Raw genomic sequence first — 64,886 nt, forward strand, 5'->3', positions numbered from 1 at the left:
TGGCTACCTATATCACCAAAGTTGACTTACCTTTTCCGTCACACCTCCGTTTAGAACTCCAGAGTTAAGCGTGCTTGGGCTGGAGTAGTGAAAGGATGGGTGACCTATCGGGAAGTGATTCGCGATACCGTGTAAGTGAGGCCAAAACACGGGGAAAGGTCGGGTGGTGATTGCAGGGTCAGTAAACAATGATTTCGAGCCTTTGAAAAATTAGCGACCGACCGTCGGATGGGATGGGGCCCACGGGCGAGAGAGCGGGCGTGGGTGGCCCATTAGCCGTGGGCGGGTCGGGGCGTTACACCTTCATCATCATCTTCGTTCTTATTCGTCTCTGCAATTTATTTTTCTCTGATTTCACCTCTTATTTCATTTATTGTTGGAAAATAAATCAATTCAGTTTCAAGAGATAAATCTCTTTCTATATGCTTCGGATTGGGTGGGAGAGATGTAGTGGATGACGTCTCACGTTTTTTTTGGCCGACGGACAATCTTTATGATGGGGTTTTTCAATGTAAATCATTTTCCTCTGTTCCATTTTTATGCATCAATTTTCAGGATTTCAGAAAAGTTGATCCAGGTTGTAGGAGAGGTAATTGGAGGATTTTAAGATGGCAAAAACATATTTTAAAGAGTATGGTCCAACACAGCATTAACAACATCCATAAGTGCATCACTCATATGTCTGTGTGTGCATTGAAGTGGGGAAAGTTTGGACTTGAAGTAAGGAGAAACCAATGGTAAGTTTCTCCGAAAAATGGATCTTTGTGATGATTCAAATCATTGAATTACCGATAATGATATAATATCTTCGTAATCTAACGTACGCTATGTTTCAATGTATAATAGGATTGTTCTTTATCCCTCAAATAGATACGGTGAAATACTAACAGCGTAATTCAAACTTGAAAGCAAAGTCAGAGCCAAACTTTAGGGACCGAATTCTTATTTAAAAACTTATATTTAAAAATAAAATATATTAGCATAAATTTGACATTATTTTGATCAATATTTAATATAAATTTGATTTAGTTAAGCATAAAATTAAGAGAAAATATTTTTTATTTTAATTATATTTAAGAATATAAATGTATATATTTAAAATTATAATCTTACATAATTTTTATCTATTTCTTTTGGTTAAATATATTAAATAAACTTTTATTAAATTACTAAAAATCATATTAATTTTTATAGTTCTCAACAATTTAAACTAAACAATTTTTGTAAAATTTGTAGACATCTAAAAGTAACAAATGATATTATGATTAAAATTATATTTTTTTGGAAAAAATGTAGAAAGTTTTGAAAACTTTAGTAAAAAAATTATATAATTATATTTCTAAATAAATTATATAATTGTATAAAATTAAATAAAATAATATTTCAAAATTTATAATGTCGTATTTGAATATATTTATTTTAGTGAGTTATTACTATATTCTAAAAAATTACCAAAATATAAATTAACATTAAATATAATGTAATGTCTGAATTATTGTCATATTCTATAAGTTTACCAAAAAAATATATATCAACACTAAATGTGATTTTTCATGTAATATTTAACGATAAGCCATGTCTTATGTCATCAAGTTTAGTAGACAATATTTTTGGTAAAAAGGATTTTAAAGATGATTTTAAAGAGGAAATATGGCAAATCACTTTTGCAAATAATGTATATGGTGTATCTACATGTATTTAAATGAAAAATTAGATTTTTTTTCTTGATAAACAATTACAACAATTTAAATGAATCATTGTAGCTGACAAGAAATAACGAATCATAATAATTTTTGGCAGTTAATAACTGGAAGCTTTGATGATCGACCATTACAATTTTTATAAGAAATAGTGAGGCTTGACAAATACAATAAAAAATAGTAGAAGGTGTAGCAGAATGAAAAAGCAAAATACACATAAATTTACTACTCCAAAGGAGCACAAAAAGTAGTCCGGAATTTAACATATATAAGGTAAATTATACATCAGATGTACGAAATAGAAGCCAGCAAAGCATCATCCAAGAAAGCTTATAACTGTTTTATAATCATAGTATTTTCATTTTAATATATTTTATTCTAAAAACATCTCTATAATCTTAAAATTCTATGAACTATTTTGAAAATACATATTTTATCATCATTTTTGATTTTTTCTTTGCACTTTCTCATGTAATCATTATATGCAATGGAGTGTTGATAATTGTATGTTACTCCATCGGTTTGCACAAATATAGATAACTTTAATTTTATCAAAAACTATATAACCATCTTTTTATTATATCTATTTATAATTAAATAAATTAATTATAAATTATATTTTAATGATATTTTTGATAAATGTAGTTCTCTTGATATATTGTGCATTACGTTAAAACATATATAATAAAAACAGAAAAGTAGAAACATTTTGACAAAAGATACAATTTTTAAAAAAATATCTACATATTTTATCGCATGATATTTAATCTTTGAAAACATGTATTATTTATGACCAATAAGTTTTAGTATTTTTTGTTTTAGTAAACTTTAATATTTATTATATTAAAAAAACTATACCTATATTTTCATTTTAATATTAATTATATCAATTATAATTATTTTAAACATTTTCACTTTTCTATATTTTATATATTAATTCCGATCATTTTATAAATAAATATTTTAAAATTTTAATATATTGTTTCCTATGCGAGTTCGCGGAAGTTGGAATCGTAGGGAAGTTTTGTATATCTCAAAATAAAAACAAATTTGAAATAATTTAAAGTAATTGTGTATATGTGTATAGTATATCTCACAAACTTGTGCATAGTAAAATATATAGTTATAAAATGAAAGAGAAAAATGAAATACAAACAACAATTTCTATAAATGAAAAATAAATATAATTATAAATTAAATATATTTTATTAAATTAAATTAAGTAAAATTTTAGTAAAGAATTTAATATCCCGCTGCGAACGCACGGGTTTGTTTCCTAGTATAGTTAATGGAAGTGAAGTTTGCAACTGACTATTTCAACTGATAAAAATAGTGTTTGCACCGACATAATAACCAGCTTTCACGTCATTTTAGAAGAAATACAACGATATCGACGATTTTTTTTTTCACATTTCTCATTTTAACATATTGCAACACCAAAAAATACAATAGCGAGCAAACTTGCACAAGGTGCTTAAAACTCCTACTTAATTGTGTATTATTATATTGGCACTTCCGGTCCATCTTTTGAATTGACTTTGATTGTAGTATAAGTTTTTATTATTCTTTTACTGAAAAAAACAAATTTAAAATCACATAATATCCAAACAAAATTCATGTTTAATTCAGTTTAAACTTTTAAATAATTTTAGATAATATAATTAAAAAATCACATGGTCCAAAGTTTTCAGTTTAAATATCAGTTCAATAAAAATATTAAATATTTAAACTAATTTAAAATATTTTGCACTCAGTTTATGAATATCATTGTGGAGATATTTACTTATTTAGAAAATAAATATAATAAATATTTTATGTATATAATTTGTGTATTTAAGATTTTTTTGTTTTAGTTTTTTTTATTCTAAGATATTAAAAACATTCGGATAGTTATTAAATTTGATTCACTTTTGTTTTTTTCGGCTTGGCTCCCATGCTAGTCAATTTATTTGCCAAAGAATAAATATAATATGCACTTTTAAGTTATTCCAACCAGAAATTAGATTAAGAAAACCGAGCTTTACAAGTTACAATCACAGAAAATATGCACAGAAAAATAAGAAATATAAAGAACCTGTGAACAAATTTGAGATATCGACTGCCGTCTGAAATGGAGATAGTTTGGATTTGCTTCATTTTTGCCTGGATAGAAAATGTGTCCTCTATATCCTTGTTGTTTATGCCAATTGTGCAAAACAAGAACCTTGAGAATGAAACAATTTGGATTTGCTTCATTTTTCATTTCTCGCTGATGAAAAGCCAGCAAACTTACCAAACATGGTGGGGTCGGCGTGCAATGTAAAACTCTATTATTGATTTTACTTAAAAATCATGATATTTTATACTATCTCGGTTTCTTAAAGAGTGTCGTTGTGACATTTTTCACAAAAGTTGTTGAAATATATGTAAGTTGTAATTAATTATACATCTTTGACCAATAGTATTTTTGATAAATAAAATTATTTATAAAATCAATGCAGTTCGCAATTAATTTTTAGCTGAAAGTTAGTATAATTTACATTGGAATTGTAAAGTGACACTCTTTGTATAACAAGAAAATAAGCTCAGAGTGACACTTATTATGAAACAGAGGGAATACAAAGAAAGGCAGAGCTCACAGATGCATATCTCAAGAAATTCATGACTACTTGACTATCTAGTTATTCATACACCTACAGTGGATTAAAGTCAATTAAACATTACGTCTAAATAGTACTTATTTCTTATGTTTCATAAAAAGTGTCATTCTAATTTTTTTTTTGTAATAAATATCATTTACAATTTCAATATAAATTATAATTGCTTCCAGTTAAAAATTAATTACAAATTACATTAATTTTATAAATAATTTATTTATTTTTAAATAATATTGATCAGAAAGATATAATTAATAAAAAAATTCAGACATTTCTATCTCTTTTTTAATATGTGTGAAAATGTAAAGTGACACTTATTCAGAAATCACGATCACGATGAAATATAATTCTCTTTGAAACAAGAGAAGCATGCAATAATGTATTAATGATTCGTTTGAAAAAAAAAACCCATCAATTGTCCAGATGATTAGCTATTAACTCTGATCATACACTGTCATGTGAAATATGCGGAAGTGGAGAAGGTGATGCAAATAATATGGCATGTGGATGAATAATTGAATATACTGAATAGATAACTAACGAATACTAACTAAGAAAATGATAATTAATGATTTAATTTCCGTTAGAGTTTTTAAGACTCAGTCTTAGGCTATTTACCACCCACCACCACTTTACTAGAAGTAGCTAGCAGTGACACTCACTTCCCACGACACCACTCTCTCTGGTAACCCTGATCTCTTTCTCTTTATCTCTTTGTGTGGCTCCTCTATAATCCCCTCTCTGTTCTTCTCTCTCTTCTCTCCATAAGCAAGAGTATGGATTATCTCAGAGCTTTCGTGTTCCTAGTCCTTATTCTCTCAGCCATTTCACTCTCAGGTAATGTTACTCCCTTTTTTTCTTTCCTTTAGAAAGATTACTCATATGTTCTAAATCTCACTTATTTTGTTCCGTCTTCCTTTTGCAGATGCTGGTTCCGTTGGCGTCAACTATGGTCGTATATCCGACGAACTCCCATCAGCATTCAAAGTAGTACAGCTACTTAAATCCCAAGGAATAGACCGGGTCAAAATCTTTGACGCCGACCCGGCTGTTCTCAAAGCCTTATCCGGATCTGGAATCCGGGTCACAGTAGATCTCCCAAACGAAATGCTTTTCTCAGCCGCCAAACGCCCTTCCTTCGCCGCCTCATGGGTCAAACGCAATGTAGCAGCTTACCATCCTTCCACGCAGATCGAATCAATCGCGGTGGGAAACGAAGTCTTCGTAGATCCACACAACACAACCAACTACCTAATCCCAGCTATGAGAAACATTCACAAAGCTCTCGTCAGTTACAACCTCCACTCCTCCATTAAAATCTCCTCTCCTTTAGCCCTAAGCGCGCTACAAAACTCCTACCCATCTTCCTCCGGATCTTTCCGACCAGAACTCGTCGATGTCGTCATAAAACCGATGCTGGACTTCTTACGCGAAACCGGTTCGAGGCTCATGATCAATGTCTACCCTTTCTTCGCTTACGAAGGAAACTCAGACGTGATCCCTCTCGACTACGCTTTGCTAAGAGAGAATCCAGGAATGGTCGACTCCGGCAACGGGTTGAGATACCACAACCTCTTCGACGCGCAGATCGACGCCGTCTTCGCAGCCATGTCGGCGTTGAAGTACGACGACATCGAGATCATCGTGACGGAGACCGGATGGCCGTCGAAAGGAGACGAGAACGAGATCGGAGCCAGCGTGGCGAACGCAGCTTCGTACAACGGAAACTTAATCCGTCGGGTTTTAAACGGAGGCGGGACTCCGTTACGTCCCAAAGCAGACCTCACCGTTTACCTCTTCGCTCTCTTCAACGAGAACAAGAAGTTCGGGCCCACGTCGGAGAGAAACTACGGTCTCTTCTACCCTGACGAGAAGAAAGTCTACGACATTCCTTTCACGCAGGAAGGGCTGAAGCATTACCGAGACGGTGGTCCGGCCACCGGGAATCAGCGAGTCACGACGCCTCCCAACAACGGTGGTGGTGGTGTGTCGAAGAGCTTGACGGGGAGCACGTGGTGTGTGGCTAATGGTGACGCGGGGAAGGAGCGGCTGCAGGGAGGTTTGGATTACGCTTGTGGTGAAGGAGGTGCTGATTGCCGTCCGATACAGCGTGGTGCCACGTGTTACAGTCCAGATACGCTTGAGGCGCACGCTTCGTTTGCTTTCAATAGTTATTATCAGAAGAAAGGTCGTGCCGGAGGTAGCTGTTACTTCGGCGGCGCCGCTTACGTCGTTAGCCAACCACCAAGTGCGTACTTTAGCTCTTTATTTATTTGTTTATTTATATTCCAGCGCAATTTAAGAGTGGGTATATGGGATTTCATGCTATCTGACACCATTTAGGGTTGCGCATTTTAATTGGACTATATTTGGTCAAATATAGAGATAAATGTTCCCACGTGAACGTCTAAGACTGGTGTCTGGTAGTGATTGGGGTACACGACGTGATGTCTATAGAAATGTGATCCAGCATATAGTTTTCTTTATTTATTTATTTATTTATTTATTTATTTATTTATGCGTTGGGTTCAAAGAGAATCCTATGATTCTTTTGGGATTATATTAGCTGTAGCCTTGTAGGTGTACATAAGTCTATGTTAAAGAAACTGATTTGTTTCATCTAATGTGAATATGCAGAGTACGGAAGATGCGAGTTTCCGACAGGATACTAAAGGAAGAAGAGAATCCAAGGGAGAAGATTTATTCTGCCATATATATTCGTATCTTGGTTGTGTTTGGTTTAGGCGGAAGTTCTTAGTTAAGTTTTGGAACTTTTGACTTTTAATTTTATGTTGTTAATATCGATTGAAACGATGTTCTTGATATTTACTATTTAGGTAGCGAAATTAGTATGGTGGTTAACTAAATGGAAATTCGATGTCACAATATATACATACATATATATATATATAATGTCGGTCGAGTAAATTGGAAACAATTCCAAGCGAAGATATAATCCATTCCCGAATAAAAAATATAGAAAAAAGTGGGATAAACCAGGTTTATAAGGTAGAAATAGCAGAACATTCAAAAGCTGAAAGCAGAACAAGGATAGAAGCAAACTGCTAACCCTCTCAATCAAAATTTTATAGAATAAGTAGTAGTAGATATTTGGGAAAATGGAGATAATTGTAGGAGCTAAGTTATTTTTGTTAAGAATTTATAGATAAAAAAAAAGAATTTATAGATACGTAGTATTAGGAGGTGTTATTGGTTCATGTATTTTAATAGATTTGAAAATCTAATCTAAATCAAGTGTTATTGGTTCTATCATTTTAAAATCTAGTTTCAAATCTGCTGTTATTGGTTTCATAATTTTAAAACTGATTTTAAAATCAAGTGTTATTCAATATTAATGATTTGTTTGAGGATTTGATTTTGATTTACATTTGAGTGGATTTGAGAATATTTTTATGAGTAAAATACAAGGGATCAAATATTGAGTTAAACCACTGGATTTGCATAATTGTTTTTTCTTTTTTGATTCCTTCTTTTCTGTGTATCGTCCCGCTATGTGCCTCAAAGACTGTCGTAACTGTCGTTGCTTTTAGACGAGGCGGAGCCGTTGTTGACGAAGAGGATTGTGTTTTTCTGAGGTGTTTCTTCACTATTTAGGCACATGCTAGTCTTAGGTGCCTCACTATTCTTGTGTAAACAGAGCCGTTATTCTACTCATGTTCTTACTAAGATTCATCTTCACTTAAATTATTTCTTACAGTATACTATCTATAAGTCAAAGCGACCATGGAAACAGAGGCAAGAAAGACGTTATCGTTAAGCTTTTGCGTAGAGTTGATAATTTGATTTATCGTGTTCCGTCACAAGGACAAACTGCGGATATGAGGCTGGTTGGATCATGGAAGAGGTCTAAGTTGTAGTTAGATATGATAGAGATGCAAGATTCCGGGGGAGAATGAGGTAAAAGAAACAGAGTCGTGAAATACCTAATCATTATGCTCTAAGGTTTTGATTTAATTTTTTGACACTTAAAAGAATCAACTCTGGTGCTGTCGTTGTTGTTGTTGTCTACGCAATAGCTTAAGACCTGCTGGAATGTTGATGCTTATGTTGCTCAGTTTATGAGCCTTCCTCAACAAAGACTCAACTTTGGTCGCTGGATGTTTTGTTACTTGACCGAAGTGCTTTGAACTTTCCGCCGTACCAACGCAAGACTCTGATGTAAAGCGGCTTTACTATTTCAGATACCTTTGCATCATCACGAAACAGTGTTCTTCCGAAACGACGGACTGGTTGTCGATTTGTTTCTTTGTAGTGGAGGTAGACAAAGGAAAAAAAAAACAATGATGAAAAAATTCTCTAGCTGTGGTTTCTTGTGTGATATTATTGATACTTCTTCTACTTCTAAATGGACAGTCTTGCCTACCAATATACTGAATTAAATATCATATTATTGTGATTCAAATATAACAAAAAATCACAAATTAAGAAGAAACACCATCAAATGAAACAAGAAAATTATATTTTGTCAAACTTAGAAATGTGTTTTTGGTTGTTATAATAGGTTTTCAAATATTTTGTCAAATGTATACGTTATCAAATATGATGTCAGAATTTCTTGGACATCAAAAAACTTTGGAAAGAAAGAAATATATTTATTGCATGAAGATGACGAATAGTTGCAAATCCATTTCACTCATTTATAAATATCCACTTATTTTGATTTTAAAATTTATTTCATTGATTTTGAAATCTGTTTGTTTGATTTTGAAATCAAAGGATTTGTCAATGATTTGTAAATCCAAATTGTTTTTCTAAATCCACTAAAATACTAGAACCAATAACCCCCACTTAGATTTAGAGAAACATTGAGGAAATAGTTTTTATGAACTAAATTTGATAGTGAAAATAAATATGACAAATACAAAAGAACAAAGTAAAAAAGAAAACAATACAAACCTAAAACAATATTCTAAATATGCAAATGAACAAATAAAGATCGTGTGTAAAAATAATGGATTTGCTTTGTGTTTTATACTCCTTTGCTCGATCCAACTACTCGGCGGATCTACGACGTATACGATGATGTGCTTACATTGAAGATCTGAGGTTGTCGAGTAAACGATTGACCGAGAGGTGACTTGGCCTTGATCATTATCTACTCGCTCAAGAGCTAGCTACCATTGTATGCAAGGTAGCCACTTGGATAAAAGAATTGGACTTCATTAATATGCTAAATATTGTCAAATCAGTCTATTCGTATCAGTTTTAATTGTCTGGATTTATACTAACTCATACACCAACAGTTTCCTCCATCTCATTAAGTAACATGTGTTCATCCTAAACGGGCAGGAGACTGTTGAGGAAGCGACCTTGCATTTTCATCATGTCTGTTGATCAATAATTTATTTCAATTTAGCACTGTCAAATCGTCACTTCTAGCGACAGTTGTGTTAAAAGTTTGAAACCATTGTAATCTTAACAAAAGCTATTGTTAAGAAAAGGGGAGATATTTTTCCCATGATTTGGTTGTTCTTCAATTTTTGAGACAAAGAGTTTTTTTATTGCTGCGAAGTTAATGACGAGACTATAAATGCGACCTCTCGGCCTCTTTACCACCAATTGCATTCTTTTGCGAAAAAATTCAAATTCTGGCACTATGTCTACACTTTCTTTTTATCGTTTTCGTTTTAAATAAAGGTTTTGGTATTCCTAATGTACAAAATACTTCCTCGATATCACTCTTTTCATCGAAAGAAGTCTTGCTGATAGTAGACTTGTGCGGTCCACATCATCGATCGCAAATGACTAACAAGGATCTGGTTTTGTTACGACCGAGACATAGTTTCATCAGATAAACTTGATTAAATGACCATCAGATTCTCCCGGAATGATTAATTCACTATACCCACTTTCATTTCTTATTCCTCAGTTCACATTCAAGTTTCTGAGTCAGTTTATGTTTGCCTTCTCTCATGTGTCACCAAATTTTATTCACGTGGTGTTTGGACTTGCTGTAAGAGCCCAAAAACAAAGGATTTTGTTAAACACTCATGACTGTTGTGAAACAAGTTGATGTAATCTTCTTATGTTATCAATAGATGAGTTTTATGTGTTGCTTTCATAGGTTTCTTTGCTCGCTTTGGAGAATATGATGGAGTGGAGACCAACATTTCACAGACGAGATGGCAAAGATATTGTTAGATCATTAAAGATTTTTCCAAGAGACATGACGTCTGTCTTCAGGAGGTGTTTATGACTTTGGTGGTTGCTGTTGCAAATTTTTTTTGGGAGATGATTTGTCATCCCAGCTGCTGGCTAGAATCGCTGAGGCGGTTATTCTAACGTCTCAAGCGAATTCGGTGGTTGTTGTGCCCAAGTTGGTATCAGATGGGGCATTGAAAGATATGGGTGCGATGAGACGTCCACATATGAAAAAGGCCCATTGTGAATCTCTTCCATGTTGTGTTTTGTCGAAGAAACCCTAGTTCTTTTTTGCTCAAATTTCTCGATATAAAAGATGAACAATAGTTTGTTGATATTACCGACAAATGAGTTAAATAGAATATGTTCACATTTTTAAGATGGATAAAGTCCAACTATTAGTTCTTCAGCTCATCCTATTATTTCTTCTGAGCCTTACTAATCGACCACAAATCATGGTTCATATTAATGTATACTCCAACAGTGTGGTATCAAAATATATTTCACAATCAAAGTCTTCCTACACTTACTATATGATTTAAACATAAAATATTGCAGATTTTCTATATAGTTTCCGATAAAAATTACGAACAAAAATTTTAAATAAATTTGATTATTTTTTACGCCTAGATAGGTTTAATCTGTAGGAAGTAAGAAGTAATAAAGTACTAAGACATAAAAAATAAATTGTGGGAGAAATGAGATTTGCTTTTCTAAATTTGACATCATCATAAAAAAGTTATACCAAAGATATAAATCATTTTAATATTAAGTGGAAAATTTTATTTGAAATGAGATTAGTTGATAATTTTATTTATTTATTTTATTTATTAAAAACTAAATTAAGAACTAACTTACATCAGTAACCAAATATATCATACTTAACAATAGTGGTACCACAACTATGTATTTAAGGAATTGTTTCATTAATTATTTTGTGCATTTAAGAAATAAAATGTTTTAAGAAAACAGAGATTTTAAAACTTTCCCTTGCATATTTTATAGATAATAAAACAAAATACAATTAGTGGTTAGTAATTTTATTACTTATGTGTTATATAGATAATAATAATATACAAAATTACATATAATATAATCTGAAGTAAAAAATAAAAGTAATTTTAGATAACAAACAAATTAAAGACATCCCATTAATAAATTTGTATTTTCAATATTTACTGCAAAAGCTCGTAAATTATTTCACATTTTAAATTATTTTTTATACAAGAGATTTAGAAACTTCCTTGTATGATATATAGATAAAAAAATATGATTTGTATTTTTTGGTAGGTGCATATCCCCTAGACTATATTTGAGAAGTGATTTGTCACATGTCTTCTCTACAATCGTTTTCACAAAAAAAAATTGTGATGTGGCTATTAAGATTGATGACATGTCATATGGTTAAATATGACATGGACAATTACATTCAATAATAATATATATTTTTGGAAATCTTTTTAGAATAAGGCAATAACTCATATATTACATTTAATATTGATTTATATTTTTGGCAAACTTTGTAGAATATGGTAATAACTCATAAATCATCACTAAAATAAATATATTCAAATATGATATTTTGAATTTCGAAATATTATATAATTTTACTTTTATAATAATAAAATTTTTATTATCTAAATTTTTTTAAATTTTCTGAATTAAAAGAATAAATCGTAATATCATTAGTTTCATTTAGATATCTACAAATTATATAAATATTATTTAGTTTTAAATTTTGATAACTATACAATTTTATATGATTTTAGTAATTTTGTACACGTTGATTTAATAATTTAACCAAATGAAATAAATAATTTTTTATCTAAGATTTTAACTTTATATATATATACATATATATTCTTAAATATAATTTAAAATAAAAAATATTTTCTCTTAATTTTATGCTTAATTAATGATATTTATATTAATTATTAGTCAAAATAATAAAATATATAATATTAATAAATTACATTTTAAAATATAAAATTTAACTTTTAAAAAATTCATCACTACACATGGTGCATGAAAACACCTAGATTAATAATTGTGACATAACTACTAAAATTGATGACATGTCTTATAGATTAATATGACATGAACAATTATATTTAATGTTAATTTTTATTTTTGATAAAAATTTAAAATATGGTAATAACTCATATATTATATTTATTATCGATTTATATTTTTGGAATTTTTAAAAATAGGGCAATAACGCATAAATCATCATTAAAATAAATATATTCAATTATGGCATTTCAAATTTTGAAATATCATTTAAATTAAAAATATTTCAAAAATATATACATATTTTTAGAAAATTATAAAATTAAATCATAAAATAAAATTAAATCGTAAAATCATTAGTTTCTTATATATATTTACAGATTTTATAAATATTGTTTAATATTAATTTTTGACAATTCTGAAATTTTAAATATTTATTTAATATATTTATTTAATATATTTAATTAAAATAAATAGAAAGAAAAATCGACCTAAGATTATAATTTTAAATATATACATGCACATTCTTAAATATAATTCAAAATAAACAAAATTGGTTTTATCTTAATTTTAATGTTCAGTTAAATCAAATTTATATTAAAATATTGATAAGAAGAAAGAAAATTTATAATATTAATAAAAAATAAATATAATTTATATTTATCTTTAAAAAATATTTTAAAATATTTTAAAATATTTTTACTGCACATGGTGCAGGAAAACACCTAGTTATATAGATAATGATATACAATAACATGGGTTATATAATTTCATTTAAAAGTAAGTGTTAAAACAATTTTAGATAAAAAAAATTGAAGTTACTTTTTACATCAGCTAACCTGTAGAAAGCTATATTGATTGTAAAAACGGATACATTATTTTATACATATTTAAAAATAATTTGTTTAAGATTTTTCTTTTAATTTTTTTTTTGCATGTTATAGATAACTAAAAAATAAATGTAGTAGCTAACAGTTTTTGTGATTTGCATATCTTATCCTTTATATAATAAAGCACAAATTATCTAACAAATCAAATTCTACCATGTGTTTACAAAAAAATAAGAAAAAATAGGAATTAAAACAAAAAAATATTTTTAAAAAAAACTAGACAATCGTTTCTCAAACAACCACTACACACACGTTCCTTCTTCCACAATCTTTTATTTTCTTAATTCCTATAAATTTCAAAAGTTCGTCAGCTACTAAAAAGATAGAACATGTCGTCACCTAAAACAGGAATTACAGCAATAGGTAAATATTAAATCAAATAGATTGAACATATAATCAAGTTGATCGTATCTTAGTCTTATCAGGTGTTCGCAATCTCTGTAACGGAGTACGTGAAGAAGTTTGTTGAAGACCATGATCAAAAGAGGTTAGTGATTGTTTGAGTAAACAATGCCAAATTATAACTTCTATTTGTGTTAGAGGAGAATAACTCTTACACAATAACAAAGATGAGTAAGAGCTCCTGATTATGTATGAGTATCTGACCTGTGGAAAAAGATAGGTAACATACTAAATCAATATGTATGAGTATATTACCTACATGTATGCGTTATCAAGAATTTGGTCTACAATTTCCGCAATACATGATTTGTTTTCTTTATCAGAAATACATAATTTTGTTTTCTTCTTCTGATGTTTGGGTAACAATAAACAATAAAAATAACTTTTTTTTTTGTTCTGCAACATCCTTTTAACTGCCGGGAATATTATAATACTCATACAATAAATTCTTCAATACTTTTGAAGTCTGAGGTAGCGTTTTAAAGTCTGGATTTTCGAAATCTCACTTTAGAAATATCACCTGAAATGACCATATCGACCAGCGCTTAAGGTCGACACAGAGAAATGTACGTCGATCGATGTACACCATGTAACATCGATCGATGCCAAATGCACAGAAGCCCAGATTGGTCACAGCAAAACCCAAAATTCCATATAATTACCAAATTTCCCTTGACAAGTTTTAACCTAAGTATTTATGTGCTATTTCAATGTATTAGGCAACACACGTTTTTTACCTCTTTTCATACAGCAAAAAGTTTTTGTGTTTTTAATAGTTTTGGAGAGATTAGCAGTCAGAGATTCTCTTTGAACTCCTGATTTTCTATATATTCTATTATATGCAGTTTCTTTTAATGATTATGATGTTTTACTTAGCTATGTCTGAATAATCCACCTTGTTAGGTTTAGGGTTCAGATAGATTATGAGAGATTAGCCCGAAATATAGATTACTTGAGTTGTGATATTCGTCATTGAAGATTGTTCTTATTGCTTGATTATGATTAGCTACCTTGAACTTGATCTTAGATTTATTATCTGACTTATCTTTTCTGAGATAGGATCGATAGAAACAAGCGAAAGCTGATCTATAAAACCTAGTCAACATATAATCAACCTTCGCTAAAGGCTTGCTAGAAGTGTATCAATCGATTCTCCTATAAACGCGACGAAAGATGTATCGGTCGATTCTATTTTAGAGAAATCGATCGACGCTTTCTAAGATTCGACAACGAGTGTTAAAGGTTTTAGATCTAGTAAAAGATAACCTAGAAGACGAAAGTTGATCTGTTATTCTAATAGTTGAGTTCTATAATATCATGCATGCAACTTATAATCCTGATTACTGAAACCTTCGACCTAGCTTAGTCTATTAGATCTAGTGTTTGCTTCAGTTCCCTGTGGATTCGATCCATAAATACTACAACTTAATCTTTTCTGATGAGAGTAATAGTTGATCTATGGTAATTTGAATACGTATCATATATTAGCATCATCACAAAATCACCTCGTATATTATCGCTATAATAACTACTTTCCTATGATATCGGAAGGAAGCTATATATTTATGTGTACTTTTAAGAATCTTTCTAAGTCAAATCTGTTATTATAAAAAATAATAAATTTATTTTATGTTTTTTTTAAAAGTAACCATATAAACAATCGTTCTTAAGCACAAAAAACAAAATCGAACATAAAGCACTAACTTATGCTATTGCATAAATATACAGCAGATTATTTAGTTTGTGTATTAAACTATAAATGACACTGCTTGCAAAACCATAGAATTGCAATTCAAGAACACTTGATATCTAATTCAAAACACAATTAAAAGTACTTTTGGACTATTTTAAAATATGCAAAGGAATCACTGTTCATATAAATCCATAAGTTACGGTTCATTGTCTCTAATAGGGTTAGCTTTTAACAGTGCATCAAACTCGGGTTTGAAATCATGGTGAATGATATCAAGTCACATATTATAACTGCCCATTTAGCATAAGATGATTAACCAACAGCACAAAAATATTTAAATGATAAGAACAGAAATTTAGACCTTGCGATTTGAGCTGCAACATATGCAAATGCACTGATTTAATGAAGGCAGGATGGCTCTTCAAAGTATATAGTCCGGACTGGAAATTAGAGCACCATTAGAGCATCTTAAAAAGGACTCTCTATTTTAGAGTTCGCAAAACTTTAAATTTAAAGTTTCGCGGTATTCTTCTCCAAAAACAAAACTTCAAACCTAACTTCAAAATTCTTTGTATTTTGCACTATGATCCCTATAATATTATAATTAATATAAATCCATAAAGCTTTTATAAATAACTAGTACATATATAAAATTTAAAAACATAAAATTAATATTAATTAATAATATATTACATTAAATATATAAAATAATAAATAGAAATACAAAATTAAATATTAAGCTACAAAAAAATACCACATTATTCCATAAAATTATTTTCGTAATGTTCTATATTCGATTACACATAAATAAATATCACTTATTTAAAAGTATTATAGAAATATTAATTAATAAAATGTTACACTGTATAAAATTTTACATAGAATACACAATTAAATATAAAATTACAAGTAAAATTAGTCTACAAAATATTTTCTGTAATATTTTTATATATGATTAATTAGTGCATTTGTTAAGTTTCTTTTGTAATATTGTTGTTGTTTAAATGTAGTGTTAAAAATTATAAGTCTTTATTCTAAAAAAATATTTAATTTTATGTGTAAAATTTAAATTGTCAAGGAAAATTTGAAATATTTATGAGTTATAAAAATTTTAAGGATTAAAAAGATTAAATGACAAAATATTTAAGAAACATAAATTTAGTATGCAATTGTAAGGACCAAAATGCAAATAAAAATATGAAACTTCAAATTTGAAATTTTTATTAGTGACACTCTATATTTTAAGTTTCATTACCCAAAACTTCAAATTTGAAGTTTTGAAGTTTTTTTTTTAGAGAATAAAAAACTTCATATTTGAAGTTATAGAGTGTTTTCTAGAAATGCTCTTAGAACAACTCAACACTTTCTTAAGAAAAAAAAATAGCCGGCTCTATGAAAGTGTAGTAACACCTAAAATAAATGATGAGAGTAACACTATTACATCTCAGGAAACAAGGAAAATATAAAAGATCAAAACAGAAACCAGTTTTAACTTACAGTCGAGTCTTTTGACTCCGTAGAAACTAAACGAGACCTCTTCAATACTGCAGAAGTCATCCAGTTTGAAGAATCAGTTAAGTTAAGTAGATAGTCAAATTAAATGATCTTGACAATGAACACCTTATTCAAAACCTTATTAAAGAAAGAATCATCAAACAAAGTAACATGCGAAGACATATTATTGAAAACCCAAAAGATAAAGAATTTGAACTCTATTCAGTTTTGTTTTAGTTTGGTTACGAAAGTATAGTTTAAAATATAAAACTAATCATCATTTGAACTAAATTATTATTATTATAATATTTAAATGTAAGACCAAACTACAAAAGTATAAGATACACTCCAATAAAATATTATTTTCCGGTCAAATTCCATAAAATTACACCAAATAAAATCGTTAAACTTCTTAATACCTTAACTTTTTTTGCTACACAGTTTAATAATTTTATTTTTTGTTTGAGAAACAAAAGTAACTAAATTGGCGTACAATCTTAAATTTTGTAGTACAAGTTTAAAGTTTAAAATATTGAGTTTAGTTTTTTTTCTGAAATAGAAAACAAATTTATTTATTTTCCTTTAAAATTAATTTTTAATTTTTTAAAAAAAAAATCCCTTATTTATTTACCTTATTTGTTAGATATGATAATAAAATTAGAAATTAAAAAAAAGATTCTTATATTTTGGAGATTTTTAAAATTTTGTTTGAAATTCATAAGTATTTCTAATTAAAAAATAAACAGATTGGGTATTAAAAGGGTATAGTTTTAAAATTTTGTGTATTAAAATGAACAAAATAATTAGTTGGGGTATTAAAGTGGATAGCAAACGAGTTTAGGTATTAAAAACCTTAACAAAATTTTGTTGGGGTATCTTTATGAAACTTCCCTATATATATCACAAATAGTTTTCTGTATTGGTGATATTGTAAGATATTTATATTTTTTTAATGTGTTTCTTTTATTTATAAATAAGTAAAATGTATAAATTTACATTAATTTGTTAGATTACATGGTTAAATCTTAATATTATTAATACATTTAGTTAAATAATTAAATTATCACTTCGTTTTTATGTACGGTTTGTTTTAAAACCAAACCGAACCATTTGGGTTGAAAAAACCTTTAACTAAATGGTTTGAACATATATTTTGGTTTGTTTTGGTTTGGTTTTTTTTGCCCACCATATTATTTGCCATTTATAAGATGTGTATTGTTTTAATATATTTGATTTCTATATTTTTGTAAAGGCTTATTTAAATTTGTATATGTTTGAATTACAATAATACACCTTCAAATTTAACTTATTAAAAACAAATATCAATGTTTTTGTTTAAAATTAATTAGTTCATATGTTCTAATAATTAATACTAAGTGCTTCAATATTTGTGTATACAATTTTATTATATTGTCAAAACTATCAAATAAAATTATTAAATAATATTTTATTATTTATAACTTAAATTAAAAAATACATGTCAAATTGAATTTTAATAATAAGATATTAAATATAAAATAATTTCAAATTTATTTAAGAAAGTATATATTAGTTCGTCTAATAATTAAATAGAAATCCAATAAAATATATCTATAAAAAGAAGCAAGAAAATACATATGGTGGATTCAAAAAATTAATTGAATAGAGAAAAATGTAAACAATAAAATTAATGGGTTTGAGAAAATAATATAAACATTTAATATATATATACATAAAAGTGAAAAAACACCAGTGCAACCGCACATATCAAGATCTAGTATACATTATATGAAATGTGTTGGAAAATTTGAATTTGGAAAAATCTTTATACTTACTTTTTTTCTTCTTCCGTGTGTTCTTCAAATATATGTACTATTTATTGGTGGTGATTGGTTCAGCTGTAAATTGCAGAATTTTTACTTTAGAATTTGGATTGCATGATTTTTTGATGTAACTTTAAGGAATGTAGTTTTAAAATTTCCTACAGCTAAAAAAATGGGACGTTAGAAAATAAAGTTGTTACAACCATCTTTTTTATTTTTTCCATTGTAACTTGAAAAACTAATATAAATCATGATTAATATTTTAATGATGTAACTATAAATTAAAGCTAAAGTCTACAGTCCAACCACACCCCTATTATCTATTTATTCGTATAATTTCTAAGTATGCTTTCGAATTACCATTTCAATACGAGTATTACTATTAGCTTGACATTTGATGTTTAGACATCCATGATATGAGCAGGCCGTTGTCGTTATATCACATATATTTAAAAGGTATAGTAGTAAATATCACCTATTTTAAAACTAAAGAGTTGATAACTTTGGTTAGTTAATTCATCATAACGAGTTATAAGAAATTCCTTAAACTACTCTATTTTTAATATTACACTAGTTTTATAGCCCCCGCGCAGGCGCGGGGCCGGAGACATTGTCGACACGTTAGATAATTTTGTGTACCTGATTTTGTTATTTGATTAGGTTATTGAATATTTATGGGATTTTGTATGATTGTTATTTCTGGAATTGTAAGCAATGAGAAAATGAATTCCGAATTTGAAATTTGAAAGTGTTTTCTTTTTATTATCTTGTCTTGACCCATAAATTACTTTCCCGACACACTGGACAACTTATATTTGTACGAAGCCAATGATCAATGCAAAAAAATGAAATTTATGACCGCAAGTAAGGGTCGAAATATTGGTTACATTGGTATAGTTCTCAAAGCATATCCGCGAGGGATTATTGACCTTTTTTCTTTATCGTAAGTTGTCTATGAGTTGATGTAGTTTGTGTAGTCGCTATTAAAACTGTGCTAGTAGGTGTGGATAGAATTGTATATTATGTGTTCCGTGGGTTTTTTCTTTGTAAACAGTTAGTCGTTTTTTTGGTTAGAACTGATTAGTAACGTTGGAGTAAGTTTATGAATTGTTATTTTTAGGGATAATTCTCCTAAATAATTTTTTTCAAAATTTTGTCACAAAAAGAGTTCATTAGAAAGAAAATGACTAAAATATTACATTTAATAGCTAAAAGATTTGTATTCCTAAGATATATAAATATAAATAAAAACTAAAACAAAATAGATTTTTTTATAGTTTAGAGTTATATGTTTTCAAATTCGAATTTGTTATGAAATTTTATTTTTCTGATTTTTTCAGCTTTTTCAAATTCAAAAATGTTATTTGAAACTATTTAAAAAAATATTTTTCATTTTTAAATTTTATTTTTTATTTTATAAAATTTTAAATCGTAATCCCAAAATTCCACCTTAACCCTAAACTCTAATGTTTAGCCTTTTAGATTAGTTAACTCTAAACTATAAATGTATATTTATCTTTTTAATAAACTATAAATGTATATTTATCTTTTTAATAAAATATTTTTTTTCATTTTGATTCATAAAGACTCAAAATAATATTTTTAGGGTTATCCTGTAATATTTTTCATTTTTTATATGTTTGTTGTGTCTCTGAATTTGTTTAATTTTTTGTTAGTGATTTTAAATGTGTTACAGTTAATTTATTGTTTTGGTATTCTTTTGGGTGTCCAGAAAGTTATTTTAAAGTTCATTGCAGAATTATTAATTGAAATTGCATCTGTTATAAATTTTAAAATAGAAAAACGTTTAAATGTCTTTATTTTACATGTGTTTTTAATTTAAGCTGTAAGCTTCATTTTTAACTCAGAAAGTATTAAAAAATTATATGACTGACATTTATGTATTGTTGACGTTAAACTTTACTGATATATAAAGTTGGGGATACCAGTAATTAAGCGAAGACGTGTGAATACTATCTTTATTAACTCTTACACCAGTAAGAAACCATTTACAGCAAATCAAAGAGATAACCAAAGTTCAAAGTAGAGAAAACATGTGGAAATAGACAATTGGAATGAAACGAAAGCTAAGCGGGGTTGACGGTTAGATGGCCTTAGGAGAATCACTCAACGGGCATTTGCGTTTGTTCTCGTCCGCTGCAGAACCTGGCGGACTTGCTTCAGCAACTCCCAATGAAATCTTTGGTGCACACCCTTGTTGCTGGCAGGTTCTGTTGCTTGTCCAGATTCAATGTGCACGACTGGAGGTGGGTTGCTGCTGCTACTCTAAGATACAGTAGGACATGTGTTTTAATATATATCAGCAATATAAAAAAACTGTGAATACATAGGTTATCTCTGAATGAGTGCCAAATAAGAGGTTATCCTATCATATATATCAGAAATTTTGTAGGGAGTCACACGCTACTCATCTGAATTAGGCTGGGGTTTGTGGGGCTTTAGAGTAAGAGGAAAAAATTACATACAAAATTTAAGAGGAATTGTGAAAGGAAAACGTACCTACTCAAGAGCTAGACTTGATGTATCTGTCTTGATGAGTTTTGCCATATCTCTGTGGAAGACCACAAAAGTGGCACTGTCCTTTCCGTGTCACCTGGATCAGAAGGACATGAATTATTAGCAGGTATTTATATTATCTTGTCACTTTGAAAATGGATTGGGAATAACAGTTTAGACCTGATGACTCTTGTCACTTTGGAAGAAACACATTGGTTCAACAGAAGTGCCGGACTTGGTAAGCTTCCTCCTGCAAATGGTGCAAGAAACAAAAGACCATCCATTACCATTAGGAATGATTTAATTAGGAGATATGGATCTCAAGGTTTGTTGAGGAACTATATATATATTGAGGCATGGATCTGTGATGATTAAAAAAGAACAGATTTTGCATACCAGGAAAGGCATCAGTTGTATTCACAACTCACAAGAGAACCTACAATTGTCACAGAAGCTTTGGAAACAGCATTTGCTTGTCAAAGCAGCATCTCTCATATTTTCTTTGCATAAGGGGAATTTTAGTTCAGGAGGAAGTTCCCAAAAATAATGTGTTGCTGACGGTAGTCTTTCCATTTGCTCCTCAAACGCATCCCTGAATTTTGTTAAATTGATACAAAACATTCAGACTGATAGTATGCAAAATAAAGTAGCATATAACAAAATTGAAAATGTTTATTTAGCTCAAACTTACTCATTTGCTTTCAAAACTGCAACTGCACCACTTGCACCAGCATAGACTTGGGGATAAAGATGGTGTAGGGAACGGTGGCGGCGACGGAGACGTTGGCGGTGACGGAGATGGCGGCATCTGCAGAGGCGGCGGTGACGGCGGAGACAGGGGCGACGGTAGTGACGGCGGCTAAGGCAGCTGGTGAAGTCATTTTTGCAAGAGTTTAAAAATGATGTAAGCGATGTTTCAAGGAATGTAGAGAGAAAGGGTTGATAGCTCACCTCGAGTGCTCTTTATAAAGGAGGATTCAAGAATCGTTACGGAAGGCCGAATCGTTTCGGTGATAGAAGAAATGCCCAATCGTGCGTTAACGCCCACCATAAATGCAGAAGAACGGAAGAGAAAGAGGAAGAGCAAGATGAATAAGGATCGCGTGTGATCTGAAAAAAAATATCGAGAACCTCTAATCTATGGGCCAAATCAACACAAACCAACACAAATCAAAACACATGATTAAGCCCATATAAACACAAAGCCCATTTTAAAAAAAGGACAGGTGTCACATAAAGAGGAGTGATACTCCCTCATTATATTATAGATTTATGTATACTTCAATGCTACTTTTTATGGTTATTTTAGTCACATTCATGGTTAAAAAATACTTTAATATGTATTTTTAATTATATATTAACTAATCTATATTCATGGTAATCTATATTCATGGTTATATTTGAGTAGTGAGATTTTGGAGGGTAGAGTTTATGATTTTTTAAATGGTTTAAAAAGTTATATAAATTCGAATTTGATAACGTATTATTCGAAAACTAGAAAATAATTATTTGATGTATTTTGTATTACTTATCTAAATAATTATTAATATTTGTATATCTATAAAGCAAGAATAAAAGGATTTTTTTGCCTCTTTAAGAATTTGTGAAAATGGTTTTTTAGTAAAAATAAACATGAATTTGCCATATGTGATTCAACACCTAGATTTGAGTCTCGACACCATCAATTAAATCGGGGGTGAAAAAAGTGGTTTCCTTGGATGTCTTTAACGGATTTTTCAACTTATTTCTAATGGATGGTCATTATGCGTTAGTCGAATTTTTTTCAAAAACATCCATATACCAGGTCATCAAAAAATGAAAACAAAACATAAATAAAGTACAAAATATGGTAAAATCATAACTTCCCCTTTAAAAATCTGATTTATGTCAATATAACTCGATTTAAATTGGTTTAAAATCAATCAATAATATTAAAAGTTAAAACAATCTATAAATTAGTGTATTTTTTTAATATTTAATTTTAATAATTTTCAAAATAATTATATAGTTAAATCTAAAAACTAAAATATCTAATATAAATATATAAAAACTAAAGGTTAATAAGTTAACATCTAGACTTTGTTATACATCTAATTGTTATTTATATAAAAAGTGTATAGTTACCGTTTAAAGATAATCATTCTTTGATTTTATGCCCCAGTTCAACTTAACAGCTTTTTATTGAGTACATGACTCGTTTTTCCGTTATCAGTCATAAACGTATTTTTGCTATTGGTAGCAATTGTTGGCGTTTTGCAACAATCACTCAAATCGCTCTAAACCGATTTAAATCATTCCAAATCTCTTAAATTCAAAAACTGGTTCTATATAGCGTTTGCGATTGCGAACAGTTACATGTGGATAATTATTTTTAAAACAATATTAAAAAATATTCTATAATTTTTTTTTAAAAATAAACTATTATTTTCTAAACTTAATTTTTATATTAGTTATAATATTATGATTTTAATGTTTCTATAATTATATAAAATGTAAATAGTTTTAATTTATTATTTAATTGCTGCTGCATTTGATAGTTTACTAGTCGTTAATATCCCGCAAATGCACCAATTTCTAACTGTTATATCAATCGTACAAGTTTTTTAAAAACACTTAAAACCACAATCATCCACTCCGTAAACACCCATAACCGCACCCACAACCGTTACGGTCAGACTATGAATGTAACCTCCCCATCACAACACATTTTTCTTCATATATTTTTATTTTTGTGTCAATCTCGGTAGTATTATTTGACAAATCAATTTTTATATGTTGTTTTCATGTTAATTTTTATAACAATCAATTAAAAAAATAATAAATAAAATTAATTATTAAAAATATTTTATTAATATCTTTTGTTTAACTTTTCTATTTGTTGATATTTGTTTAATCACTTTATTATCAAAATCACTAGGGCATTTTCTTGTGATCATCTTTACAAAAAAAAAACAGATGGAGAAGAAGATTTAGGTAACATTGTTTGGGTGAATCTTAAGAATGAAGTGTAGCCAAGGATGAATTCTTGTGGTTGTGTTGTTGTCCTTTGGCTTTGTAATGTAGACTAATCTCTTAACACATTTTTTGTTGCTTCTAGAATCCTGTGAACATACGAATTTAATTAATTTTATCTTAAGAAATTGCTTAAACGAACGTATTCTTAATACTACTATTATGGTTACTTTAATACTATTTTATGTTTACTGTAATCACAATATCTTTAATTTTAAAAAGATAAATAATTATGTATTTTGGATTAACTAATCTATACTTAAAATTACATTTGAAGCTAAGTTTGGAGGATGGAATTTATGATTTTTTTCTAAAAATACTTAAATTTAAAATAAAATAATTTTAAAATAATTTCAAAAAGTTATAAAATTTGAATTTGGAAACATATTATTCGAAAACTATAAAAATATTTATTTATTTTAATAATTTTTGTATTATTTATCTAAATAATTATTTATATTTATATATCTATAAAACAAGAATAAAAAGATTTTTTTGACTTTTTAGGTATTTGTGAAAATGTCTTTTTTAGTAAACATATACATAAATTATAGTATAAAATGTGGTAAAAACATAATTCCCCTTTAAAAATCTGATTTATATCAGCATAACTTGAATTAAATTAGTTTAAATCAATTAATAATATTATTACAAATCTATAAATTTATATAGTTTTTTAAATATATAGTTTTTATAATTCATCGATATAATTATATTTTATTAAATCTAAAACTAAAATATCTAATATAATATATAAAAACTAAGTTAATAAGTTAACATCTAGACTCTGTAATGCATCTAATTTTTATTTATATACAAAGTTTATAATTAGTTTAAATCAATTAATAATATTATTACAAATCTATAAATTTAGGTTTTAGTATCTAATTTTATAATTCATTGAAATAATTATATAATTAAATCTAAAAACTAAAATATCTAATATAAATATATAAAACTAAGTTAATAAGTTAACATCTAAACTCTGTAATACATCTGATTGTTATTTATATACAAAGTGTATAATTACCGTTTAAAGATAATCACTCTTTGATTTTATGTCTCAGTTCAACTTACCTGTTTTTATTGAATGTAATCGCTCCATCACAACTTATTTTTCTTCATTTATTTTTATTTTTGTGCTATAGTATTATTTGATAAACAATCCATGATAACGAGTTTGATAATTTTAGATAAAAAAAATTGAAGTTACTTTTTACATCAGCTAACCTGTAGAAAGCTATATTGATTGTAAAAACGGATACATTATTTTATACATATTTAAAAATAATTTGTTTAAGATTTTTCTTTTAATTTTTTTTTTGCATGTTATAGATAACTAAAAAATAAATGTAGTAGCTAACAGTTTTTGTGATTTGCATATCTTATCCTTTATATAATAAAGCACAAATTATCTAACAAATCAAATTCTACCATGTGTTTACAAAAAAATAAGAAAAAATAGGAATTAAAACAAAAAAATATTTTTAAAAAAAACTAGACAATCGTTTCTCAAACAACCACTACACACACGTTCCTTCTTCCACAATCTTTTATTTTCTTAATTCCTATAAATTTCAAAAGTTCGTCAGCTACTAAAAAGATAGAACATGTCGTCACCTAAAACAGGAATTACAGCAATAGGTAAATATTAAATCAAATAGATTGAACATATAATCAAGTTGATCGTATCTTAGTCTTATCAGGTGTTCGCAATCTCTGTAACGGAGTACGTGAAGAAGTTTGTTGAAGACCATGATCAAAAGAGGTTAGTGATTGTTTGAGTAAACAATGCCAAATTATAACTTCTATTTGTGTTAGAGGAGAATAACTCTTACACAATAACAAAGATGAGTAAGAGCTCCTGATTATGTATGAGTATCTGACCTGTGGAAAAAGATAGGTAACATACTAAATCAATATGTATGAGTATATTACCTACATGTATGCGTTATCAAGAATTTGGTCTACAATTTCCGCAATACATGATTTGTTTTCTTTATCAGAAATACATAATTTTGTTTTCTTCTTCTGATGTTTGGGTAACAATAAACAATAAAAATAACTTTTTTTTTTGTTCTGCAACATCCTTTTAACTGCCGGGAATATTATAATACTCATACAATAAATTCTTCAATACTTTTGAAGTCTGAGGTAGCGTTTTAAAGTCTGGATTTTCGAAATCTCACTTTAGAAATATCACCTGAAATGACCATATCGACCAGCGCTTAAGGTCGACACAGAGAAATGTACGTCGATCGATGTACACCATGTAACATCGATCGATGCCAAATGCACAGAAGCCCAGATTGGTCACAGCAAAACCCAAAATTCCATATAATTACCAAATTTCCCTTGACAAGTTTTAACCTAAGTATTTATGTGCTATTTCAATATATTAGGCAACACACGTTTTTTACCTCTTTTCATACAGCAAAAAGTTTTTGTGTTTTTAATAGTTTTGGAGAGATTAGCAGTCAGAGATTCTCTTTGAACTCCTGATTTTCTATATATTCTATTATATGCAGTTTCTTTTAATGATTATGATGTTTTACTTAGCTATGTCTGAATAATCCACCTTGTTAGGTTTAGGGTTCAGATAGATTATGAGAGATTAGCCCGAAATATAGATTACTTGAGTTGTGATATTCGTCATTGAAGATTGTTCTTATTGCTTGATTATGATTAGCTACCTTGAACTTGATCTTAGATTTATTATCTGACTTATCTTTTCTGAGATAGGATCGATAGAAACAAGCGAAAGCTGATCTATAAAACCTAGTCAACATATAATCAACCTTCGCTAAAGGCTTGCTAGAAGTGTATCAATCGATTCTCCTATAAACGCGACGAAAGATGTATCGGTCGATTCTATTTTAGAGAAATCGATCGACGCTTTCTAAGATTCGACAACGAGTGTTAAAGGTTTTAGATCTAGTAAAAGATAACCTAGAAGACGAAAGTTGATCTGTTATTCTAATAGTTGAGTTCTATAATATCATGCATGCAACTTATAATCCTGATTACTGAAACCTTCGACCTAGCTTAGTCTATTAGATCTAGTGTTTGCTTCAGTTCCCTGTGGATTCGATCCATAAATACTACAACTTAATCTTTTCTGATGAGAGTAATAGTTGATCTATGGTAATTTGAATACGTATCATATATTAGCATCATCACAAAATCACCTCGTATATTATCGCTATAATAACTACTTTCCTATGATATCGGAAGGAAGCTATATATTTATGTGTACTTTTAAGAATCTTTCTAAAGTCAAATCTGTTATTATAAAAAATAATAAATTTATTTTATGTTTTTTTTAAAAGTAACCATATAAACAATCGTTCTTAAGCACAAAAAACAAAATCGAACATAAGGCACTAACTTATGCTATTGCATAAATATACAGCAGATTATTTAGTTTGTGTATTAAACTATAAATGACACTGCTTGCAAAACCATAGAATTGCAATTCAAGAACACTTGATATCTAATTCAAAACACAATTAAAAGTACTTTTGGACTATTTTAAAATATGCAAAGGAATCACTGTTCATATAAATCCATAAGTTACGGTTCATTGTCTCTAATAGGGTTAGCTTTTAACAGTGCATCAAACTCGGGTTTGAAATCATGGTGAATGATATCAAGTCACATATTATAACTGCCCATTTAGCATAAGATGATTAACCAACAGCACAAAAATATTTAAATGATAAGAACAGAAATTTAGACCTTGCGATTTGAGCTGCAACATATGCAAATGCACTGATTTAATGAAGGCAGGATGGCTCTTCAAAGTATATAGTCCGGACTGGAAATTAGAGCACCATTAGAGCATCTTAAAAAGGACTCTCTATTTTAGAGTTTGCAAAACTTTAAATTTAAAGTTTCGCGGTATTCTTCTCCAAAAACAAAACTTCAAACCTAACTTCAAAATTCTTTGTATTTTGCACTATGATCCCTATAATATTATAATTAATATAAATCCATAAAGCTTTTATAAATAACTAGTACATATATAAAATTTAAAAACATAAAATTAATATTAATTAATAATATATTACATTAAATATATAAAATAATAAATAGAAATACAAAATTAAATATTAAGCTACAAGAAAATACCACATTATTCCATAAAATTATTTTCGTAATGTTCTATATTCGATTACACATAAATAAATATCACTTATTTAAAAGTATTATAGAAATATTAATTAATAAAATGTTACACTGTATAAAATTTTACATAGAATACACAATTAAATATAAAATTACAAGTAAAATTAGTCTACAAAATATTTTCTGTAATATTTTTATATATGATTAATTAGTGCATTTGTTAAGTTTCTTTTGTAATATTGTTGTTGTTTAAATGTAGTGTTAAAAATTATAAGTCTTTATTCTAAAAAAATATTTAATTTTATGTGTAAAATTTAAATTGTCAAGGAAAATTTGAAATATTTATGAGTTATAAAAATTTTAAGGATTAAAAAGATTAAATGACAAAATATTTAAGAAACATAAATTTAGTATGCAATTGTAAGGACCAAAATGCAAATAAAAATATGAAACTTCAAATTTGAAATTTTTATTAGTGACACTCTATATTTTAAGTTTCATTACCCAAAATTTCAAATTTGAAGTTTTGAAGTTTTTTTTTTAGAGAATAAAAAACTTCATATTTGAAGTTATAGAGTGTTTTCTAGAAATGCTCTTAGAACAACTCAACACTTTCTTAAGAAAAAAAAATAGCCGGCTCTATGAAAGTGTAGTAACACCTAAAATAAATGATGAGAGTAACACTATTACATCTCAGGAAACAAGGAAAATATAAAAGATCAAAACAGAAACCAGTTTTAACTTACAGTCGAGTCTTTTGACTCCGTAGAAACTAAACGAGACCTCTTCAATACTGCAGAAGTCATCCAGTTTGAAGAATCAGTTAAGTTAAGTAGATAGTCAAATTAAATGATCTTGACAATGAACACCTTATTCAAAACCTTATTAAAGAAAGAATCATCAAACAAAGTAACATGCGAAGACATATTATTGAAAACCCAAAAGATAAAGAATTTGAACTCTATTCAGTTTTGTTTTAGTTTGGTTACGAAAGTATAGTTTAAAATATAAAACTAATCATCATTTGAACTAAATTATTATTATTATAATATTTAAATGTAAGACCAAACTACAAAAGTATAAGATACACTCCAATAAAATATTATTTTCCGGTCAAATTCCATAAAATTACACCAAATAAAATCGTTAAACTTCTTAATACCTTAACTTTTTTTGCTACACAGTTTAATAATTTTATTTTCTGTTTGAGAAACAAAAGTAACTAAATTGGCGTACAATCTTAAATTTTGTAGTACAAGTTTAAAGTTTAAAATATTGAGTTTAGTTTTTTTTCTGAAATAGAAAACAAATTTATTTATTTTCCTTTAAAATTAATTTTTAATTTTTTTAAAAAAAATTCCCTTATTTATTTACCTTATTTGTTAGATATGATAATAAAATTAGAAATTAAAAAAAAGATTCTTATATTTTGGAGATTTTTAAAATTTTGTTTGAAATTCATAAGTATTTCTAATTAAAAAATAAACAGATTGGGTATTAAAAGGGTATAGTTTTAAAATTTTGTGTATTAAAATGAACAAAATAATTAGTTGGGGTATTAAAGTGGATAGCAAACGAGTTTAGGTATTAAAAACCTTAACAAAATTTTGTTGTGGTATCTTTATGAAACTTCCCTATATATATCACAAATAGTTTTCTGTATTGGTGATATTGTAAGATATTTATATTTTTTTAATGTGTTTCTTTTATTTATAAATAAGTAAAATGTATAAATTTACATTAATTTGTTAGATTACATGGTTAAATCTTAATATTATTAATACATTTAGTTAAATAATTAAATTATCACTTCGTTTTTATGTACGGTTTGTTTTAAAACCAAACCGAACCATTTGGGTTGAAAAAACCTTTAACTAAATGGTTTGAACATATATTTTGGTTTGTTTTGGTTTGGTTTTTTTTGCCCACCATATTATTTGCCATTTATAAGATGTGTATTGTTTTAATATATTTGATTTCTATATTTTTGTAAAGGCTTATTTAAATTTGTATATGTTTGAATTACAATAATACACCTTCAAATTTAACTTATTAAAAACAAATATCAATGTTTTTGTTTAAAATTAATTAGTTCATATGTTCTAATAATTAATACTAAGTGCTTCAATATTTGTGTATACAATTTTATTATATTGTCAAAACTATCAAATAAAATTATTAAATAATATTTTATTATTTATAACTTAAATTAAAAAATACATGTCAAATTGAATTTTAATAATAAGATATTAAATATAAAATAATTTCAAATTTATTTAAGAAAGTATATATTAGTTCGTCTAATAATTAAATAGAAATCCAATAAAATATATCTATAAAAAGAAGCAAGAAAATACATATGGTGGATTCAAAAAATTAATTGAATAGAGAAAAATGTAAACAATAAAATTAATGGGTTTGAGAAAATAATATAAACATTTAATATATATATACATAAAAGTGAAAAAACACCAGTGCAACCGCACATATCAAGATCTAGTATACATTATATGAAATGTGTTGGAAAATTTGAATTTGGAAAAATCTTTATACTTACTTTTTTTCTTCTTCCGTGTGTTCTTCAAATATATGTACTATTTATTGGTGGTGATTGGTTCAGCTGTAAATTGCAGAATTTTTACTTTAGAATTTGGATTGCATGATTTTTTGATGTAACTTTAAGGAATGTAGTTTTAAAATTTCCTACAGCTAAAAAAATGGGACGTTAGAAAATAAAGTTGTTACAACCATCTTTTTTATTTTTTCCATTGTAACTTGAAAAACTAATATAAATCATGATTAATATTTTAATGATGTAACTATAAATTAAAGCTAAAGTCTACAGTCCAACCACACCCCTATTATCTATTTATTCGTATAATTTCTAAGTATGCTTTCGAATTACCATTTCAATACGAGTATTACTATTAGCTTGACATTTGATGTTTAGACATCCATGATATGAGCAGGCCGTTGTCGTTATATCACATATATTTAAAAGGTATAGTAGTAAATATCACCTATTTTAAAACTAAAGAGTTTGATAACTTTGGTTAGTTAATTCTTTTAATGTACTGATTTTAAACTTTAATGATATATTATCGAAACTAGGGGTTGGCCCGCCCTACGGGCGGGTGAGTTTAAAATAAAACTATTTTATATTAAAATTTATTTTAATTTTTTAAAACATTTGAAATTTTAATTTATATTCAAGATAATAAATATAATATGTTTTTATTCTAAGATCAAATTATAATATTAAATTTTGCTAGTTTAAGTTGAAAAAACCCACACTGATTTTTGTTAGAGAGCACAAAATTTTCAAATTAAAAAAACATGAAAAATTTAATGATTTATATTTTTCCTATATGATTTCTATTTCAATTTGATAGTTGAATAAAATATAAAGTATAAATAACTACTTTTTTCTAAAAGTATCAGATTTTTATATTATTACATAAGATAAATTTCTCACGATAATAAACTAATGTACCCACCTCCAAACAAAATAAACTGAAAAATCAAATGTAATGTGATAGAATTATAAAATTTATATTTTAATGTAATATTTAGTAGTGTTAATAATGTCATAAATAATAATTAGTATATATTATGTTACACCAAATGATGTTTTATAATATATGTTTGTTTCCGTTTACATAAGATTTTCAATTTACAATAATATTTTCTTTAATTTTATTGTTTTACTAATTATGTTTTGTAAATTATTTTATCATTTGTTAAATTTTTTATAGAAAAATATTTTTTGGAAATTTCGCTCATGCTATTTGAAAATATTTAGTGTTATAAAATTAATAAAGTATTACATTTCTAGCAGAATTTTATTTGAGCTTCATACCCTATGATATCAAATAATTTACTTCAAATAATTTAGAGTGAACCAAACGTAATTTAACCAAAATAACTTAAATGTTGTGTAACCACTAATTATCTGGAAATTAATATGAACCAAACTGTGTACAAATGTTTTCTGAAAACTGTTTTTCTATTTAAAGACTAAAACAAAAATAAGTAAATAAATCCTTCAATATTTTCAGTGTTGCATATATTGAAGGTATATAATTCCTATCTAATCAAATATCTCATTCTCAGTTTGTATGTGATAATAAGTATTTGTGCGGGAATATTATTTGTGTTTTGTCTAAGATTTGACGTTTTTTATATTTTTGTACGTATTTTTAATCAAATATTTTGTTTTGTTGTAAAAAGTTTGATCTGAATTGCGTATTTGTGGTTATTGAGTGTGGACATAACCATTTTCTTCATACTTTTAAAAAATTAATGTTCAATTAATTTAATAACTAAAATGCTTTTACAATGACTGTTACTATGGTTCTATGTTTGAACAAAATGATTTTCTTCATACATCAAAACAATGACTATCAAAACAGTGACTGGCGGATCTGAAAATGCAAATTACGTTGTGAGAAAGTGGTTGTTTTGGTACTTGAGTATGCTGAGAAAGCCAAGTATTTCGAACTTAGTTGATCTTGGCACCTTTCTTCCATTTCAAATACTCTTTTAGGATCTCTCTGGATAATCCAAATATTTGGGTTCTTTGCTTATTGCGAGGCAAAATTTCATGATCCTATGCATTTCCATTACTCTTTTAGGATCTCTCTGCATAATCCAAATATTTGGTTTTTTTTTTATCACCTTTGCATCAAGGAGGAGCATATCAACAGAGAAAAGTATTGAGCTTACGCTTTCAGGTTGGCTGTATATAAACATGAGAGCAATGAAGCGAAGAAACTAAAATGATATCTCTGCTGAAAGAGAGCGAAGCAAGGGAGACGAAGGGTTCTTGGGAGTTAATGGTTTTAGTGGAAACTGATATTCATTGCTTGGATTAAGAGAGAAACGACCAAGGCAGGGTGAGAAAGAGAAGGAGATGAAAAGATACAGGAGGTAGAAAGTTGAGAGGAAGAACATTCTTTAACATAATAACGGCCGAGAAAAGATGCTGAATCGTCGGTGAAGAAAATTACTTACGACCTAATCATGTCTAAGGAGCAGAAGATTACTTACGACCTAATCATGTCAACCTTAAACACACATTAAAAAAAAAAAAAAACTTATTTGGTACAAAGAGTGAAAATTTCTCAACGAACAAACAGATTCTGACAGAGAGACGGAGAGATATCATGAAGAATAGTAGAGAGGGCGTCTGGCTTCATCGAAATACTCTTCTTGGTTCTGGAATACAATCACGTAAAGCGCATAGATTATCCCTCGTACTTATCCTACGATAGTCAGGACCAAGCAAATCAAGAACTCCACCTACCAACCAAACCTGAGTAGGAAAACTCCAAAAGTTCCATCAAAACATAAACTGATACAATACTGAAAAATTCTAAGTTTTCAAGAAATTAGCAGATTCTAACAGAACTAGAAGCGAACATAATTTAACTCTAGAGAGACTGGACACACACGGATGCTCAAAACATAGATCTGAACACTGATGATACCTCTCATATTAAGAACTAAACAACAGTCTTTAAAGAAGTTCTGCCATTCTTCAGAGTTTTAAAGGTTAGATAAACAGAACTGAAGATCTCTTCCGAGGAACTCGAGAGTTAAAAAAAAAAAAGAGAAAGCTTACAGTGCAACAGCCTGGCAAACTCCTAGAAGAGGAAGAAGGACTGCAATCAAAATCTCGCAAAAGATTTCGCACTTGCTCGTCATTTTCAACAAAATCTTAGAAGATGAAGACTTGTGATCCTTGCAATGAGTTTAACGGAGATCATCCTTGCAGAACACTATGGTTGTTGTCGGCTCAGAGATAGAGAACAATACACGTTCTTTTAAATTATCTTTCTGCGGTACATAGTCAATGGATTCATGTTCTGGCGGAGGAGTTTCAGTAAGCCATCCCCAGACGCCACCAAAGCTTTGTCTTTTGCCATTCACATTGGCGGTGGCTTGTTCAGACGCAACCTCTCTTTGAAGGTGGAGGAGCTTCAGTTCCTTTTCAAGTGTTTCCGTTGTCTGAAGCTTTTGTCTTACCTCTGCAACCTCAAGCTGCGAGCACATAGAGATATTCAGATATCAAACCGGAACTTATACTACGCTTTCAAAATGGAAAGAAAAGTAGTATATCCTACGCTTTCTCAAACTCATGTCTCTTGCTTTCTAGTCGCTTAAATGGTAAAAATGCTGACTGAATAAGAACCAATTAGAAGGTAATATTATTATTTATTCACCTTGTATAACTCGTTGTTTCGCAGTATCATTCTCTTTTAGGTCTTCCTTTAGTTGCAGAGTTTATATATTCTCCTTGCTGAGTCATGCCTCCATCTCTCCCTTCTCGGATTTGAGTACACGCTCGCGTTTTCCTTCAACCTATGGATTTATATACAACACACAAAAGGAGTAAAAATACAGAGATGAATTTTATGTGATTACTTTGATATGTTCACAAAAGAGGGAGATAGGGTTGCGATTAATGACAACCTTGGTGCTGCAACTCAAGCTCATGGCCCTTCTGCTGAAGATTCTGGCGCCTTCGATGAGGAGGATGATGGTGACGAACCAGATTCCGGTGGTGGTTTTCTCGAGGATAGCGAGTTGGAGAACGAATAGCGTTACTTCTTCTCCGGAGTTAGGAGCTGTATTTGAGTTGTTATATATAGGAAGGAATAACTAAACTGTTACGATTCCGAAGCATTAATGATGCCTGAGTAAATATGGGGAGATGTAAAGATAGAAGAAGATTCACTGCTCCATGGAGACCGAAGAGAATGATCGGATATATCTCGGTTTTGCAAATTTAGGGTTTCTATTCGCGCATAGGCGAATAGGACCTCAGCCAGAGAATGGGCTTCACGGGCTTACCTAATCTCAACAACCCGGGCCGACAAATCGAAGTCCACTTCGTCGCTGAAGCATCCGACGTGTCAAACAAAACAGCTTCCCATTGGTCGATTATTTTAACAGACGTGGCATAGCTTAGAGTGGAGATTATTGTGCTTTTAGTATAGTACTGATTTGGTTTTGTTTGTAAAACAATTTGGCCATGGGTAGCATGGGATCCATACTAGACTACTAGTATATAATAATAATATACAAAATATAAATAATCATTTAGAGGGATGTATTCAATTTAACATTTGATGTGATTTGATTTTTAATGGAGTTTTAGATGATTTTAATAAGTTGTAGAGATTTAGGTGATTTTTGTTAAATTACTCTAGAATATTACCTAAAACAATGGGATTTGAGTTTTAATTTTTTAACTAAGAAACTCCACCCAAACACCCTAAAATCACCTCAAAACTTTAAAACTCCACAACTTAAAATATTTTCAATAACAGTGGATTTCAGAGTACTTTACGAAATGTCAAGTTCAATAACAGTAGATTTTAAATGAGTTTTTAAAATTCATGATTGAATAACAGTAGATTTGTCATTTTAATACAAATCACTTGAAACTCTCGGTTGAATACACCCCCCTTAGACTTGACTTGCAAATCATACCAGTTATATAAATATGTGGTGTGTTGATGACCATTTAGGAGTTTTTCAAAGCATTGTAATTTCAGATTTCTTGTTGAATATTGCATAGATTAGAATTTGATCTTTACACTGCCAAGAACAAGACCAAGATTCTGGCAAACATACACCTTGAGCTAAGTTATGTATGCAGCATCATCTTACATATTAAGATTCTGAAACTGTCAAAAGCAGAGCAAATTATTCCAAAACAAAGCTTAAGCCTACTTGTAAACCAAGTTAGAGTGTACTGCAGTCTGCAGAGATGAGAATTGGGTTTATAAGTGGGGAAATAGCAAGACAAGACTTGAATGCTCAGATATATTTCAACAAAACTGAAACTTTTAACTGATACATATGTAAATTTAATCAAAAGCTCTATATGGACAAATATTACTCATATGCTTGAAGAAAAGAAAGGATTGTCTTTTCACATAAAAGCATCAACAAAGACTCACAAACAAACACAAACTTTCTAGAAATACATAAACACAACAAAACAGTGCAACTTCCCAAAAAACATTGAAGAAGTTGGCTTCTTATACGACAAGCACGTCTCAATCATCGGTTTTGGCCAAGAATCGTAGCTATTGCATTAGCAGTGTAGAAGAAACCAAGCAACTGTTTACCTTGAGAAAATCTGCGTAATTGTCTGCTACCTAGACCAGTTCTGTCTCCATTGATCTCTCGTCATCCTCCTCCCTTTAAGATCATGTGTCTAACGTAAATGCTATTCTCTGGTTTGGTACTCGAATTTGAAAACAATTGAGAGATAAACCAAAACAGAAAAACCTTTATTCTAAAAAAAATTAAACTACAATGTTTTCTCCAACATGTGTGCAGAAATGGTAAAATAACATAAAACCCCAAGCAAATAACAAAACAAATAAAAACTTGTAACAAACCATTACACCATACTCAACTGGCCTCGTATATGAATATAAAACAGATCTGTCAATTCATCAAGAGCTGATAGAAAAGAAAACCATAATAAATACTAATGTCGAGACCCACACGAAACAGAAAAATAGCGGAAAAGTACTGCAGACACTACAGTGGTGGTAACCAAAATACTTGGGATTCTCTTTTTGATCCATCCAAACTTTTCTATGAGCTGAGAACCCTGCCCATCATCCTGTGCATCGTATTCATAATGAAATCCAGATAGGTACTCCGATGTTCTTGCAAGAGAAGACGGGCGAAGTGAAACCAAATTTTCAGCGAAATCAGATAGAACACAAATGTCTGACGAGATGCATGAGAGCTTGTTTGTCTTTGGATAATACTTAAACAACCTCTTCTTATTATCACAGAAGAAAAAATTTCCTTCCTTACATACCGCCAAAGACCTAAACCACACCTTAGCAGGTTCAGGGTCGCGAATGCGTAAACATATGGTGTAAGTCTTGCTCCATGTCTTTTCTTGTGCATCTAGGGTCCATAGCACTAATGTCCAAACAGGGACGGTACCAGGTGCGGCTATGGCTAGACGGTTTTGGAGGTTCACTAGTTGATCTAAGTCCGAGAAGTCTGGCGGAACTGGGACATCACGGAACTCTTCTGTATGAAGGTCCAAAGCTAGTATGCTATCACTATCCAGCATTTCTAACCAGTAGATGGATCCATTGACACACGCTGACTTCCGTCTTGGATCCACGCGATAAGAAGGCGGTTTTACTATCCTCCATTCCCCAGTGCTCACATCAAGAATCTCACAATAAAATCTAGGATCAAAGAACATCCTCACTACTTTATAATTTCCATTAACTTCGTCTTTACCAAATCCCATCGCCCAATATCCAGGGAAAATATTCCACCATACAGCTGCAGCCTGCAATGGTTGATCAATGACACGATCAAAAGAGAATTTCTTTTTTTTTTCTGATGTGAAAATACTAAAGAGACCTCCATACATATTTCTTTAATATATATATATATATATATATATATATATATATATATACTAATATAAATGATTTTACCTTGAAAGAATATGTAATCAAAGCGCGTGGTGATCGGATCCACACCCGAAGAGAAACTGATGTATTCTCCAGTAGAAGGGTTCAAGATGTTGACGCAACCTGGTACGGGGATGCAAACAAACCTTCACAAGTCAGCGAGGGCCTTTTTGCGGCGTCACCGCTTAAACAGACCACCTCTATCTCCCCTGCGTCCAATGTGAATCGTGACGGTGACTCAGTCCGGTGGTCTCCAACAGCCAGGATTTTTGGGTTCTTCTTCTGAGCTTTCATACGCCTCTCTGCGAAGCTCCTCGACTCCATGATTGATCTCCATTTTTTTGAGACTGATTTGAACCTAAGGATGGACTTCAGTGGAAGTCGAAGCAAAATCTCTTCCTCTAAATCATCAGGAACTATGTAGATCGGATTTAGGGCTTTTCCTCTTCTCCCATTTTTTTTTGTCCCCGAATTATTTTTCCCCAGTTCCCTATTTTTATCTTTGGTAGGTTCGGACACCTTTTTACTTTTTAGTTTTTACTTACATCAGATCTTACTGCTAACACTTTAAATTTTTCTTCAACACTGATTTTACAGTTTTCCTTATTTGTACCCTGCAAGGCTGCAACTGCAAGTAAATGGTTTTTTTACTCTTAAGTTTATACCAGAATTAGTTAAAAGGAATGATTTAGCAATTTAGTATTCTAACACTAATATTTTTAGTAAGAAATTTCTTTACTTTACTTTTCTTTAAAATATTAGTATTACATTTTAATTATAATTTTTATTCAACAGTTTATAAATAATGAAAAATACAAGATATCTTTAAAATGAATAAAAACACCTCAAACATTTTCAGTGTTTATACAAATTTCTCCTACATTAATTTTGATGTGCTTAAATATCTATATTATTAAAACTGAATTATTTTTTGGTACTGTTTGAAAATATGTATAACATGATAAATGAGAATCGTTTGCTAACATTGATAACAGTTTAAATACTTTCTTTTATTTCTACATTTAGTCATCGTATTTACAATAAATTATGTACTTTCTTTTTGCATTTCTTAGTCACTACATTTAAAATCAATTAATTACAATGGTTGTTGTTTCTTTATGGTGAAATTAAAAACAAAAACTTTTTGCTACGGATTGTTCTCAATTGGTGACGATGGTGTCCTCACCCGAAGAATGGCCAGCATTTACTACGCACATGGAGGAATTTCGCCGAAGTAAGACTTTCTTCCCTAATTTCAAGATCCGACATATTCCAAGGGCGCAAAATACAATGGCGGACAAGCTTGCTCATGGGACAAGGAGTTCACCATCAGCTATGTTATATGTCGATTCGATACCTCCGGTCTGGCTTTCCGAATCGGTGGAATCACGTTAGAGTAATTCATTGTTGTCAAAAAAAAAAAAAAAAAAAAAAAACTTAAATATATAGTATATATCATATAAAACAAATTTTAAATACAATATTGCTTTATTTAGTTTAATCAAATATAAAAATTTCGAGAGAGTTCAATTTTTAAGAAAACAAAATGTCATAAATTAATAATAATTCATAAAAAACTAATGCAAATAATTAAAATTTTTAATATGTTGCTTCACTTTAAAATAAATTAACAAAAAAATAACAACAAGTTAATATATGAATAGTACAATTACACCAAACTGCATCAAGTTATAATATTATGTACAAACAAAAAAATGTTATAAAATATCTATTATAAATTAATATATTCTACTATATATGTAAATTATAAAACATAAAAATACACATAGGATTTTTTTTATAAAATCAGCGGTTTATCAGTTTACGCTGAACACAAGTTAAAACAAACATCCGCGCGGATCAAGTTCTAGTCTATCTTATTAAAGTTGAAGTACCCATTGATAATATTTGGAAACATGGATAACATTTTAAAGGAGAACTAGATTCTGACCCGCCCTTCAAAGGTCGGGTATATTTTTTGATTTGCGCTTTTCAATAATTTTTGTTGAAAAAAATATTTTACGTAATAAACATTATGATTTTTAATAAATTATCTATTTTAACTCTTTATGAAGTTTATCTTAAATTTATTTATATGATTTTTTTGAAAATAGGACTAAATTTTTGAAGACTCCGAATAATTCTGACCCGTATTATGAGTTTAACCAGTTGTTAAACTTTTTTCACACTGATTTTATTTTTAATATCTTAATTTAAATAAAATATTTTTATATTTTAACCCGCTCTGCATTGATAAAATTCATTTTGTGTGTCTTAAACCTTTTCTATACTTTTATTAAATTTAATATGTGATTTAAATTTTTATTTTAAATTAAACTATTTTTTAAGATTGAAGATAATTCAGAATCCGTATTATGGTTTTGTAGATTTAATCATTTGTTATTTCAATTTTTTTTAATTTAATAAATATTAAACTAATATAAATAATACTTATTAATAAATAATTAATGAGTCTTGAAATAGTTAAATCTTTAAATTACTATTTATACCTTATTATTATTAGAGGAACTTCTGTTTAACCTAAAATTATTAATATAGATAATAATTATTAATAAATATTAATTAACTAATTCTAATTTATGCTTAATTTTCCAGTCATATATAATGTATTCGTGAATTCTAGTTAGTATAAAGAATAGTTATGGGTTCTTTGAATATAGAAAATAAAAAAGGAGGTTATAAATTTATGTCAAATTATAATTTTAAGCGCATATATTTAGTAAATTTAAGTCATATTAATTTTAAATAGTTAAATTTATGTCAAATTATAATTTTAAGCGCATATATTTAGTAAATTTAAGTCATATTGATTTAGAAAATAATTATTTCTACAATTTTATAATATGTGTCAATATTATGAGTATCTGTAACATTTTTTAAAATAGTTTGTTAGAGGTTAACAAATTGATTTATTAAATGTGTTCTTTGTACTATTTATTTAAAATTTAAAATTAATTTTTTTTGCGGTCACTTAAATGATAATTGAAACAAATATAAATATTTAAAATTCTCTTCACATATTTTTTTAGTTATAAATTAATCTCAAATGCTAAAAGTATTTTTAAGTTTCCAAAATAAATCAAAACAATTATGCAACAAACAAATCAATCCTAAAATTAAGGGCAAGTTAAAATATGAGATTTTACTGTTGTTCGGTTATTTAAGAAATTTTATAATTAAATTTGTTGGATTAAATAGATTTTATTAGAATAAAATCTATTTTGTTAGGATTACAAAGATATATTCCCCTTCAAACTGGTACAAACGGGAAGCAAAGTAATATACCTCAGTTAAGCGGATTCATCGGCCGTCTCCTAAAACCCACAGCCACAATCTTCCAAGCCACCTCCCTCCAGCCAGCTTTGTGATTTATTCTCAGTTCTCCGGTGGTAACTCCGGTGGTGATAACTTGCAAAAGTGTTGGGATTGTGGAATACTTGTCTTGAATTGCCATGGAATCCACCGATCCGCGACCACAACCACAATGGACCCAACTCCGCAAAAATCTGATCGAGTACCCGCCGTTCTCAAATAGAATCCTCACCTGAGAATAAGAAAAATAAGATCAAATCCCACCTTTGATGTCTAAACTTCACCTCAACCAACTCGATATACCTCACCATGGTCGTAAAAGAAGAGCAAAGGGAGAGCGATCCACCCAAAACACTGCACCAAGCTTGATCAATGTGTTACGGTTAAACCGTAATGAAGAAAGACGATGAATAGTATCTTGATACAACATTCATAATAAGAAACATAATAAAAACAGCTCTAAAATAATAATAAGTAGATTTCCTAGAAAATTACCAAGAAAATCCACTGAGAAAAGATGAAGAAGAGTTCTAACAAACTTTTACAATTTTTTGATTAAAAAGAAAGTAACCATCGTGCTCTGTTCTTATACAACAACGCTGTTGCACTCTCTCCTTTAATGATATCGTGGCATAAGTGATTGCATTTCCTGTTTCACAATAATGGTAAACATAGGCTTTAGTGATTTGATTGAACATGATAGAGAAATAAGGTAATATTGCTGGAGAGAAGAGTTTTTTTTTGTCGATGAAAGAGAGAGATAGTAAGCAAATATATATATTTTGTTGGAATAAAAGGAAAAACAGAATTTAATAAAAAGCATATGTTTAAATAAATCCAGTGGCATCGAATGGTAAATACTGTTGAAACAGAAGGGTACCTCAAAAAAGAGCCTTCTGTTTTAATAGTATTGATTGTTTGGTAACAAGAATAGCAGTATATATATATTTTCTTTTATTTACACATTTAATCATTGCATTTACAATAAATTAAGTACTTCATTTTTGTATTTTTTTATTTACATATTCTGCCATTGTATTTAAACTAATTTACAAACTTTTTATACAAACATAATAATGTACAACGTACTTCGAAATACTAATTCACAAACTTTGTATACAATCCAAAGAAAAACCCGCGCTATATTTTAAAGTCAAATAAATATCTAGTTTTATTTCAATAATATTTTATTAGAATACGTGTTCTACGTAAATAATAGTAATCTAAAACTATTTGGAAAACACATTCTACGCTAAACTTATAGTTCTAAAATCTGTAGAAATAAAAATCTACACATTATTACAAATCTAAAACCTATATAAATCAGAATCTACATATTATTATAAATCTAAAATTAGTAGAAATCGATTTCTAACATGTTTAATGTATTATACCTATTTTAGAATACATGTTCTACGGATAAGGATAATATTAGAAAAGAATATTTGAGAATATTCAGTTTTCTTATTTATTAATAAAAATTGATTTTTAAAATTCTTTTTTAAAAGTTCATTTAAAAAAAAAAATCTTAAAAAAAGAAAATGTTTTAGAAAATGGTAATTTGTTTTTTGGGCTAAAAAATAATTGAGATTTTTAATTTTTAAAAAATATTTTTTAAAAAAAATCTTTAGTAAAAAAAATCTTTTTTAAAAAAAAATCTTAAAAAGGAAATTTGTTTTTGGGTTAAAAAATAATTGATATTTTTAATTTTTAAAAAATCTTTTAGTAAAATCTAATTTCAGTTTTTTTTTATTATTTCACAAATTCTCCCTAAAAAAAAGCCGGGGCTCGTTTCACGCCGCCTTGTTGCTATAGGAATCTGATTCTCATTTCTCACACCCACACAGAGTCTTTCTCATTCCTTTGTTCCGACGCCAATTCAAAGATCGAAACGACATCTTCTGCAAGCATGTCAAGCGAAGGAGACACCACCCTCAAGTCTATCTGCTACAAGCCTGGTTCTCTCCAGTTACTCGATCAGAGGAAGCTTCCTTTGGAGACTACTTACTTAGAGATCCGTGATGCTGCTGATGGATGGTAACAAAAAAATCATATCTTTTGATTCGCAAACGTGTTAATAGTTTCGATGGTGTTCATTAGGAGTGCGATACAGGAGATGGTGGTACGTGGTGCTCCTGCTATAGCCATTGCTGCAGCTCTCTCTTTAGCTGTTGAAGTCTCCAACTTTAGTGGTTTCGATGGATCATCAGCAGAAGCTGTTACTCTCCTTGAGAAGAAGTTGGATTATTTGGTGTCAAGGTAGTTAAATTTAGATTATTATAAGTTTTTCATTTTGCTTCTTGTCATGATTCTTTAAGTCCCTTTGCTTTGTCTATCTATGTATGTGTCTTCTTCAGCCGGCCAACAGCTGTTAATCTTGCGGATGCTGCTTTGAAACTTAAACATGTTATAGCAAATGCCTTGGCTACTTCTGCCCTTGAACCTAACTCCATTTTCAAGGTAATTCTGTAAAAGCCATTTTTCTTTTTTTTTTGTTTTTCTTCTTAGGAATATTAGATTTATAGCTTCCTGTTTTTAATAGCTTAGAGAACTTGATTTCCACTGAGTAATGAATGATAGCTTCATCTTCGCATATACTCTTTTGGCTTTTTCTGTATCATTTATCTGAACATAGCTGAGCCATTTTGCTTTTGTAAGTTCACACTTCACTACCTATGCCTTGTTGTTCCTCAGGCATATATCGAAGCTGCTGAGAATATGCTCGAAGATGATGTCGCTTCAAACCAAGCAATAGGGACCTTTGGTTCAAGCTTACTGAGGCAGCAAGCCAAAAATCCTGACAAGCTTTCTGTTCTGACCCATTGCAACACCGGCAGGTATGATTCTGAAAACTCACTGAATAGAGTTTGTGGATGTTTTATCACCTAACTGACAATTCCCTTTTGTTCGTAGCCTTGCTACTGCCGGATATGGAACTGCCCTGGGTGTTATCCGTGCACTCCACACTCAAGGAGTCTTAGAAAGAGCATACTGCACAGAAACACGTCCATTCAATCAAGTAAACCTCCTAAATATTACTTTTTACATTTAAGTATTTGTTAGAATTCATTGAATACCACAAGCTGTTTTTGAGACCATAGTTTGACATCTGTGTTCGTCAATAACATGGTGAGGTAAAGGAGGACAGATGATTCTTGAATATTGTCCTCCATTGCTTGAACAGTTGTTGAATGACCACTGACAGGGATCGAGGCTTACAGCGTTTGAGTTGGTGCATGAAAAGATCCCTGCAACTCTCATTGCAGACTCAGCTGCAGCTGCACTTATGAAAGATGGTCGTGTAGATGGTGTCATTGTTGGAGCAGACCGTGTGGCTTCAAATGGTGCACTTAAGATAATCTGATTTTCTTTTCATAAATCTGAAAACCAATTTAATCTATTATTATATTTCCAGGTGATACTGCTAACAAGATTGGGACTTACAGTCTCGCCCTGTGCGCAAAACATCACGGGATACCGTTTTATGTTGCTGCACCTCTCACCTCAGTGGATCTTTCTCTTTCGTCCGGGAAAGAGATAGTGATAGAAGAAAGAACAGCAAAGGAGTTGCTGAACACACATGGAGGGCTTGGTGAACGCATTGCAGCACCAGGGATCTCGGTTTGGAACCCAGCTTTTGATGTGACTCCAGCTGAGCTGATTGCAGGAATCATAACCGACAAGGTTTGTATCTCCAAAGATTATAATTGTTCCGGGTTAATTCAAGGTTTGTATGCTGGGGGACGGTCAGATAACAAAGAATGTATGTGCAGGGGGTCATAACAAAGAATGACAATGATGCATTTGACATAAGCAGCTTTGCCGAAAAGATGACAGGAAAGTGAAGTTGTGTACGAGTCGCAGATGTGTCCACCTTTATGTTATTGCAACAAAGCACAATACTTTGTAACTAACGATACAATAAGCTTTGTACTGTTTTAAACTACTTAATTTGTAACGATAATCCGGGATAAATAATCAAACTTGCGTGCTTTTTGTTTTCTGGTGAGCAAAATGAAAAGCCGAATGGTGCATTTGACAGGTTCTTCCCCTCTATATTGGTTGTAACAGCACTATAACGAATACATGTGTTGTAAAGATTGTCTTGGGATAAGAAAGAGACGATAAGCAGAAATAACATTTTTATAGACGTTGAGTAAATTGGAGTGTTATCTATTATATTAAAAGAAAAGTTACAACATTGATATATGTGTGATTTTTTTCAAAATGGATCCTCACTAGAAAAATGACTTTTAATAATATATCTAATCAATTCTTATAATTCATGTTGGGTTAACAAACACATATTTGAATCCTTATAAATTTAATAATATATGAATCAATTCCTATAAATCAGCTATAATTTGAATTTCTAACAAAGATTTGAATATTATTTCCGGTTAAGATAATGTGCTTAAACCGAAATCCAATATTAATTAAAAACGGGATAAGAATTACAATTTCGGTAATTCATAGTATCACACTAGTAATTCTCATCAATAGATCGCCTTCTCATTTCCAAGTATATGACCCATATGTATATTTTAAAGAATACTTGATCCATATGTATACAATTTAAATCTTTTCAATCTTAACTTTAAAAATTATATAGTTCATTGAAAAAATGTTTAGTTAAATTCTTTATAAATTTATACATGAAGCTTTAAGTTTAGTTTTTGTTAACTTTCTTATTTTGTTAAATGTTTTATTATCTTTGGAGATGATAATATTTTAATATTTTCCAAATTCTATTTCTGTTTATTTATTCGATAATGAAATAGTAATCCAACAAAAAAAATATATAAAAAGAAACAAACACATTTGAAATTTTGAAACAATCTATTTGATGGAGAACAAGTATACTCTAATATTATTATGTTTGAACAATCTTAAATATATTCAATAATATACATCTATGAAGCTAAAAGTTTAATTTGTTAAAAAAAATTCTAAAATTGTGAAATGTTACAATATCTTTGGAGGTGACAAGAAAACATTATTTACCAATATTTATATGTATTTACGAGTTAATGAAATAATGATCCATATATATATAAGAAGATACAAATATATGTAAAAGTTTGAAACAACATATCCAACAAAAAAATAAACGGTAAAATTATTTTGTTTTAAAAAGTGATAGACACACCTCATATATATTAGAATATATAGAATTTAGAATTAAAAACAAAAATTTTATATAAAAATAAATGAAAACAAACATCCGCGCGGTTGCGCGGATCGAGATCTAGTTATTAGCTAAAGAATAAGAGCATTGATGAAAATTTCTGAATGGCTAGCCCTGTTAACATTACATTCCAGCAACTAAAACAATAAAGATTGGTTGAAAAAGAGATGCAAGAAACAAATAACATACCAAATGATCTTCTTGCTATGCATGAGCATAGTTGTGATGCTTAATAATATTTCAAAATCTTCAATGATCTTCTCGCTTGCTCCACACACAAATAAATCATCGACATAAATCGCCACAACAAGAATGCTTTGTTCCACGGCTTTTCTATATATCGAGTGTTCCTTGGAACAATTTTAAAACCCAAACTCGAGTAGTATCCTATTCAATTTGATGTTTCAAGTTATTGGTGCCTATTGTAGTCCGTACAATGTTTTTTTAAGTTTATATACTTTTTTCATTTCTTTTCACTTTGAAACTTTGTGAAACGTAAACCGTTTCTTTTAACTTTCCATGAAGGAAGGCTGTCTTGACGTTGATGCACTTCCCATCCTACTTCCCATCCGTTCGTAGCTGCAATGCTGACAAGTAATCTAATGGTCTCAAGGCGTTCCACGGGAGTGGTTTTGCTGCACATACCTTTTGGCTACTAGACGTGCTTTATACTTGTTGATAGAGCCATCAGAATTGCGCTTGATCTTAAAAATTCATCTGAGACCAATGGGTTTAGCTCCAATCGGTAAGTCAACCAACATTCATACCTCATTCTTCTTGATGGACTGCATTTCATCCTTGCATGCATCAATCCATTCTTTGAGCACGCTTGCCTCAATAAAGTTCCTTGGTTCATTGTTTAAACACAACAACAACATCTCTCCTTCTTTTTCAGCAATCATGACGTAATCTTCAAGGTACTTGGGTCTCGAGGTTTGTCTTTGACTTCTTCCAATACTCTATTTTCCTGTTGACTTTCTTTGACTGGTTCAAAGATATTTGTTCCTGAATTTTCTGATTCGTCGATGTTTTCGTTCTCATTGTTCGTTGTTTTGTCAGTAAGGTTGTCGTTGTCTGGGTTTGATGTCTCAGTAACCCCGTGATTGCCAAACTCACCCATCGTGACCACAAAGTCACCATAGCTTTTAACTTTCCTGGCATGTTTCTTCCAATTCAAACATTTTTTCTCGTCAAAACCGACATCAAGGCTTACCACTATTCTTCGTGTATCAGCATCAAATAGTTTGTAGTCCTTGGATCACGGTTCTGTTCCTAGATGAACTAGCGTTCTTGACCTATCGCTGAGCTTTCGTAGGTGTACCTTATCTATCTTAGCATAACCAATGCATCCAAATATACACATGTGACTTATGTTTGGTTTTCTTCCTCGTAGCGCTTCATATGGCGTCTGGTCTTGTAGAGATCTCGTGGCTATCCTTTTTATTAGATAAGTCGCATGTCGTATTGCTTCACCCCACAAGTAATTAGGCATGCGCATATGCTTAAGTAGACTTCTTGCCATCTCCATTAGCGTTCTGTTTCTTATTCCACCACTCCATCCTGCTGCAGAGTATACGGAGCAGTGAGGTGTCTTTTGATACCTTCATCATCGCAATACATATTGAATTCATGTGACACGAACTCTCTAACTCGATCAGCTCTAAAAGTTCCCACCTTCTCTTTTGTTTCTTGTTCCAAAAATCCATTCAGATTTTTAAACTTTAGAAATGCTCCACCTTTCTCTTTCAGTAGAACCGTCCACATATATCGTGAATGATCGTCCACAACAACAAAGATATAACGATTCCCACCAGGAGTACTTGGTGTCATAGGTCTGCACAGGTCCCCGTGGATAAGCTCGAGCGGTTTTTCTGCTCTGTACGATGTTGCTTGAGGAAAAGCTTTCCTTGCTTGTTTCCCAAGTAAGCACAATGGGCACATGTCTTTCACGATATTGACGTTGGGAATTCCTTGGACAAGTCCTTTGTGTATCATAGTCTTCATAGTTGTTTTATTAATGTGTCCAAGTTTTGCATGCCACCTATTTGACTCACTTATTTCGCTGTGATGTCTCTTGTTCACATATGAACTTTGTAGAGCCTGTTTTTCGATCTATTTGATTTGACTAGAATTTTTCCGTTCCAATCATGCATAGTCAGATTCTCTCCCTTTAACCTTATGTCACAACCTGACTCAGTTTCTTGACCAAGAATGATGATGTTACTCCTTAACTAAGGAATAAAGTACACCTCGGTCATCTTTCTTGGTTCGCCATTCATATCATATAAAGTACACGTTAGTGAAGAAACTTACAAAGAAGCAACCAATGAGATGATGGTGATAAGGGAGTTACCATTATGTTGGGTAGAAAATGTGGCTTGGAAACACTTTTGTAACAAAGCATGTAATAGTTTAGTACTTTCGTTTATTGGAACAGTTTCAGTTTGTCTTATGTAATATTTTTTTATCTGTGCAGATGAATTTAGACAAACATGTGTCAAGGAGGACATCAACAAAGAACATTTTAAGGATGTACTTTGAGAGGAAGCTTGCTATGAAGAAGTGGTTTATAGCAAACAAGCAAAGAATATCTCTGACTATTATTATTTGGGAGGCAAAAATAACCCATAAGCATTTTCTTGAATCTTAAATCATTTAAGTTAAATGAGTATGTACTGATATTTGGGTGGTTTATAGCTAATGTGTTTGACTATTTTTATTGTTTAAAGGAAAAAGTTAAATGATGGTGATTGTGCATTACGTTGATGCTTGTTGGCGACTGAAGAAGCTTATCATAGGGTTCAAACATGTCAGTGATCACAAAGGTCAGACAATCTATAGGGTTCTTATAGATGTCTTGGCTGATTGGGGAATCGAAAAAATATTTTGCGTAACTATTGCCAATGCTACTGCTAATTCATCCGCGTTGAGAAGATTCCATAGTCAATTATCTTCAGTGTCTAATGACGCATTACTTTTTAGATGAGAATTCTTGCATATGAGATGTAGTGCACACATCATTAACTTGATTGTGAAGGACAAGTAGGTTGACTGATATTGATGAGAGTGTGAATGCAGTTCATAATTTTGTAGTCTATGTTGAGGTTCAGGTAGGTTGATATTCTTTGAGTAGAAAGTAGATTCTGTTAGAATGATTAGAGGAAGCTTGCCTTTAGATGTCACTATCTGGTGGAATTCTCACTTACCTGATGTTGAGTACAATTTTGAAGTTTAGAGTTGCGTTTAACAAAATGGAGGAAGAGGATAAACTGTACAATGATTATTTTTGGAGATGGATAACAGAAAAAAAAAAGAGCTGGACTTCTTCAATACACTAACTGGAAAGCAATCGAAAGATTAGACCATTTCCTAGTGATCTTCTATAACTCCACACAGGTTGTGTCTGCGTTATCATCTCTCAATGATTACAAGTGTTACGAGGAGATTGTGAACTTAGCCACCTACCTTATGGCGTTAAGTCATAACACATATCATGAGCTGAAGGATACGTCTATGGAGATGTACAAAAAGTTTGACAAGTACTGGGATGGGCTAAAGAACATCAACAAGATGTTAATTGTGGCAACAGTTTTTGATCCAACAAAGAAGATGGTGCTCGCTAGCCTGTGTTTTGATGAGCTTTATGGGAAGGACAGTCTGGAAGGGAAAGCAATGTATGATTCGGTGATTGGCATTTTGCGTAGTTTATTTAAAGAGTATGGTAAAGGATATGAGAAGTCAGCCGCTGAGAAACCTGATGAAGCTAAAACTAGCAACAATCGATTATCTACTTGTCGTTGAGAACTGAGAATCGGGACGAGCTTGATATATACTTGAAAGAAGCAGTTGAGAATTCAGATTTGATAGCTGGTGTAGAGTATGATGTCCTTTCGTTTTGGAAGCCAAATTATATCAAGCTCCCAATTCTCTCACATATTGCAAAAGGGTATCCTTTCAATGCAGGTTTCTTTTGTTGCATCCGAGAGTGCTTTCAGTACGGGTGGAAGGATCATAAGCCCATGTCGAAGCTGCCTTACTCACTTAATGGTTGAGGTATTGATGTGTACTGAACAATGGCTTAAGCAAGACATTCATTGCGAGTCAAGAATACTTAGTAATGCACAAATCTTTAAAGACATTGAATAACAAAAAAAAGAGATCAGAGGAGTATGTCATCTTCTATCTTGTAACGTTTTAGCTTTTCATTTTGCTTGTTTATTGATTTGTTTTGTTCTGTCTTTGCATCAGAATATAGTATATGACATCAAGTATTCCTAAGCTCAAGATTTTTCAAATGTCTTTCATCTGATTGTGTGTCACACAAGACATGTTTGTTGCTTTTGTTTATGTATTTCAGTTTTGAAACTTTTAAGTGTTACTACTTGCTATTTACATTATGTTAGATGTTAATATTTTCAGTTTTTAAAATCTTTGTACTTAGTTTGATTTTTAAGAGTTTCAATTATATGTTTCTGTTTCTTATGATTTATTGTTTTATTTTTAAATTTTACCTCAATATAACTTGAATCGATCCAAAAAGAACCCAAATGATATATGATTACTTTATGGGTTTTAGATTGTGATAAAAACCAATCTGTAGTTAGAAATATACTAGAATAGGATCTATAGGGTGTTATAGAGAATAATCAAAATCAGAATAACCGAAGGTCAAGAGTGCCGGAATGTCCATGTCTAATTACAATTATATATAAAAAGGAAAAAAAAAGTGACAAACACAAAAGTGTCAAAAAAAGGCAAATTGCATCTGATATACAAGAAAAAAAAATTATTTAGGTGAACGGTAATGTACTGTTTCACCTTTCATATATACGAAAGTGTCCCTATAGGTGAACGGTTATGTCTCTTTCATATATATTGTTTATCCTTCTTCTGCTCGACGAAGAGATGATGCGCCACGAGGCGCGGCGAACGCAGATCACGTTCTTGTACGCGACGGAGAGGAGGTTTCGCTCCTTGACGGTGAGCTCGTCGCCGTCGACAGCGGCAGAGACTTTCTCCATGAACTCCACCATCTCTTCCTAGCGCTCGTATTGCTCTGCGAGTTTGGCCATATGCACGAATTCCTCAAGTGCAGAAACCACCATTTTTTCTTCCTTAAGAGATCTGAGAATCGGTTATAGGATGGATGAACGAATGAATGTGTGTGTGTGTGTGTTCGATGACGTCATCGAGATCGCGAGGATCATGAGGCCGAGATCTATTGCCAAGGAGCTGAGCGGGACCGTGAGGGAGATTCTCGGGACTTGCGTGTCAGTTGGGTATACGGTGGATGGGAAAGATCCGAAGGATATTCAGCAGGAGATTAAAGAGGATGAGGTTGAGATTCCTGGGAATTAATTAAAAAAAAAAGGAAGAAGCTTGTGTCGTGTTCGGTTATTTTACTTTTGATTTTTTTTTTGAAGTTTTAGCTTTCTATGTTTCGGTTAAGAATAAGAACAAGTCAGTTTCGGTTTTATTGAATCTTATGCTATGCTTTTTGCTACTTTCGATGAGCACTTTGATCTAGGAATTACAACCTGCGTTGTATTTGCTAAAAAAAAAGAGATACATGCGTTTTAGAGGAAGAGAGTGAAATCTAGAACATATAATGCAGGGGGACAATTATGACAATTTCATTTTTTTCTTCTATCTGGTTACCTAATTATCTTTTTTCTGCATGATGTCCTAAATATCTTTTGTTTTTTGGTTTTCCAGCAAATTTGGCCAAAAAAAAGTGTAATTAGTTTTAGTTCAAGGGTAGTTTAGGAACATCGGCTATACATATTTCTGTCTTGAAGGCAAAGTTTTCTTCTATTCCGTCGTCTTTAATAGATCGCAGAACAACAAAGGAGCAAAGGGTTTTATTAGTGAATCTAAGGCCGAGAGAAAAATATGAGCAGAGGAAGCGGCGCAGGATACGATCGTCACATCACGATCTTCTCACCGGAAGGTCGTCTCTTCCAAGTCGAATATGCATTCAAAGCCGTCAAAGCAGCTGGAATCACCTCCATCGGTGTTCGCGGAAAAGATTCAGTATGCGTCGTTACCCAGAAGAAAGTCCCCGTACGTTCCCCCCCCCCCTTTCATTGTTTCTTTTAACTGCCAAAAGCCTGCTTCTTGTATTATTAGGTCATAGATCTATTATGATTTGGGGATCTTATAAATTTGAGATTTTTTTTTATTGTTGCGAAATTGTGCAGGACAAGCTTCTAGATCAGTCTAGCGTATCTCATCTTTTCCCTGTCACTAAGTACCTTGGCTTGTTAGCCACTGGCATGACAGGTTTGCATCTTTCTAGCTCGACACTTTTTTCTTTTAGTGTTTTTTTTTAAATCTAAAATCTGTAACTATTAATGGAATGTTACAGCTGATTCAAGGTCATTGGTCACACAAGCAAGGAATGAGGCAGCTGAGTTTAGGTTCCAATACGGATACGAGATGCCTGCCGACATCCTTGCTAAATGGTACACTCTCCCTTTTTACTCTTTTATCTTGCTCTAACTAAAATTTACTAACCACGAACGATTGATTTTGCTGACAGGATTGCAGACAAGTCACAGGTCTACACTCAACATGCTTACATGAGACCTCTTGGAGTAGGCAAGTTTCCAGTCTCTTTCTTGCATAATAGAGATTTAGGGACTCATTCTTGTTTCCTTTGTCTTTCTTTAGTTGCCATGGTGCTGGGTATGGATGAAGAGAGAGGACCCCTGCTTTACAAGTGTGACCCAGCTGGACACTTTTACGGTCACAAGGTAATGCCACTCTACTTGTTATGGTTAAACATAAGCTTCTGCCTCCCATCGTTCACGCATATTAATGTCTAGACTACTCCTATCAACATCCTTGCTGTACTGTAACTCATTTTTTTTATCTAACCATAGATCTTACTGATAAGCTATCAATATTTATATTATTTTAAAACATAATTTCTGTTTGTTAAGAACTAGGAGATAGTTTTTTGTTGCTGTTATTGGTTGACTATGGAGGTGAAACAACACATGGAGAATATGATTTAGTTACATTTATTGTAGATACTAGACAATGTACCCACGATTTAAGGAGGCCAATGTTATATATTTTTGTCTTTCGTGGTGGAATAAGAGGCTTGGTGTCTCAACTAATAAGTAAGCAAACATATGATGCAGGCAACTAGTGCAGGTATGAAAGAGCAAGAAGCAATCAATTTCTTGGAGAAGAAAATGAAAGAAAACCCTGCCTTCACTTATGATGAAACAGTGCAGGTAGAAGTCACTACTGATCCTCCTCTTTTAGTCTTCTGTCTCTATCTATCGGGTGATCATTTGGTTCACTATTTCTGATTTTTGAGTTATCTTCAATACTTTTGTAGACTGCCATATCTGCCCTGCAATCTGTTCTTCAAGAAGACTTCAAGGCAACTGAGATTGAGGTATCAATTCTCACTCACTCTCTGTTCACTTTTTTTGTATTCGTCTATGTCTGTGATTTTTTGTTAAAGCTTGTGAAAGTCATGTTCTTGGCCTTGTTTTGGTTTCCCAGGTTGGAGTTGTGAGAGCTGATAACCCGATCTTCCGTTCCCTTGAAACAGAGGAGATCGAGGAGCATTTGACTGCCATTAGCGAACGTGACTGATCACTTTGAAATCAGACTTTGCATTCTCTTCCTTTTACTTTCATGTCTTTCTAAGAACATTCACATCTCATAGAAACTTGTTTCAATCTGTGTTATGAATCTTGTTGTTTCCATTTGAACCATCTCTTTCTCAGATCCTCTTTTATATTGTTTGCGTGTATGGGTGTCAAATTAAGATCCAATAACCAAACCACATGGGCGAAGAGTAAAAGGTTTTATTATAACACCTTAATAATAATGACTTTGAACTATTAGAAAACAAGAGTCAACTGTTGCTAGCATAAGTTGATTGTGTAAAAGTATTCACAGCGTCCGAGCAATTATTTTATAAAAACGACATTGTAGCCTTCAAACCGTCAGGCAAGTCTATAGTAAGTTGCAGACTGATGATTTTCAGAAAGTGATGAACCGATCAACAGCTTGTAGATTCGCCATAGATATAGTCAAGAACCGCGATTACTCCAAAAACAAAAGCTTTATCAACATTTGCTTTTATCACCACCGAGTATATATCTTTGCTCCCACTCCATTCTTTTACCTTAGCGATGCTATTTCCCGTTGAATCCACGATGCTGCAATCCCTGTCCGGAAAATACCCTCTCACATCAAAGTAGCAATTCCCTGGTTGAACGGAGATGCGGATGGAACCGGTTATGGAGAAACAAGATTGCTTAGGATCTCTCAATGTGAAAATAGGTTTAGGGCTTCCTTGATAGTCGTAACTATAGCCTCTCCATTTGTTATGAATGCTTAGAGCCTGGACCATTCCTCCCTACACCACTCAAACAAAACACATGAGACTTGTAATAAAGAAAGTACACCAAGATTCCACCACACAACTCCAAATCAACTTTTTCCATCTAATGGAATATCTGTTAAGAAGGTTGCTTTAACTTGACGCACCAATTCTTTAATATGTCGATTCGTGTATATCTGTTAAGAGGGATGGCGCTCAAAGGCGTGGCTAGTAACAAAAAAGGCATTTGATAGCTCCCTTAATATTATACAATTTTGGGGTTCAATGTTATAGCAATTTCATGTAGTATATTGCTATTTTATTGATTTTTGAACTCCATTTTCATAGACTTAAAACACAGATAGTCTATCACATTTTACAAAGAGTAGATTGAATTAGTTTTCAACGACATTATCAGTTTTTCTGTATAAAAAAGTTGTTTTTCTATTGGGACGTTATGTACGTGGAAAATATAGAAATAGTGTGTATGTTATAAGACCTATAAGTGTATAACTAATGCCTGAGAAAACACACGTCTGCTTCATAAAACGCAAATGTATTTCCACCAATGGTTGTTTATTAAGCTCTTGCCTAACTATAAGTCTACATTACCTTTCTTTCAAAAGCGTATAAGCTACTCGATCATTAAATTCACAAAGACATAAATTAATCATTTGGTTGGTCTATAATCTAGATTTTATGGGAAAACGTTAAAAGTTTAGCATTACAGATTTGGCATAATAATAATAAAATGTTACCTTTTTATGGATGAGAAGCAAATCATTACCATCACCATCTGACAAATCTAGTTTGGGATCAAAAGTAAGATGTGTTTTATTGATGAAAGAGTTTGTTTATATAACCAGCTAAGTAAATCTACAATAGGAAATTAATAAAGCCAAACTAGAATATGAAAATATATGAAAACCTTATCTAAATATAATCTTGTATAATTCCTAAGTTATCTAGGAATCATACTCCAATACCCTCCCTCAATCTAATACGTGGTAACACGTATGAGATTGGACAATCTTCAAAATATAGTAGTAGAAATAATTCAAAGGCTTGTGAAACAACGATGGTTGTTGATGTTGTGGAAGCTTGAGTGATGAATGTCTCGTAACTCTTTTCGAGTTGAGATAAATGATCGAATTTTTGATTTGATTGTTTGTTTTATCCATCCTATAATGAGATGATTGTTTGCTGTCCAATCTTCATGATAGAGTGAATCGGCTGCCGGTAGACTGCCGTCAAGAAATATGAACTTCCGTGAGCTGCTTGCCATATGGAAGTTGATGATGAGAGGATGATTGATGTTTTGAATGGATGGTCTGTATTTCAAAAGATCACGAAACACAGATGATGAAGAAGGATGTGTTGTACTACGATTTTGCAGGAACAACGAGATGATGATGATAATTGATGAAGAAGGATGTGTTGTACTACGGTTTTTGTAGGAACAACGAGATGTTTGAATGGATGTGTTGTTCTTCGTTTTGTAAGAACAACAAGATGTTTTGAAGATCGAGAAATCGTTTTTGAAGTTTTCTTTTTTTTTTTCTTTTTTTTCTTTTGTTCTTGCTCTGATACCATGACAAATCTAGTTTGGGATCAAAAGTAAGATGTGTTTTATTGATGAAAGAGTTTGTTTATATAACCAGCTAAGTAAATCTACAATAGGAAATTAATAAAGCCAAACTAGAATATGAAAATATATGAAAACCTTATCTAAATATAATCTTGTATAATTCCTAAGTTATCTAGGAATCATACTCCAATACCATCTCTGAGAACTAACTCTCCTCTGGTGCCAAGAACTCCACAACCATCAATCTTGAAAATATTCTTCTCTCTACAATCTGTGACCACGAAGCCACCGCCGTTAACCACGTGTGGCCGCCGTCTCACTATCATCACCTCCTCCGTCGAAGAACAATGCAGTTTGCTCACCACAGCTTTCATTTTCCTTAATTCTACTAATAAACTAAAGTTTTGGATGCTTCTTTCATATATATATATATAAATATAGTCGTATATCACGCATGGGTTACCTTTCTCATTTACTTTCTTGACTCTAAAGAAAGCAAGAGAAAGAAGAAGAAGAAATGGTCCATAGCTGGTCAGTTTTTCAAATGTTTGGCAACGTACGCTTGACTTTTAAGCACCACGTCTCAACATAAATATTTTTTGTTGGTATATTGTGGCGCAAAATATTCTGACTGTTGGAGTATATATTAATGTGTAAGTTCATCGAAATAGCTAATATGCCGATATTCTTATCATGATCCAGTAAATACCCGACGCCTCGGGGAACTGAATCATAGATCATAGAATTTTTCTTGAAACAAAGACTCCAAATCTGAACTTTGAAATACGATTGTTAAACAAAAAGAAAATGAAAAGTCGGCGAGGAATCGAATATATGAGAAGTTTAGTAACATGCGAATTCGTGTGGGAGATTGATTTCTTGTAAAGTCGGAGGACTGTTGTGCCATCTTTCTCATCTTCTTATATTCTCTCTTACCCATCTTTTTTTTTCTAATTTTTTTTACTTTCTTTAGTAAGGAAAACCTCATCTTCTTTTAAGCCACTAAATAATAATTCCTCTATTTTAAAATGATAGATATTTTGGCTCAATGCATAAAAATTAAGAAATATACTATAGAAAAAAAGAATTATTAAGAATATAAATAAAAATTAATTCAATCAATCATCAAAAAAACTATAAAGATATCATTGATATTTTTCATACATATTAAGAAAGTGACAGAAATATTTTTTTTACTTTCTTTAGTAAGGAAAACCTCATCTTCTTTTAAGCCACTAAATAATACTTTCTCTATTTTAAAATGATAGATATTTTGGCTCAATGCATAAAATTAAGAAATATACTATAGCAAAAAAGAATTATTAAGAATATAAATAAAAATTAATTCAATCAATCATCAAAAGAACTATAAAGATATCATTGATATTTTTCATACATATTAAGAAAGTGACGGAAATATGTGTAAGTTGTTATTAGTTACACTTCTCTAACCAATAATATTTGAGTTAAATAAAACTATTTATAAAATTAATGCAATCTGCAATTAATTTTCTGCCAAAAATAAGTATAGTTTGTATTGGAATTATAAAATGACACTTTTTGTGTAACAAGAAAAAAAACTAGAATGACACTTGTTAGACACTTGTTATGAAATAGAGAGAGTATAAAAATACTATTACATCATGTATTTTGAAGCATCGAAAACTCTTCAAAACATCATCTATTTTAAAAAGTAGGGAGTAATTTGTTAGGAGTGAACTCAATCACTCCTTTGATATCTTAGAACATAAGTTGCTTTGATGCCAATTAAAACTCCTCCTCAAAGCTAAGATAATTTATGAAAAACAAACTAATAAAACAAAACACAAGTTACTACAATTTTCTCTTTTAGATCCAACTTCATCTTGACTATCTCCTTGGTTAGACAGATCTTCATATTAGTTATTTCCTTTTCTAGATTCCCAAAATTTTCCCGGACATTTATAATGTAGATTACTTTTTTTTTTTTTGGTGATTTGATACCACAGTTAAGTGGTCCAGATCAAATAGATAAGCAAAGCCGCATGATAGAATTATTTTGATACCAATTGTTAGAAATAAACCAAATCATATTTTTGATTGCTTAGAACACAAATTGCTTTGATGCCAATTAAAACCTCTCCTCAAAACTAAGAAAGTTTGTGAAAAAAACTAATAAAACAAACACAAGTTACTACAATTTTCTCTCTTCCTTCATTTACCGTTATCCAAACTTTAAATACAAAATAGATAAGCTAACTTGGAGAACTAACACATCCACTAACAAAGGAAACACAACTCCAGTAAGGAAATGATGTTAGGAGTTTTGAGGTTCCTAAGTCAAATAATAGTATAGTGAAAGTAAGTTGTCGAACCAATTCTGAGGGATTCAAATGCAGAGAGAATGCAAGTATTTGCCTAATTTAAATGCAATCAGTGAATTGGATGGTTTTTAAACTAAAACTAGAATGCAAGTAACAGAAATGATACTTTTATGCTATTGGAAAGGAGAACTCATGGGTATAGGGATTTAGACCTTGGGTGATCAGGTTTCGATCTAAGGAATGCAAATGATAAATCAAACTATCAACCTTAAGCCTAGACACAATTCTAAGCAAGCTCTATGTCTAGATGAATGCTCATTTGCTAACATGTCTCAAACATCAAATGTCTTTGGTTGAATAACATGCAAGCAATCATTACTAACAAGTCTATTAGCTATCTTAGCATCTTTAACAACAAATGTCTTTGGCAAAGTACACTAAAAGCCTAGGAGAGTTGACTCAGGCATTTCATCAAACACCTGTCAGGTGAGAAATGCCTAGAGATCACCCTTTGAGTGGCCTACTCAAATGATGCATTAAGATCACTCTACTAGCAAGGAACAAGTATGATCTATACCTAAAACATCCTAGAACTAGCCTAATCACCCTTAATCACCCTAACCATGAATCCAAAAGGTGATTACTCACTAATGCCCATGATCATTCTTAAACCCATATTGGATTTCAGATTGATCATAAACAGAGAAAGAAATCAACAAGAAATGAAATAAGAACAAAGGATCAATGATCCAAAAAGAGATTGATCTCCAATAGTTTGATGTTTTTCCAGTACCAAAAGATAATCTGCCTGGTGGCTACAAAATGATAACTTAAACATAGGTTTAGAGTGTGTAAATCGTAGAGGGCAAAATAGCAATTTAACGTAAAACACGGTGCACAGCGGCTTGATGACAGGCCACTATGCCGCTGTGGGTAACAAGGCCGCTGGCTCTCGACGTGGAGCGGTATCCTGACTCATGGCCTCAAGGCCGCTGTGCCCAAAAGCCGCTGGGACACTTAGCCTCATTTTCTCCATGATTGTAACGTGGCGGCTTCTGGAACCGCTGCGGGAAACCGATTGAGCGTACGCAATTTTATTATCCAACACTTGGTTTCGCAGCGGCATAATGACACCGTGACACAAGGCCGCTGCAACACTTAGTGAAATAGGCACACGAGCTGGACCATCACTCTTGCTTCTGAAACACCTCTCAAACCTTCCATGATCACCATGTTGCATCTCCAACACCTGATAAGGACATGTGCAATGAAATGCATCCCAGATATGCCTAGATGATGCCTTTGATGATCAAAATGCATGTGAATATGAAGATAAAACAATGAAAATATGCAAGACATCAACTCCCCCACACTAGTCCTTTACTTGTCCACAAGTAAACTTTCAAGAACCAAGGAGAAAAAACTTGAAAATGGGGACTCATAACCAAAAGAACTCTTCTTAGTTCTCAACCTAACAACCTTGCATAATCATACCAAATAGCAAGAGCAAAGATTTTATCCATCTCTAACTTCTCTAAGCCTATCTCAGCTCCTTTGATCTCTACACTCATTAACCATGCATCTACAAACCACAAATCCACATCTCTCTAACATTTATGAAGCAAACTCAATAGACATCTCACAAATGGCCAACTGGTCCAAGTCATTTGGTTTGGTAAGACAAAGACTTTAATGCAAGTGAAATCAGAGGTTCAAAATGATCTTTTAAGGTGGTTTACTCTCAAAACAAAGTAGCTTCGACATTACACATAATATATCTAAGAAAGGGATCAACTCATGCATACAATGCTCATTCTCCATTGTTCTACCCTTTCCCAAACACACAAGATATTCAATTATTCCTCAATGTCAAAACCCAACTCACATCTCTCACCAAAAGATCCCAAGAACATTTTTCACATCAGACTCTTTCTTTTTGAAATCAACAAGGGATTTTCACAATTTTAAAACAAATCTGAGCTCCTAACAACTTTGCTAGCCCTTTTTTATTCTTTTTTTTTTTTTTAATATTGGGGGCCAAGACTTTTCACAATAAGAGCTAGATACTTCTCCACTTTTCCCAAAAAGACTAATCATTTAAGCACAAAGAGTCAAACTTTCATATTCCCAAATCACAATCACAACACTCATCCCCTTCCTATAGCTAGACATAGAGTGACTAATCTAGCAAGAATGGAGACTAAGCATTGTCGTTCCCAATACTCTCAACATTATGCACATGTAAAGCTTTCCAAAAAGGCCTCACTCAACAAATAATGATGGTTTAAAAGGAGGTATGGGTTTTGGGAGTGGAGTACCACTTGAGTTTGTCAAAAAGATTGGTAAAACAGATGGGACAACTCAAGTGTGTATATCCATGACTTAGTACACAAGGGACCATATGCAAGAGACATTAAAACATGAGCTTACTTCAAAGAGAGAGTATCAACAGTCAAATGAGTTTCAAGAGGAGCATTCAAGGCGCGAAGTTTACAAGCTTTCCAAAGGGTGCTCAAGCTACTTGTCATGATTACAAAGGTCACCAAATTCAGTACTTAGCATGAGCTCTTTACAAGGTTGAAATCCCCCTAATGCATGAATGCAACCTATATGCTTCTAGACTCAATCCTAAAATGCAAATGATGCAACTAAATGATTCTTTTTGTGTTTTTCAATTTTTTTTATTTTTTGGGATTTTTCTATGCAAATAAGAATGTAATATGCAATGCATGAGACTCAAAATCATGGAAACAAACATGATCAAATACTTGGTACCTCCCCCACACTTAAATCACACAGTCTCTGTGTGAGTGAGGTACCCAATGAAATTCTAAAATGCAAAGAAAAGATGGGAGAAGGGAAGTTTCAGTTACCTGAGACGGGAGCGAGGTGGAGGGTCGCTGCGGCAGGTCGCTCCCAGCTGGAGCGACCTCGTGACTTCGCTGCGGAGACCTCGCTCTGATGTCCGAGTTTCTGCTCCACACCTGCACACAACTTCATTTTCCCATTGTTTTATGCAGTAAGATGAAAATGTAAATACTAATGCAATATATACAAGGATACTCATGGGACTTCCTCCCAAGTGAGCTTGTTTTAAGTCTCTAGCTTGACTTTGCCTCCTTTGGATCAGGCTGGAGTAGGTGCAGAAAGTGGAGTTAACACCCCATCTTCCTCGGGTGGTAGCTCACCAAGGTGATCATCAGCAGGAGGGCCCATTTCTTCGATGATGAAGGCTTGTCCAAACACAGTTGGGCTCCTCATTTTCTCCTTGATGTTAAAGTGGAGGGTGTTCTCCTTACCCAAATGGAGGTCAATCTTGCCTTCTTTCACATTCACAATAGCTCCTGCTGTAGCTAAGAATGGCCTTCCAAGAATCAATGGGTCTTGAGCCTCCTCACCCATTTCAAGCACCACAAAATCTGTAGGTATCTCATACCTCCAATCTTCACAGGGAGGTTCTCTAGGATGCCCACAGGGTACTTCACTGAACGATCAGCCAACACCAGAGAGAGTCTACACTTCTTGTATTGAGTGAAGCCAAGCTTCTTTGCCACAGACAAAAGGCATCAAGCTGACACTAGCTCCCAAATCGCAGAGACATTTCTCAAATACCATAGGTCCAAGAGCACAAGGTAGTGTGAAGCATCCTGGATCCTCTAGCTTCTCTGGAGCATCAAGCCTCTGAATGATGGCATTGCACTCATGACTCAGAACCATCATGCCCTCCATCTCCTTCTTCTTAGCAGCTACAACATCTTTCAGGAACTTGCTGTATTGAGGAATCAGCATGAAAGCATCAATGATGAGCATTGTAACCTGAGCTTCACTCATCTGCTTCTCAAACAAAGCCTTGTACTTCTGTAGCAGCTGCTTCTTGAATCTACCAGGGAATGGAAGCTTGGGTTCATAGGGAGGAGGGACAGAAGAGCTCTCACCTGCTGGAGCAGCAGATTCACCATCTTTGTTGTCTTCTTCTCTTCTCCAACCTTTCCTTTACCCTTACCTTTCTCAATCTTCTCCAAGATCTCATCATCTGTCTTAACAATGACCACTTCATCATCTAGGTTGATGGCCACCTCCTCACCTTGTTTCTTAGCATCCTTGGTGAGGGTTACAGGAGTCAACTGCTTACCACTCCTAAGTGTGACAGCTTTTGCTTCCTTGGAGTTTTGATCTGACTTTCCAGGTAGAGATCCTGCTGGCGGTTCTGGTGGGAGCTCATGGAAGCATACTGATTCTCCAATTCTTGACAGAAGAAGCAAGGTGGGAGAATTTGTTGTTGAGCTCATTGTAGCTCCCATCAATCTTGGAGTGAAGGTTCTTCAGCTCATAGCCCACATGCTTCTCACTTCTAGTCTGAGACTCCAAGATCTGTTTCAGTAAGGCATCAGTGCTGCTCTGTTGAGGGGCAGAGGAGCTAGGAGAGGAGTTTTGCTGAGGCTGATAGTTGCTCTGCTGGTTGTTTCGAGGCTGATAACCACTCTGCTGGTTGTTTGAATAGGCTTCTGTTGGTAGTTGTTGTACTGAAAGTTGGGTTCCTTCTTGTACCAGCTACCATTACTGTTGATGAAACACAATTCTTCTTGCCCTTCCAAACCCTCAACCTCATTGACAGTAGGAGGTATCTCCTGGCTTGGGTTGCCAACAAAGGTTCACCTGCGCTTGCGTGGCCTATCAGCAAGGAGTGTGTCAATCTTCTCTTGAAGAGCCTTTATCTCATTCCTTGTTTGCTTGTCATCACCTTTACTGCTTCTGTCATGGTCTCCACTGTAGGCTGCATCACTCTTAACCATGTTGTCAACCAGAGCCTCTGCCTCTTCCTCAGTTCTCCCCAAAAAGAACCCATTGCTAGCTGTATCAAGTCTGGCTCTGTACTTAGGAAGAGCACCTCTGTAGAATGTGCTCAGCAAGCTCTCCTTAGAGAATCCATGGTGTGGGCACTGAGCTTGGTAACCATTGAATCTCTCCCAAGCTTCACTGAATCCTTCCAAGTTCTTCTGTTGGAAACTGGAGATCTCATCCTCAACTTAGCAGTTCTTGAGGTAGAGAAGAACTTCTCCAAGAATGCCCTTTTGCAGTCTTCCCAAGTGGTGATGGAGTCACTTGGTAGAGACTTCTCCCATTGACGTGCCTTATCCCCCAAAGAGAAAGGGAATAGCTTGAGCTTTAAGGCATCCTCTGACACACCATTAGTCTTTGACATACCACAGTAGCTGTCGAACTTATCCAAGTGATCAAATGGGTCCTCCACAGCCAGACCATGATACTTGTTGTTCTCTATGCAGTTTAGCAGTCCTGACTTAATCTCAAAGTTGTTAGCAGCCACAGCTGGTGCTCGGATTCCAAGTCTAGGACCATGGATGTTTGGGCGGTCATAAGTGCCAATGGGGCGAGCTGCTCGCTGTTGTGCCCCTTGGGGTGGAGATTGTTGACTTCATTGGGGTTCTGAGGATTTTGTTGTTCTTCCATTGAGCTTCCAGTGTCTGCAGTTGAGCTTGTTGCTCTTCTTCTCTTCTTTTTCTAGCACACTCTCTCTCTAAAGCTCCGATGTCTGTGGCTCTTGGAACAAGGTTTGATGTACCTTTTCTCCTCAAGTTCATACACCTAAAAATCACAAAGAGGTGAACAAGAGAATCAGTAACTTACAAAAATAAAAATGACTTAGTCTCAAGCAAATGACTAAATCTCAATGTTCAAATCAAACTCAGAATTTGGCAACGGCGCCAATTTGATGTTAGGAGTTTTGAGGCTCCTAAGTCAAATATAGTATAGTGGAAGTAAGTTGTCGAACCAGTTCTGAGGGATTCAAATGCAGAGAGAATGCAAGTATTTGCCTAATCTAAGTGCAATCAGTGAATTGGATGGTTTTTAAATTAAAACTAGAATTCAAGTAACAGAAATGATACTTTTAAGCTATTGGAAAGGAGAACTCATGGGTATGGGGATTTAGACCTTGGGTGATCAGGTTTCGATCTAAGGAATGCAAATGAATAAATCAAACTATCAACCTTAAGCCTAGACACAATTCTAAGCAAGCTCTATGTCTAGATGAATGCTCATTTGCTAACATGTCTCAAACATCAAATGTCTTTGGGTTGAATAACATGCAAGCAATCATTACTAACAAGTCTATTAGCTATCTTAGCATCTTTAACAACAAATGTCTTTGGCAAAGTACACTAAAAGCCTAGGAGAGTTGACTCAGGCA

The 64,886-nt window shown here is 31.6% G+C and overlaps 4 protein-coding genes, 2 long non-coding RNA genes, 1 other non-coding gene and 1 pseudogene across 8 annotated transcripts; 4 read left to right on the forward strand and 4 right to left on the reverse strand.

Moving 5' to 3' along the window:
* Window positions 1-4,872: 4,872 nt before the first annotated feature.
* Window positions 4,873-7,203, forward strand: LOC108863028 (glucan endo-1,3-beta-glucosidase 12). Of its 2 annotated transcripts, none has more exons than XM_018637316.2 (4): window positions 4,873-5,021; window positions 5,106-5,173; window positions 5,262-6,584; window positions 6,974-7,203. In XM_018637316.2, the coding sequence occupies exons 2-4, from the start codon at window positions 5,113-5,115 to the stop codon at window positions 7,006-7,008; spliced, it is 1,419 nt and encodes a 472-aa protein (XP_018492818.1). In that variant the 5' UTR covers window positions 4,873-5,021; window positions 5,106-5,112; the 3' UTR covers window positions 7,009-7,203. The 2 variants fall into 2 exon arrangements, with proteins under 2 accessions (XP_018492818.1, XP_018492819.1); XM_018637317.2 differs by having other exon boundaries at window positions 4,891-5,021; window positions 5,110-5,173.
* A 13,551-nt stretch (window positions 7,204-20,754) lies between these two features.
* LOC130512314 (uncharacterized) lies at window positions 20,755-22,523 on the reverse strand. Its single transcript, XR_008945825.1, has 6 exons — window positions 22,258-22,523; window positions 21,998-22,174; window positions 21,703-21,898; window positions 21,487-21,556; window positions 21,310-21,403; window positions 20,755-21,075 (listed from the first exon to the last, which is right to left on the reverse strand). It is a non-coding gene; the product is annotated as an uncharacterized LOC130512314 (long non-coding RNA).
* Window positions 22,524-33,383: 10,860 nt separating this feature from the next.
* Window positions 33,384-35,247, reverse strand: LOC108859917 (uncharacterized). Its single transcript, XR_001950553.2, has 4 exons — window positions 34,921-35,247; window positions 34,671-34,809; window positions 34,070-34,488; window positions 33,384-33,760 (listed from the first exon to the last, which is right to left on the reverse strand). It is a non-coding gene; the product is annotated as an uncharacterized LOC108859917 (long non-coding RNA).
* A 1,015-nt stretch (window positions 35,248-36,262) lies between these two features.
* On the reverse strand, window positions 36,263-39,321 carry LOC108858288 (F-box/LRR-repeat protein At2g43260-like; annotated as a pseudogene).
* A 3,722-nt stretch (window positions 39,322-43,043) lies between these two features.
* On the forward strand, window positions 43,044-45,249 carry LOC108856582 (methylthioribose-1-phosphate isomerase). Its single transcript, XM_018630420.2, has 8 exons — window positions 43,044-43,286; window positions 43,350-43,508; window positions 43,607-43,709; window positions 43,944-44,086; window positions 44,163-44,268; window positions 44,455-44,593; window positions 44,665-44,933; window positions 45,023-45,249. Exons 1-8 carry the CDS (start codon window positions 43,159-43,161, stop codon window positions 45,092-45,094), a joined length of 1,119 nt encoding a protein of 372 aa, XP_018485922.2. The 5' UTR covers window positions 43,044-43,158; the 3' UTR covers window positions 45,095-45,249.
* Window positions 45,250-52,249: 7,000 nt separating this feature from the next.
* Window positions 52,250-54,188, forward strand: LOC108857213 (proteasome subunit alpha type-6-B). Its single transcript, XM_056986528.1, has 8 exons — window positions 52,250-52,500; window positions 52,638-52,719; window positions 52,805-52,901; window positions 52,979-53,037; window positions 53,110-53,192; window positions 53,586-53,681; window positions 53,789-53,848; window positions 53,959-54,188. The coding sequence occupies exons 1-8, from the start codon at window positions 52,330-52,332 to the stop codon at window positions 54,049-54,051; spliced, it is 741 nt and encodes a 246-aa protein (XP_056842508.1). The 5' UTR covers window positions 52,250-52,329; the 3' UTR covers window positions 54,052-54,188.
* A 114-nt stretch (window positions 54,189-54,302) lies between these two features.
* Window positions 54,303-57,014, reverse strand: LOC108857214 (protein LURP-one-related 6). The gene is made up of 3 exons (XM_056986529.1): window positions 56,567-57,014; window positions 55,546-55,578; window positions 54,303-54,823 (listed from the first exon to the last, which is right to left on the reverse strand). The coding sequence occupies exons 1-3, from the start codon at window positions 56,747-56,749 to the stop codon at window positions 54,464-54,466; spliced, it is 576 nt and encodes a 191-aa protein (XP_056842509.1). The 5' UTR covers window positions 56,750-57,014; the 3' UTR covers window positions 54,303-54,463.
* Window positions 57,015-63,601: 6,587 nt separating this feature from the next.
* Window positions 63,602-63,707, forward strand: LOC130495302 (small nucleolar RNA R71). The gene has a single exon (XR_008934574.1). It is a non-coding gene; the product is annotated as a small nucleolar RNA R71 (small nucleolar RNA).
* The last annotated feature ends 1,179 nt before the right edge of the window (window positions 63,708-64,886 follow it).

This window comes from Raphanus sativus, chromosome 5, assembly GCF_000801105.2.
Source record: "Raphanus sativus cultivar WK10039 chromosome 5, ASM80110v3, whole genome shotgun sequence".
Taxonomy (NCBI): Eukaryota; Viridiplantae; Streptophyta; class Magnoliopsida; order Brassicales; family Brassicaceae; genus Raphanus; species Raphanus sativus.

Excerpts from the sequence above, each read along its gene's own strand:
- LOC108863028 (XM_018637316.2), top strand. The coding sequence starts at position 5,113 with ATGGATTATCTCAGAGCTTTCGTGTTCCTAGTCCTTATTCTCTCAGCC. Across the intron at positions 5,174-5,261 it reads CTCAGCCATTTCACTCTCAG|ATGCTGGTTCCGTTGGCGTC; the intron begins GTAATGTTACTC and ends TTCCTTTTGCAG. Across the intron at positions 6,585-6,973 it reads CGTCGTTAGCCAACCACCAA|AGTACGGAAGATGCGAGTTT; the intron begins GTGCGTACTTTA and ends GTGAATATGCAG.
- LOC108856582 (XM_018630420.2), top strand. The coding sequence starts at position 43,159 with ATGTCAAGCGAAGGAGACACCACCCTCAAGTCTATCTGCTACAAGCCT. Across the intron at positions 43,710-43,943 it reads AACCTAACTCCATTTTCAAG|GCATATATCGAAGCTGCTGA; the intron begins GTAATTCTGTAA and ends GTTGTTCCTCAG. Across the intron at positions 44,594-44,664 it reads AGACCGTGTGGCTTCAAATG|GTGATACTGCTAACAAGATT; the intron begins GTGCACTTAAGA and ends TTATATTTCCAG.
- LOC108857213 (XM_056986528.1), top strand. The coding sequence starts at position 52,330 with ATGAGCAGAGGAAGCGGCGCAGGATACGATCGTCACATCACGATCTTC. Across the intron at positions 52,902-52,978 it reads GCCGACATCCTTGCTAAATG|GATTGCAGACAAGTCACAGG; the intron begins GTACACTCTCCC and ends TTTTGCTGACAG. Across the intron at positions 53,849-53,958 it reads TCAAGGCAACTGAGATTGAG|GTTGGAGTTGTGAGAGCTGA; the intron begins GTATCAATTCTC and ends TTGGTTTCCCAG.
- LOC108857214 (XM_056986529.1), bottom strand. The coding sequence starts at position 56,749 with ATGAAAGCTGTGGTGAGCAAACTGCATTGTTCTTCGACGGAGGAGGTG. Across the intron at positions 55,579-56,566 it reads AGTTAGTTCTCAGAGATGGT|GATGGTAATGATTTGCTTCT; the intron begins ATTGGAGTATGA and ends TTGTCAGATGGT. Across the intron at positions 54,824-55,545 it reads TGCTTCTCATCCATAAAAAG|GGAGGAATGGTCCAGGCTCT; the intron begins GTAACATTTTAT and ends TGAGTGGTGTAG.